We start from the raw sequence: 66769 nt of genomic DNA, 5'->3' as shown, positions 1-66769 counted from the left end.
TCTGTTAGGAACATACGGGGTAATCAGAGCTCTGATATATGATGGAGCTTGATTATTAAGGGCTTTATACGTTAGAAGGAGAATTTTAAATTCTATTCTTAATTTAACAGGAAGCCAATGAAGGGAAGCTAAAATTGGAGAAATATGATCCCTCTTGTTGATTTTCATCAGAACTCTTGCCGCAGCATTTTGAATCAGCTGAAGACTTCGAACTGTATTTTGTGGACTTCCTGATAGTAAAGAATTACAATAGTCCAGCCTTGAAGTAACAAATGCATGGACTAGTTTTTCAGCATCACTCCTGGACAGAATGTTTCTAATTTTGGCGATATTCCGGAGGTGAAAAAAGGAAACTCTGGAAACCTGTTTAATATGGGATTTAAATGACATGTCTTGGTCGAAAACAACACCAAGATTTTTAATTTTATTACCAGAGGCCAAGTTAATGCCACCCAGATTATGTGATTGATTAAGAACTTTATTTTTTGAAGACTCTGGCCCAAAGATTACAACTTCTGTCTTGTCAGAATTTAAATGCAGGAAATTTAAAGTCATCCAGCTTTTGATGTCATCAAGACATGACTGCAGTCGAAGTAACTGATTGGATTCATCAGGATTTATGGATAAATATAGCTGAGTGTCATCAGCATAACAGTGGAAATTAATCCCATGCTGTCTGATAATTTTGCCAATAGGAAGCATATATATAGTAAATATAATTGGTCCAAGGACTGAACCCTGTGGTACTCCACAAGTGACCCTGGAGTTTGAGGAAGATTTATTATTAACATGAACAAACTGGAATCTGTCCGACAGATAAGGTTTAAACCAGCCTAATGCTTTTCCCTTAATCCCTACAGTATGCTCAAGTCTTTGTAGGAGAATATTGTGATCAACTGTATCAAATGCAGCACTGAGATCTAACCGGACAAGTATAGACACAAGTCCATTATCTGAGGCCATGAGAATATCATTGGTGACCTTCACCAGAGCTGTTTCAGTGCTATGATGAGCTCTGAAGCCTGACTGAAACTCCTCAAGTAGGTCATTACTTTGTAAATGTTCACATAGTTGATTAGCAACTACTTTCTCAAGAATTTTAGATAAGAAAAAAAGATTAGATATAGGTCTGTAATTTACTAACTCATCTTGATCAAGAGATGGTTTCTTAAGTAAAGGTTTAATAACAGCTACTTTAAAAGCCTGTGGTACATATCCATTTACCAAGGATAGATTAATCATGCCTAAAATAGGACCACTGATCAGAGGGAATACCTCCTTAAACAACTTGGTTGGGATTGGGTCTAACATACAGGTAGAAGGTTTAGATGAAGCTAAAATTTTAGATAGCTCAGAAAGCTCTACTGCTTTTAAACAGTTCAGACACTGCGCAGGTTCTAAGGATTCCTCCAATGCTGCCTCACTTACTGAGGACGAGGTAATCATGTTTGGGAGGATGCCAATTATTTTATTTTTAATGGAATCAATTTTATTTATGAAGAATCCCATAAAATCATTACTGCTAAGAGCTAAGGGAATGGATGGATCAACAGAGCTGTGGCTCTGGGTAAGTTTGGCAACTGTACTGAAGAGAAATCTAGGAATATTCTTATTCTCCTCAATTAATTATGAAAAATATGCTGCTCTAACTCTGCGAAGGGTCTTGTTATACAACAATAGACTGTTCTTCCAGATTAGGTAGGAGTCCTCTTGGTGTGTAGAGCGCCATTTTCTCTCCAATTTCCTAACATTGTGCTTCAAGGAACGCAGCTCTGAATTAAACCAAGGAGCCAGCTTCCTGTGAATAATCACCTTCTTTTTCAAGGGAGCTACATTGTCTAATGCAGAACGCAATGACGAAGTCATACCGTTTACAAATACATCTATTTGTGAATTGGAAGAAACAACATTGCTGCCATCTACAGGGCATTTCTGCAATACAGAGGATATTAAAAAGGGGACAGACTCTTTAAGTTTTGATACAGCATTATCCGTTAAAGATCTACTATAATGGAACCCTCTTTTGGGGGTGGAGAACTCAGTTAGATTAAACTCAAATGTTATTAAAAAATGATCAGATAAGACAGGGTTGTGAGGAAATACTGTTAATTCTTCACAATGAATGCCATATGTCAGCACAAGGTCTAAAGTATGGAGCCAAGAGTGCGTCGGTTTATGCACATTTTGAGCAAAACCAATTGAATCTAGGATAGTTTTAAAGGCTACACTAAGGTTATCACATTCTGTGTCAACATGGATGTTAAAATCACCCACTATAATAGCCTTATCAGTATTTAACACCAAATCAGATAAGAAATCTGACAACTCATCCAAAAACTGAGTGTAAGGGCCTGGTGGACGATACAAAACAACAAACAGAAGAGGTTTTATTGCTTTGGAGTTTGGATGAGGGAAACTGAGGGTTAAATGTTCAAAAGAACTGTAGTTATTAATAGGCCTGGGACTAATTAATAAATCAGACTGAAAGATGGTTGCCACTCCTCCTCCTCTTCCCACAGATCTGGGAATGTGGAAATTTGAATAATTGGAGGGAGTTGACTCATTTATACTAACGTAGTCCTCTTGTAGCCAGGTTTCTGTGAGACCAAACAAATCAATCTGTTTATCAGAAATCAATTCGTTAACTAACAAAGTATTTGGAGGGAGAGACCTTATATTTAATAGACCACATTTAATTGTTTTATTTTTAGGTTCAAGGTGAACCGTATTGATTTTTATTAGGTTTTTATGATTTGTTCCCTTTAGATAAGTTTTTGATCTGTTAAGTTTTGGCCGTGGGAAAGACACCGTCTCAATAGGATAATGGATGGGTAACAGTACAGAAGCTGCAGAGAGGTGTGTTAAACTACGGCTCTGCTTCCTGGTCTGGACCCTGGGTTGTCAGCATTTAGGAGGACTAATAAATCCGGCCAGATTTCTAGAAAGAAGAGCTGCACCATCCAAAGTAGGATGGATGCCGTCTCTCCGGATCAGACCAGGTTTTCCCCAGAAAGTTCTCCAGTTATCAATGTAGCCCACGTCGTTTTCAGGACACCACCTAGACAACCAGCGGTTGAATGATGACATGCGGCTAAACATGTCATCACTGGTCAAATGTGTTATGAATATAAGGATTAATTTGTTAAATCTAAACATTGTGGTCTTCATTATTTCATAAAACCGTGTCACATATGAACCTTTAGGAACAGACTTTTTGGGGGAGTATTAAAGAGGTAAAATTAATAATATGAGAAAAAAAAAGTCCTAGGTCAATATAGTAAAAAAAAAAAAAAATAATGTTATGAGAAAAACGTCATATTATGAGAATTAAGAGGGAACATTTCCAGAATAGTCACAGTTTGCAGAATTATTTCACTCCTGGAGTAATAGGGCCAGGTTAGATTATTTTAAATATTTTTATTCTTTAGGAGAATAAATTCAGGAGAATGAAGCTAAAGGGATACGAAAATAAACTTCTAATATTACAAAAACAAAAAAACTACGAATGCAAGGTATATTCAGAGATTAAAGTTCCTCTGATACTGTTTAAGTGACTGAGTAACTGCAGATTTGCCACATTTAAGATGGCGGACGCTCTGACGCATCCCAGCATAGGCAGAACCCGCCCAATGACGCGTCTACTTGACCAACAGAAGTGTATTAAAAACAGACTCTGCGGGTCACTCTGCTCCACTCAACGTCGGACTTTTTATTAAAATTACGCACTAACTCTGTAAACGGGCCACATAGGGAAGCTTAAAAGTATAATGTTCTCGCCTCAAACGATCTTAAAACGTACTTTTGAACAATAACAGCAACAGAAAAGGGATTTTTTGACTTACCGCTGTGAGCTCTGTTTGCGCTGTCACGTTTATGTATATGCAGCGCGTTTGCTGAATGCCGCACAGGTGTTGTCAAATTGATGAAGTTGGTTTTCTTTTTGAATCGCGTTTATGTATATGCAGCGCGTTTGCTAAATGCCGCACAGGTGTTGTCAATTTGATGAAAGTGGTTTTCTTTTTGAATCGCGTTTATGTATATGCAGCGCATTTGCTGAAGTTGCAGGGCGTTTGCACCTGTCGGCCACCGTACTTTCCTGTTTGATTTCTGTTATTGTTTATGTTCTGTCTCTGGTTTGTTTTTGAGCTCTGTTAGGATCTCGGCACTGATGCCTGGTCTGATTACTCACGCTGCACACCTGCTCAGCTCCACCCCACCTGCAATCATCTCTCACCGGTTTCACCTGTTTCCACCTCCATATAAATTGTTCAGACCAGTCATCAGTACCAAGTAATTTTTCCGTGCCTTGGGGTAAGTCAGATCCTGCTTGTTTTCTGTTTCCTGCCTGTAAGCCAACATCGTTCTGATTCAATCTGTTTTTTACCGGATAATCTGACTTTTTCTAACTCCTTGTTTTTTGGCTTGGTCCCCGTTTTTGGTTTCTGACTGTTTACTTCTGTTAATAAATTGCCTTTTATTCCAACCTCTGCTTGTCTGGTTGAATACGGAGTCCTCTGTCTCTGACTCATGACAGATATGAGCCAAATAAAAAATCGGAATAGCCAAATCAAATAAAGAACAGCAAGTAACTAATAAAAACAGTTATTTAAAAACAAAATAACACTTTCAGGCAAGTTAAAACACTTGGATTTGGAGGTTGTACTCGCTGCTAGGCTGGCCAGCCAGACTGCGATTATAACAGTCAAGATACATACAGGTATCTTTGTTGCTTTGTGACTTGGAAGACTAAGAAAGTGCATGTGAGTACACCTTGTATCCTCTGATTTTTAGACAAAAGCAGCAAAAAAAAAAGTTCAGTGGAGAGTTTGCTTGACGGCATGAAATGTTTCACGTACTACAAAAAAAACCCAGAGCATATCGCTTGCAGTTTTTTGCAACACATTCGTAGTTATGTGATCGGTTCTAATCTGATGACGCTGACCCTGTTAGTCCCGCCTTTGAAACGGAGTTCTACCAGCACCTTACCAGACTAATAACCAGTGCTTACAGCATAAATCAGTCTGGCTGGCCAGGCTAACTCGCTGCACCCTCTAAAGATCTAATCCTGAATTTGTTGTTTATTTAAACAACCAAATATCTTTTTTGTAGAGACAGACTGATCAGAGTCTGTATCAGTTGCTACAAAGAACAGTGTAACATTTTAACAAACAGTGTTTGATGTTGTATATATTTATTGTTATTATAAGTAAACTTTGTTTTTGAAACATAACTTATTTAGAACTAACTTATACATGTAATGCACCCAAAGAACAGATTAAGTTGCTCTCTCTTCCAGGGGCCCCGTTCTTCGTAAGTCGCTAACTCAGTTAGCTGGATTTGATTGTTGACGATTTGGCATGATCTTGGATCGTTTGGTTCTTCGAAAGACATCCTGCGAGACAAGAGACAAGACGGAGATTAGGTTCAGGTTTTTCGAAAGACAAAGGCAAGAAAAGGAGTTGGTCTGTACCACGCAGAAGCGCTAACGGACTGACACCCTCCTCCTGGTTCAAGCTCCTTACGAAGGACTGTAATCACCGCAGATGTGGAGCACCTACCTGTCACGCCCTGCTGAGAGAGAGAAAACCAGACCTGCACCCAGACCTAGGAGTATGACATCTGTTTTCTATTTTTTTTGTCTTTAGCTAATCAGTGTTAGCACTAGTTTATCATCTGGGCAGAAGCTACTTCGAGGCATTTAGCTGCATGGTACTGTGAAGTCACTCGTTGCAAACAGGCTAGCCATCGTTAGCCGGCCGCCATCTTGAGGCTCCCAGTTAGAAAGGTTTAGAAGCTAACTGTTGCATGAATTAACAGCTAGCTTTGCCGAAGCCTCCGCCATCTTAGCTTCAGGCCTATTGTGTATACCAGCTTTTACCTACCTCAAAGCTTTTAGTGGACCCTTTTAATGTTGTTTACATCACAGGTGCTGCTATGTTGATGGTAATTGTTCAGTGTTGGATCCAGTAGGATTTTAATCAACAGGGCCTCAATTACAAATTGCTGCCTCTACAATTACATTTTTTTTCAGTCACTAACAAGCGTTGGTCCAATCAGTTGTCACATTTTAAAAACTCTAAACACAGCACAGCATCGGTCTTTCGTGGCCATACCATTCACACATTTCATATCGTTTTCACACAATATGCTGTCAGTGAACACATTTCCACAATGCTTAAATTTTCTTAACAGACAAGCTATACCTCCCAACAAAATTATGGATTGTTTTTGTTGTATTTACAAATGTTAACACACACCATCCCAAAATAGCACAAACAATATTTCAAACCTTAAATACAGTATAAAAACCTCTGTTTCTGCAATGATATCAGTTCGAAAACAATATATCTCGGCTGATAATAAACAAACATTTAAATAATTGACACACAGCTGATTTATGCTGGGTAAATTGGCCCAACCACAGCTGATTCCAGTCTGGCTTAGACTTGTAGTGGCAGGGTTTTCTTCTTCTATTACATTGACAATTATATATAAAAGGAGGACTTTGAGAAGTGATGTTTTCTGAAAATGAAACATAAAAAGACAAACACTATAATGTCTGGACGAGGAAGAGTAAGTGCAAGGGGCCCAGGGAGAATAGCATGCCCAATGAGAGGGTAAGGTAGAGGTGTAAGAATGCATGGTGGTGGCATTCCAAGGTCTCCAAGCACAGTAGTCAGTGATGAAATTCGTGCCACTATCATTGACCATGTAATCAACCATGGTCTTTCACTAAGAGAGGCTGGTGAAAAAGTGCAGCCCAATTTGAGGCGATCAACGGTTGCCTCCATTATACGCATCTTTCAAAAAACCAACAGGTAAGTATTGCATTTTACATGGATTGTTTCTATTCTCACTTGACATGTGAATAAGGTCATATAGTAATGCATATGTTAATTTTTTTTTGTCCCTCTAAAGAATCCAACGTCTTCCACCCTCTGGGGGAAGAGGAAAGCTCCTCAATAATGATCAAGGGTGATCATTATTGATCAATAATGATCAATCATTGTAGAAATAGTCGTTGCAAACAATGCAATAAAACTGCATGAAATTCAGACTAGGATTGTGGAGGACCATGAGATATTTGATAACAGCCTCCCAACCATTAAGCAGACATTGTTCAAACACAGAGTGTGGATGAAGCAGCTCTACACTGTTCCCTTTGAGAGGAAGTGTGAGAGAATCAAGGTGCCACGATGACAATATGTCCAGGTACAGTGTATGCTCAATTCAATGTCCAGTTCTATATGCTTTAAACTTTGCATATATATAATTTTCTGAGACAGTCCTGTATATATATATTACAGCCTGCACCAACCTAAGTCTAAACTCTCCACTACGGGAGACAGTGCCTTCCAGGAAGTCGCCCCACACATATAGGATGCCCTCCCATAGATCCTGAGGGCCCCACAATCTATGGAGGTGTTCAGAAAGCACCTAAAGACATTCCTATTTCAAATGGCCTTTTAATACATATGATTTCAATTTTGCTTTTATGGTGTATTATTGTCTTCTTGTTTTTATTACACTTTGGAAACTGTTTATAACAGTTGTTTTATTTGAGAAACATTTGTCTTTCTTATCCTTCAATGAAGGGTTTCTTTCCTGTTGGAGGCAGTCACTTTCTGTAAGTTGCCAAATGATTTACAAGAATATGAAGGACGTGTGTGGCTTTATTGTACTTTATCGTTAGTGCTTACTGGAAAGATAATTTTTACGACTTGATGAAAACGTAGATATCAACACTTTGAGCTGATAGAATGATAAATGGTAAATTGTCTGTATTTTTATAGCACTTTATCAAGTCCTAAGGCCCTAAAGTGTTTCACACTGTATTCAATCATTCATCAATTCATGCACATACTGACATTGGTGGGCTACACTGTGGCCACATCTGCCCTGGGGCACACTGACAGAAGCAGGGCTACCAGACATCGGCACCACAGGGCCCTCTGATCATTGCCAGCAAGGACGCTGTTGAAGTGTCTGGCTCAAAGACACAACGACTAAGAGGTTCGGAGAAGGGTATCAAACCAGCAACCCACTGGATGAAATCCTAGCTCCTTGTCACTCTTTGCAACAGAAGGATTTATAAAAGCTAATAATCCATTAGCATTTATAAATCTGAATGACTTTGTAAACACCTTGCACAATGCATTTATATTTTCTTTTATATGACAAGTAATGTCATTTTGCCAAATGTGCAATAAATTGGCACAAACTATTACCCATGGCTTTGGACATCACTAAACAGAACCAGACTGGATCTCAACAATTAAAAACATTTTTTTTAGAAACTTCATTTATGATACATCTGTTGTTCAGACAACTGGCATTCCTCAAAATAAAATGTATTCCTGCCATTAATTATTGTATCAATAAAAACAGGGACAATGACTGTATGTCATGGTGCAGCTTGGCCTGCTGCACCATGGACATTTCAGGGCACTCTCAGCCTCCCATACAGCTCCAGATCCCATGCTCCACTAATCACCTACACCTGTCAGCCACTAATAAAGCCAGGACTCTTTCCACCTGTCATCACTACTATTTAAACCTCCCTCAGTTAGCTCTTCCCTGTCGGATCGTACTGTTAATTTCTGTTCTTTCTGCTCGTTGCTACTCACCTGTTGTTGTCCAGCCCGAGGTCCCTTCATCTCCGCCTGCCTGCTGCTGGTCCTGCTCTAATACGGTCCTGCAAGTATTCACTTAGTCATGCTGCTAATCCTGCTGTGGTTCTGGTTCCCAAGTCCAGCCACTAACAGACTCCTGCTCCAGCTTGGTCTGAACTCTGGTCATCATCATCCACCATTCGTCCTCTTCAATAAACTTTCTTTAAACTGAACCCTGGTTATGGTGTGTTCAGGTTCAGGCTACAAATTATGACACTGTACCGTTACTGTTTAATCAATTAATCAATTAATTTAAAGCAAGGGTTGCAAATTTTGCCACAAGTTTCAGGTCTTAAAAATCTCCCAAATCCACTTTGGCCTTATTTCTTTCTAATGAGGCCTTCCCCTTTTTTGAACGTATTTCACTTCATGCAACTCTCAGCCGTGTTCAAAGTCTACAGTGAGAGCAGCGGAGCTACAATGAACGGCTAACTGCTAAGCTAACCTGATGATAGATAACCTTAACCAAAAGATATTCAATTCAATTCAATTCAATTTTATTTATATAGCGCCAAATCATGAAACATGTCATCTCAAGACACTTTACAAAGTCAATGTAAATGTTCTGGGATATGACAATATCCCAGAACTTGAGGGACAGAGGGGAATGAAAACAGAAAACTGTCAATTTCAATTCCTTCGGATCGAGGGGCATGGATTGGTTAGAGTATTTACTGGTCTGAATATCCCACAAAAAACTATTTTTGTACCTCCTTTTCGTGAATATGTAATGCATTGACTACTTTCAGGATGGAAAGACCATTTTGCCCAGTATCACAAAGTGTTTCTGAACAGGATTACCAACTTTAACTTTAAAACAGATTAGTAGACTAACCTAGGTCCAGACTGTTTAAAATTTAGATAAGGGATTTTTTCTTTGTCTGGAAACTGGCAAGAAGCCAGCTGGAAACAGGCCAAAAAAAAATTCAGTGATTTATTATTCCTGGAAAACAGTGGGCTAACTGCCTGACATTTCAACATCCTCCAGCTAAGGTTGGTTTTATTGTTGGCTAATCTGATCAACAGTAGCAAACGTGAAAGTACTGAAGAGTTCAGAATTTGCATTGCCCACTTTGTGAAATAATAATAACAATAATAATAATAATAATAATAATAATAATAATAATGCTCATCCAATAGTAGAAATTTCTCACGTAGTTAAACAACTTTCTGGTTGTAGAGTTCTCAGACTGGATTAAGACGGAGAAGCTAAGAAGTTTGTGAATGTAGCAGTATTTTAATAGCCTCTTCATAATTAAATTCAGTTTACCTACACTGTAAACCTGAATTAGTTACAAGAACTCAAACATTTGGAGGCAGCCAGGTGCTTTAAAATGTTAAATCTGAAACCTTAAGTTCTTTTAAATCAAAGTTAAAAACGAATTTGTTTAGAGTTGTCTTTGAATGTTAATGTTAAAGTTTGTTGTGCACCTTGTCTGGTATCTAAATCTTCTGCTGATATTCCACTGCAGTGTGCTTTCCTCTAATCTTTTCTTTCTGATGTTCTGCTCATGTACAGTACTCAATTGTCATGTCACTATGTGCTATACAAACAAACTTGCCTTACCCGGACTAGAGCAGGAAAACGCTCCACATAATGATGCTTAGGATGGATTCTAACATCAGGGAAATCCTCCTGCAGCACCTGGTATGATCATGGATGTTGCACAGAAAATGGTCTCAGGTTTTGTCAGTGAATGATGGACATAAGGCTAACTCTAACACCTCCTTTAGCTCCATTAAAACTACCCATGCACCATCACTGTCTGGTACTACACTGCCTACCAACAAAGGAAGCAGACGGAGCAGAATTGCACTTTCACCTCGTTGCCTCCTATTGTTACTCAAGAAAAAAATATGTTTGGAATTGGCTGAGGTTTATCCACATCAGTGTGCTGGTATCGAATTTAGATACTTTATCAATCAGGAAATAATTAAGGGAATGATTTGGCTTAAGTACTTCATTCTAGATAATTTGTATTTGTATCTGGACATACATATATGAAATGGGTAATGCAATATCCCACTTACTCCTTTTTTCAGATAAAACCAAGCCATAAAGGGATGGATTGTTTCCAGAAATATCTCTTACTGTCAGGAAATGAAACAAAGTCCAATTTTTTTATTGTCTACCGTAAATGTTTCTGAAGACTGCTTTAATTTATTGCTCTCATAAAAATAATGTGGTCATTTAGCCTTTATAAAGGTGTTGGTCTGTCTGCTATCCTCAGTTCATAGCTGGCTGAGAACTGAACATTGATACATCTCCACCTGAGAGGTAAGACTTCTGCTGCTGAGCTTTTGAATATTTTAAATCTGAATTCTTGACTTTTCTCATGAATTTGTCTTTTTTAGAGGAAAAGAAGTTAATCATCACCATGAAGCACATCTTGCTCCTTTCGATTCTTGTGTGCGCTGCATTATCAGGTAAGCTTAAAAACACCACCTCAATAAATGTGCCTATTGGTCTATTAACAGTCTTTTAAATTGGATAAAGAGCTAAATGTTGTTGTGTTTTTGCTGGTTTTCTATGAAGCTCCTGCTGAAGAAAAACAGGAGCCTCAAGGTCAGTATCATTTACCCAAGAACCTACAGCAAGTGAGACGGTAATATCTAAGTCTTTCTGACGCCAACATTTGGTTTTTATATCTCTGTCTTTGCCTTTAGTCTTGTTTATTGGTCATGTTGTATGTTTTACGCTCCTCTTTTGGCCAGGTCTCTCTAGGAAAAGAGGTTGTAATCTCAGGGATTTTTTTCTGGGTAAATAAAGGACAGTACCACTATTTTATTGTCCTGCAATTGGAAAATCCATCAGTAAGGAGCAAATTTACAAGGAGATGAAATATTTTACAGTTATTAATTATTAGAACTAGGGTGCTCAAGAACTCAAGGAAGTGAGTAGGGGGATTGAAAATGGTAAAAAAAAAAAGTTAAACTGTGGTTACCATCACCATGAAGCACATCTTGCCTCTTTCAGTTCTTTTGTGCGCTGCATTTTCAGGTCTACATAAAAACACCACATAAATATGCTTAGTGGTCTAGTAACATCGTTTTAGATTGGATAAAAAAGTAAATGTGATTCTGTTCTTGCTGGTTTTCTCTGAAGCTCCTGCTGAAGAACAAAAGGAACCTACAGGTTAGTATCATCTGCCCAAGAACCTACTGCAAGTGAGACGGTAATATCTAAATCTATCTGACGCCAACATTTGTTTTTTTATATCTCTCTTGAAACAGCAATGGATGTCCAAACCGAGGATTTGTCTCCTGGACAGGGTCAGTGGAATCTGTTTTCACCATCAGCTCTCAGTTAGAGAGTATTCCTTTAGAGAAGCCGGTCAAATAAACAAAATAAAATAGAAAGATCCTTCCACTTGGAATAAAGCACAAAATGCTTTAAAACTCATTTGGTATAAGGTTTTGGAAATTTAGGTAAATTTTTAAGGTCAGAGACTTTAGTTCATTTAGCTCTTGTAACTGCCCATTGGTTTAATGCTGTGTGATAACTCCACAGTATTTTAATAATTTATGTATTTTTTTTTCTTTAAATCTGAAACTGTAGTTCATGTGTCTGGTTTTGTTTACTGGTCATGTTGTATGATTTACGCTCCTGTCTTGGCCAGGTCTCTCTTAGAAAAGAGGTTTTAATCTCAGTGAGGTTTTTTTTTCCTGGTTTAAAAAAGGATATTACTTTTACTTTATTGCTTCACAGTGGGGAAATCCAGATATATCATATATCAACAAAGAGCAAATTTACAACAAGAAATAGGGTACATTTATTAGTTATTAGAACCAGGGTGCTCAAGAACTTAAAGTGGTGTGCAATTGAGTAGCGGGGTTATAAAATGGCACTAACAAAAGAAAGTAATGAATAGTTTGTTAAAGTTTTTTAGCTGTAAAAAAAATACTTTCAGATTACCTTTACATTAACATTATACAAAATGTTGTTTTTAATCATTCTGAATTTAAATAGTGCTCACTGTCTAATTCTAGGAGGGGCAGATGAACATCAGTAACTGGCATAACTGTGCATTTTTTTGTTATATTTTAAATAGGTGAGGATAAAATGCTATTCAGACATATTTTATGTTTTAGTCTAACCCTAAACTTTGAACTTTCTCTCCAGCTCTGGAAAATCGTATTAATCTCTGTTCAAGTGGTTGGCGCCCGTATAATTCCCGCTGCTATAAACTTGTTAAAACTCATTTTCTGACCTGGATCGAAGCTCAGGTAATACTGGTCCTCACTTCACTGTTTATAGTTTGGATCCACAGTATTTATAGATTCTTTTCTTTACAGAGTTTAAAACAATCTATTAATACAGTTTGTAAATTCCTTAAATATATTCCAACATATTGTACTGTGAATATTCTTTGTTTACATTTTCCAGATACGCATTTGTCAGAATCAAAATATTACCATTGAGATTTCCTACATCCCTCTAGACACTCACTTTAACTTACCGACTAAAGTTAAATCATTGTTTAAATTTGTTGTTTTGCTTGTAAATCACACAGCTCTTTCTCTTTTATGTGTCCATTAGAAGCACTGCAAAGGTATTGGAGGCCATCTGGCTTCAGCCACCGACTCAGGATTGTCAGTTTTCCTCCAAACGATGATGCAAAGAGCTAACGTGGAAGCTGCATGGCTTGGAGGTTTCTGGCTGCAGGTATCCAGAACAACACATTAATGCCACATCAAACCCTCAATATGGTCTTAAATTCAGTTCTACCTATGCATTATTATGTGAGAGAGAATGTAATAACTCCTATCTGTTGTGTGTCTTTAGGACTATTGGAGGTGGATTAATGGCGAGGATATGCACTATACAGGCTGGTCTCATGACTTCCCCATTTACCACCCACCGACCTCAGCCTGCATGTACTTAGACCCTGGCTGTAAGTAATTTTAATGCAGATCTATCCTCTTCCGCTTCTTCGGGGTCGGGTCGCGGGGGTAGCAGTTTCCCCAGCCACTTGGGCCAGTTCATATATATATATATATATATATATATATATATATATATATATATATATATATATATATATATATATATAGGGCTGCACAGTGGCACAGTGGGTAGCGTGGGTTCTCTCCTGGCACTTCCTCCCACAGTCCAAAAACATGACTGTTAGGTTAATTGGTCTCCCTAAATTGTCCTTAGGTGTGAGTGTGTGAATGGTTGTTTGTCCTGTTTGTCTCTGTGTTGCCCTGTGACAGACTGGCGACCTGTCCAGGGTGAACCCCGCCTCTTGCCCGGTGAACGCTGGAGATAGGCACCAGCACCCCGCGACCCCATGAGGGATAAAGCGGATCAGAAAATGGATGGATGGATATATATATATATATATATATATATATATATATATATATATATATATATATATATATATATATATATATATATTCCACAGATTTTCTTGCCTCTTCATTCTGATTGGTCCTCCTAATTCAACCCGACCCCTTGTATACAAGTAGGCCCAGAACCAGACTCAGTAACCAGCTGCTCGTATGACTTATGATCTTCAATTAGTTTACTTAAGGTGGATCTCTCAAATGAAACGTAGATATGGTGAACATGCCTTCTAAAGTAGAACCAATATATTCATGTACATTGATTGAATATTATTTAATATCTAATTTGTGTCAAATAAGAGAAGACAAGTTTATTTATTCTTTTATTTACACTTTTTTGTAAGAAGACCATCCAAAGTGCTGAATCACACTTATAGTCAATTTCTTTGTTCTGATAAAAGTATAGTATTGAAGTAATTAGTTCAATCATTTATTTTACAGATGGCTGGAGAAATGTACATTGTGGCTCTGTAAAGAACTTCATTTGCTCCATGGATCCATATGGCTGTTAGAAGCTCCATATCTGCAGTCTTCAGATGGCCCAGTGAGACGCCTGCTTGGTTACATTCTGATAAAAATTGTAAATGCAACAAAATTGATTTCATTGAATATTGTTAAAATACTGGATTGAATAATATTTTTTTTCTGCCAAACTGCTGGGGATGATGAAATATGATGACTTGTTTTGAATAAACTCAACTGAAATTAGCAAATGTGATCGCTTATTTTTCCTCCTGGTTCAACATTATTGTATATCTGTATAAAGTCTCACTACAAGAGGCGAAAGGAAGGCTGTGAAACCCAGAAGGTCAGAAAATAAAAAAGCTAAAGAGTTTCTTGTGGGATACTCTTGTGGGTCTGATTAGCCTTGAATGGCTTTTCATCAGGTGAGGATTTCTATTAGGAACAGCTGAAATGTCTTAATAACCCGTGGTGCACTACTGACTGTCCCTTATATAACTCTTAATCCCAGATGCAGATGAAGGGCAGGGTGTGAAAAAGAAGTTCAAAACCCAAACCTAAGAACCACCTGAGAAATAAAAATTGATGAATGAAATGTGGGATAAAACAACAGTAGTTTACTTTTTCATTCAACTGCCTGTTCCTCGAATAACCATAAGAAACTGCTAAATAGACACACACATTATCCATTCATTGAATGTTGAAGGTCAAGGAAACACAGTTTCATATTTGTTTTTATTGCAACCTGTCTGCTTTGATGCCAGACACAACCCTGGCATCAAAGCAAAGGTTTTGTACAAGAAACACAAGTTAGACGAACGTATGCAAAATAAAAGATGTGTACACTGTAAATAAATGATTAAAGTTTAATTTTCAAGGTTAACATGTGTACATATACAGAAGATTTCATCACATTACAGCCGGTAATTTCATCACTTCCTACAATTTAAAACTGTTATTACACTTTTACACGATGTTGGGTAATCAGATAAGATAGAAAATAAAATCTGACTGTTTCTAAATGCTATAAGTAGCTAGAGTTTGTCCTTTGCAGAATCAGACTCCTGAGCAAGGTGCTGTTCCCACAGAACCACACTGCTGATCTGTTGCTCAAACTTAAAATAAGAGGCCCAACTTTACCTTTAGATTGGTGACATCGTCCCTGAGATAAAATGACAGTGAGCCAAGATCTACACTCAACAAAAATATAAACACTTTTGGTTTTGCTCCCATTTTTTTATGAGATGAGCTCAAAGATCTAAAAGTTTTTCCACAAACACAATATCTACCATAAGCCGTCTCCAAAGGCGTTTCAGAGAATTTCGCAGTACATTCAACCAGCGTCACAACCACAGACCACGTGTAACCACACCAGCCCAGGATCTCCACATCCAGCATGTTCACCTCCAAGTTCATCTGAGACCAGCCACTCGGACAGCTGCTGAAACAATCCGTTTACATAACCAAAGAATTTCTGCACAAACTGTCAGAAACCGTCTCAGGAAAGCTCATCTGCATGCTTGTCGTCCTCATCTGGGTCTCCACCTGACTCCAGTTCGTCATCGTAACCGACTTGAGTGGGTAAATGCTCACATTCGCTGGCGTCCCGCACGTTGGAGAGGTGTTCTCTTCACGGATGAATCCCGGTTTACACTGGTGTCCTCCAGCAGCCTAAGTCTATAGCAACAAAATTATAGAGATAGTTCAGCGCAAGCTAAGCCACTCTAACTAGAAGCTTTGTCAAAAAGGAAAGTTTTAGGCTTAGTCTTAAAAGTAGACAGCGTGTCTGCCTCACGGTCCAAATCTGGGAGTTGGTTCCACAGGAGAGGAGCCTGATAGCTAGAGGATATTCTTGCCTCAAAGCAATGGTACTAAAAACTGTTCCACCCTGCAGTAGGCAACTACTAGATTAATTTATCTATTGTTTTTGTACATATAATCAGAAACTTTAAAAGGCTGAACACCTTCATGGTTCATAGTAGTTGAAAAGACTGATCCATTTTCAGGGTTTCCTGTGTTCACCAGTTTTAGACATTAACATGCATAATGACTGAGTTAAGTTTTAAATAAAACCAGCAAATTAACACTGACGGACACTAAAACCAAGCACAGACTAACATTTTGTTCACAATAAAAACTGATTTGAATCAATAGCTTTAAACAATATTACCCTTTGGTTGTTATGACACCTAAAATTCATAAAATGAACATATACTGCACAATGGGCCTAATACGGAGTTAAAACTCTTATCAAAAAATTGCTATTTTCCACCTGGAAACAGTTTTTTAGGCCTTATGACATGAAACACTGTTTGACATCAATTCATCTGGTAAACTAAATTCGAACATCAATTCAAAGCTCAGTTCATAAACTTAGTTCTATATACACAATCTGACCCTTTTAATTTGTCAATCAATCAACTTGTATCCAAGCCCAACGAACGCACGGTAATTGTGTCTTCACTGACATCTCAAGTCATGTTGATATGAACTGCTGCATCCTTTAATTTTCACTAGTTCAGATCTCTCCCATAGTGTGTTTACTGGTTCTTGGAAAGAAAAAAAAATTAACCAGGTGGCTACAGCTCATCCAAAATGCTACTGGCAGAGTCCTGACCAACAGCAGGAACATGGATCACCACCTGAATGACCACAGATTACTCCCCATGTGCCACTCAGTGTCGGCAGCACACTGCTCCCTTAAGGGACGGATTAAACACAGAGACAAATTTCCCCTCTGTGGGATGTTACGTCCCAAGGCTTTCCTCTGGGTCGCTAACATGTTTGTGTTTCAGAGCTCCTAACTGGTGCTGATTGGACCTGGAGTCAGCTGGCCAGTGTCTCCAGAAGAGTTTAGGTTGCAACTCTTCCTGGAAAACACACAGACTCTGTTTCCCCTTCTTCTTGCTCTCTCTGGAGCCCCTTCTTTTCCCTGCTTATTTTCCTCCAGCCACACATATATTTTTTTCTTTTGATTCTTGTTAAATAAGCCTAATTTTGTGTTATCCCATCATGCGATGCTTCCCTTTATTTGTAGTGGTCCAGACCATAACAAATTGGGGGCTGGTTCAAGTTGTAGTTTTGCTCATTTTTTTCTTTTTTTCTTGTCAGCAAGATATCATTTTTGTCAACATTGTTTATCGATGTAGTTGGGAAACACAGTTGCGTTTTGTTTCAAAAGTTCTTTTTTTTTTTCCTTTTTCTCTGGCTTGGTGTAAGTTGTTTGCTCTCAACTGCATTTGAAGAACCCAGTGGTGAGCAGAGATAAGCAGTAATGCATTGAAATAAACACATTACTGTAATCTAATTACTTTTTTTAAGTAACAAGTAAAGCAAGGGATGTCTGTTGTGAATACAGTAATTACATTAGTGTTATTTTTACAGAAACAGACTGCATTAATATGTTACTAAACCAGGATTATGTTTGTGATAGAGTTTCTCATACTGATTACATATGAGCGGTGCGACGTCAGTAACAAGTATCAGGATCGACAGATATGGAGCGAGAGTGAGCAGAAGCATGTGGCGTTTAATAGTGATGGCCAAAAAAACCTCATGAAGCAATGAAGCTTTCCAGCTCACTGCTTTGCCTAAAGGTTCAATTTCTTAATGCTTCATTCATTGCTCACTGGTGACATCTGCTGCTGCACAGACACTGTAACAGCCTTCATATTTCAAAGACAAGAAAATGGCAGTGTGTGCAATACTGTCACAATGAAGTTGTTGTTGTTTTTTGTCAAACCCATGTGTCATTACCTTTTAGTTCTTAAAATAATTTATACCCAAAATAATGCTGCTAATATGTTGATTGTCTGTGGCAATTTTTTTTTTTTTTGTTTATTTCATGGACTTTCTGGGACTTCTGCTTGAGATCTTTTATAGTTAGCTGCATACAATACGTCACTCTACCAACAGCATTACATTGTCAAAAACCTTTGTTGTAGCACATAAGAAGCTAACGCCAAGAGTCAGTCATACAATTACATCAAGGGGACATTCTTTTGAGAACACTGTTTTGCCGATTTTATGATAAAAACAACTGAATGCAGTATGGTCGATTTAAAACCTTCTCTAAAGTCGTTTTGTATTTCAAGTCAACATGTTCAGTCAGTCTTCCAGACTGAATCAATTTGGTACCTATCCTGGATCTCTACCAGACGCCTTTCTCTTGCTCTTTACTATATTGATTATGTTGGCTAAAATGCCTCCCCTTCCAAAGCTAAATGTTTTATCTTTTTGTCAACTTATTTTTAATCTATTTACTGTATTTTCTTTAACACTTTCTTTTAAATTTGTTGACCGTATAGATTTTTAATTGATCTTCCCACCTGGAAAATTCCTGGATCAGTGTGTGCTTCAATGCTTGTTTGTCTCTCTTGTTGTGTCTCTGCTCTGTCTTCTCTAACCCCCAGTCGGTCGAGGCAGATGACCGTTCACACTGAACCTGCTTCTGCTGGAGGTTTTTCCTTCCCCTTAAGGGGGAGTTTTTATTTCCACTGTCGCTTGAGGGATTGCTGCAAAGCCATCAACAATGCAGACGACTCTCCTTGTAGCTCTACGCTGTTTCAGGAGGAGTGAATGCTGCTTGTCAGGACTTTGATGCAATCAACTGGTTCCCTTAGGTCATTTTTTAACCAATTTGTATAATCTGATTGAATTTGACTTTGTTAAGTACCTTGAGATGACATTTCTCATGAACTGGAGCTATATAAATAAAATTGAATTGAATTGAACTGAATAGTAGTAGTAGTAGTAGTAGTAGTAGTAGTAGTAGTGTAAAACATTTAGATGTGTGGGGGACTAAAACCTGCTAGCATCATGTTGGACTGTTTTTATGTCCATGCATTATCACACATGATCACAAATGGACACACACACACACACACACACATACACACACACACACACACGCACACACACACACACACACACACACACACACACACACACACACACACACACACACACACACACACACATTCTGCATAAGCAGGCATCAGAATAAAAGCTTGTAAAAACAGTACACATACATTAAGGATGTGACAGGAGTTAATGTTCCAAAAAAAATAAAAAAAAGCTCATGTTTAAAGAGACATTGACACAGGTTTTTCATCACACTGCCATAAATGGCAAGATAGGAAACAGTATGACAGCAGTTTTACCTTTTTTTTTCAATTATTTGGCAAAAGATTTGGAGTTCCCTCAAATATATACGCCTGTTCCCTTTTTTAAGTATGAAGTTTTGACAAATCATTGTGTGCATCCTCTAATTGGACAGTAATAACCGTCAACCATAATGAAAGATGATCCCAACTGCTGTGCGCCTGTGTAATCATCAGATTTAAGACGTGTTGCTGCAGCTCTCAGAGCAGTTCAGAGAGGGAACATAACAAACAAGCAACAACAGGAGGTTGGTGGGTAATTGCATGTTTATGGTTAATATAAAAGCTCAGCATGATGCAAATGTGTGGGAATGTCTTTCATTGCCTAAACCAAGGCTGTTTTGTCACACAATTGGTAACTTTTTTGTCTGTTTATATGTGTATTCATATGTTTTTGCTCATTTTACTAGTAAAGTGAGGATTTTGATGTAAAATGAGTACCTTTTGTTGGTCCTCACTTTTTTCGGGACTAGGGTGGGTTTAAGACTAAGGTATTGATTAGGTTTAGGTTTAGGTTAAGGTTAGGTATATATTGGTAAAGCTTAGGGTTAATTTAGGGTCAGGCCATAGAAAAGCTTGAAAATGAATGGAAATCAGTGGAACTCAAGTGCTGTGTAATTTACCATATTTAATTATGAATATTATTAATAATTATAGTTTGATACTTTACTTAATTTTTTTAGTCTAAGTTAATCGACATTTGAAAAAGGTTTCCAAATTCTTGAGATTAAGGGCTAACAGACTTTAATGATTAGAACTAGCAATTGAGCTTATATATTAACAAATATTAACCTTATTTATTTAGCACAAAGATGAATGTTTAACCAGTAGTGAAACTGGGTTAGGTCAGACACTAGGAAATGTTAATGACCTTAATCTTTAATTGACATTGGAGTCACTTCTCATCAACAACAAGGAAAGGAAAAATGTCTCTATGTATATTTGTGTTGTTAACTCAAAATATTTGACCACTGATATTAAAACCATAGACGACCATGATTAAACTATTTAAAATGTATTAAACCAATAATTCCACGTTACAGAAATTTTTCTGTTTAATACTAATACTATTTGAACACACTAATTACTGAATAAAACAACACAACGTAAAAGAGGAAAATTAAACTATAAAATAAACAACAAAGGATGAAACTGGGACATAGCAGTCTTTTGGTAATTTCCTATCTTAAATAAGCCTCACTCAATTAAGCATTGAATAATCACTATCAAAACAGCAGTATATCTGATGTAAACAGCATTGAAATTGATCTAGCTAATACTTGGAGTGATTTGATAGTTCTTCAAAACACTCTGCACCTCCTTTTGCCATTCGCAAAAGAAGTTGTCCTGGTTTGTCCCCATTTTCCTGCTTATTCCTACGAAGTAAAAACCTGGACTCACTCATTTGCATAATGAATTATTAAATTGCTTCCACATTTCGTCTTTTAACTCATAATACTTTGTGCAAAAAGCATTTTTCTTTACCAGACAAAAATAAATTCTGGTATAGATCCTTAAAACCCACATAAAAAGCATTCTTAAAATAGTCCAACATATTAAGAAACAGTGTAACTGTGACTTCACTGTAAATATTACTGTACTTTAACTTCAACTATAAATTTAATTTATTTAAGTCACAACATTTAATGTTAACTATATGATCAAATATTCCCATTGCTTCTATTGGCAACACTGCGCTTCATCAGTTATGAGAAGACTCACACATCTAACAGATCATATTCAATTGAATTTCCAGATGCATGTCATCTCAAGGCACTTTACAAAGTCAAATTCAATCAGATTATAAAGATTGGGTCAGATTATACAGATCCTATAAAATGTCCTATATAAGGGAACCAGTTGATTGCATCAAAGTCCCGACAAGCAGCATTCACTCCTGGGGAAGCGTAGAGCCACAGGGAGAGTCGTCTGCATTGTACATGGCTTTGCAGCAATCCCTCATACTGAGCAAGCATGAAGCGACAGTGGGAAGAAAAACTCCCCATTAACAGGGAGGAGAACCTCCAGCAGAACCAGAACCAGGCTCAGTGTGAACGGTCATCTGCCTCGACCGACTGGGGGTTAGAGAAGACAGAGCAGAGACACAATAAGAGAGACAAAAGAGCACAGAAGCACACATTGATCCAGTAATCTGTTCTACATTAGATGGTAATAGCAGGTGATCTGTCTTCCCTGAATGATCAATAGTAAGTGAGCAATAATACAAACGCTGCAACATTTCCTACCTAACAACAAGTTTTTTTGACCTTACGGCATCCCTAAACATTTTTCCATTTGTCAGTCAGTATTAGTTAGTTCCCTTTCCGTCTAAAGCAGTACTACAGTAGTATGTTTTCATTGTAAAGGTGTATCTCAGATTAACATGATTGGGGCTCTTCCTGAAAGGAGCATGTTCTCCTATGTGAACCTTCCAGGTAGACATGAATGTAGCTTAGAAGCCTGTCCTATCAGAGGTTCTGCATAGGAAGGCCAGTGTTTGACAGCTTGCACACAAACATCATGAAAGCTGCTTTGTTTGTGTACCTTTTTGTTGTGATTCATGTTTGTGTGTGACAAGGGCAAACTGGGACTGGTTTCATGTAAAATCCAATTCTATGTAAACTGCATGAGCATTTTCATGCAGGAATGACAAGTTCTGAAGCCTGTTAAAAAAAGTCAGGGTATGGTGTTCGCTTCAAGGCCACGTGGGCACCTGAAGGTTTGTGAAAAGGTTTCTGTGAGAGAACAATCTGTTTTTTGAATCCATTTGTTTGTCTCATGAACCATAATATATTAGTTTTCCTGATGATTTTACAGAACTGATTTTTTTTCTGTCACATTTTTCTTGGTTATACATGTGCCCTGTCTACTCTGGCACATTCCTGTACTTAATAATATAGCTTGTTCTTCTAAAGATAACACTTTCTTTTTAAATCAGCTTTCTTAATGTGACACATTAATCAGACAGGGAACTGCCATGCCAACAACTTTCTTTGAAAAACTTCAAATTCAGTATATGTAAAATTCCAATAAATCAGCTTTGACAGCGTTTCTTTAAATCACATGGCAACAGCTTCAGAGTTGCTACAATGTCTAATGATAGATTTTGTGCTTCTATTTTCTTAGCGAACAAAATCACTTCTTCTGTCGTTTTTTTTTTGTAGCTCAGAGTGTTTGTTTTGGTTTCAAGATCTAGCAACATTAGCTGCTATAAGGCAAAGGTGGGATGCTAAAGATAAAATCTATGGGGCCAGTCAGAGAAGTTGGGTAAAAGCATCCTTTGATGATTGCCATGAATTGAACACTACAGTGGCAGTAGTATCTAATTTTTGTACAATCTTCAAACAGAACAAGCTTGAAAATGGAGACATAGCCAGTCTCCAAGTGGAAAAGGCTTTAGCACTGTGAGGGGAACTGTTTTCTGCAGTGCTCAGATAGTTAAATAAAACCTGTGTTTTTCTGTAGAAATTCATGGGTGCCCCTATACTCTTAGATTCCAACTACCCAAACATTGTTATACTGACAGTTTATAGTAAAAAAAAAAAATACAACAGCAAGTGCGGGGGCAATCACTTTCTTTCAGCTCTACCTCCAGTCTAACCTATCTAGAGAAACCCTCAATAACTAAAACCGTTTTGTTTACATACTACCTAAACAGAAACATCCCCTTATTACAAATCGTAAGAAAAAGACAACAAATCATTGCTTAAGTTAAAAGTTTTACATTTAAAGTGGTAAAATCCAAATCACATTTTGATATTCTAGCTGCTGTGATGTAGCATATTTCTTCACCGACAAATCTGAAACACGTGCCTACTGTTGAATTGTGTTTGCTGTATTTCAGGCCTTTTGTTTCTCTGGAAAGCCTTGTCAGTCCTGAGCACTGTAGCCAAATGTGATATACTTTAATAATCTCCAAACAGCGCAGCGTAGGTGCATCAAAAGGATTAATGTTACACCAAATATGTCAATGCGCACAGCTTGGAAGGGTGGAAAATGCAGTGAGTAGGAGGATAAATTATGAGCTTGTGCTCCTGTGGATTTGAGGTTTACAGAGTCTTATTTCAACCAAAACAAGAGATTAATATAAAGGGGCTCCAGAATATGCTAGCAAACATACATAGTTTGTTGGTAAGAAACACCACATGAACTCTTTGATGCTAGAGCCCTTAACTGGAGTCTTAAATGATGTGTTTTGGTTCTCTGAAATGGAAAATAGACGTTTAACTGTGATTACAAATGTTTAGCCGCTTAAGACATACTTTATTTCCAGTAAATCCATTAGTTTTTCAGTCTCTTCAGATTTTGTCAAATCTATATAAGATTTAGTTCAAACTTCCTCAGTTACACTGAGATGTGTGTTTTCAGAACCAATTAAGAACCATCGTCTACCAACACACTCTCACTTACTTTGCTTTTGCTAACTTCTTATTTTTTACCTGTTGAATGGTAGCTTAGGAAGGATGGTACATGTTTGAACTTTAGTGGTGTAGTTTGTACTGTAGTTTTCATTCTAATTCTTCACAAATAAAAACTACACTGAAAAAAAGAGATGTTGGAGTCAGATGTTGTCTGGCAAGGGCCTGGAAAATCTTTATGGTGGCTGGGAAACAAGTTAATTCATTACTGTCCACTTATCGTGTTATAGTTAGGACCAGGTTACCAATAGTTCGTGGAAAAAAGTGATAGCAAATTGAATTTTTTTTAGGTTTTACAAGCACCCCATCTCTGTTCAGAGTGCTACACATGCTAAAACATACATGACATCCCAAAGAGTGGAGTCTATGGGTCAGACTCTGGTCCCTCCTTTGTAGAGATGAAAGACTACTGCCCCAGGCTAATGGTGATCCCGGCTGGTCAGTTTGTACTGTTCTTCAGATAAATGCTAACGTCAACAACTTTATCATCTGAGGCTCAGAGCCTGCATCCCAGTAAGCATCTATTAATTTAGTTTAATTTACATCAGTCTTTTATCTCTGAAACGGTATTTATATAACTGCGAGTATTTATATCCTCCTTACTTTCACAGGACAAAGTTAACAATTCAGCAACAATACACAAGAAAACTATTATCGTAATACTCTTGATTGTTTCTTTTGTTACAGACATTAACAAACTTTTAATTAAATGAATCTTTGATCTAAACATGAACTTTATCTTTTTACATCAACACTAAAGAGTTTTATTTATTAAGACAGGCTTTCAATTCTTAATACTTATCAATTGTGGTTCATCTAGCTGTTTTTTGGTTGTATTTTCTCTGCGTGTGTGGTTTTGTTGTTATATACTGATTTTATTAGGCACTTTTGTCACCAGTATTGTCCATGTAGAAAGGGCTATGCTAATAAATGATTTATTATTTGTAAGACAGACAAGTAGGCATATTCGTATTGCTTATTTTTTTGGAATATCTTTCCTTTTTGGGAAAAATGCCTTCTACCAGGGAGAACGTTATTTTGTATGTAACATTTTTTGTGTAATTTACCCCTCTTATCACGGTAAAAAAAAAGTAAATAAACACCTAAAAATATTTTTATTAGATATAGATGTATTTCAAAATTATTTCTGACAGGATCAACCAAGTTTTCAGAGTTAATCATTCTGCAAACCGAATCTGTTCTAATTGAAATGAATCCTGTAGTTTTGATTTGTTCTCATGTAGTCAAAGCAGAAGCTAATTCAAAGTCAGTCTATGATGAATGAAAGACAGAGGGAGGAGATGAAACCTTGAGAAAGCACAGAAAGCTTCTCTGTGTGTGCTTCAAAAGATTGATACTGTAACTGACTGTTTTACAATAGTTTGTTTTATTATCAGCAGTCTGTGAAGATAAAGTCCTCCCCAAGGGCTTCTTTGCTGCAGATATGTTGGTATTTTAATCTTCAAATAATCAAAGCATGATGGTAAAATTACTGAATTATGCTGTACATAGTGAGTGATTTAATCTCATGATTCTAAATACTGTCTCTGGTTTTTGTTTTTGTTTTTTGTGGTACATCAGTAATACTCCTTATATGTCCATTGACATCTACTGTATCGTTCTTAATAACCATCTGAACAAAAAAAAATACATCTGTGTGTTTACATTTGTATGCAGGAATGTGTGGGCAGCATTAGTGGAGACAGAACAGATTTGGGTTTCCTCTCATCTGATAAAAGGCTTCATTGCAGTAGTAAGAGACACTGTTAGGCCTCCATAATGTCTGCTGCCCCTCAGGGGACAGACACAGGTCATCTACAAGAAGCCAGGCAAATACATACAAAAACATTGGAGCTTCTGGCCTGTCCTGATTCCAGACATCCTCATCCCATCCACTCATGTGTCCAAAGTATCATCTTGAGCAGTTGGCCGAGTTGTCCATCTGCCACAACATTTGGAGCTCAGCCTGTGTTTGAACCAAATTTGTCCAGTGCCTGATTTGGTCACACACACACACACACACACACACACACACACACACACACACACACACATATATATATATATATATATATATATATATATATATATATATATATATATATATATATATATATACATATATATACATACAGTATTTATATGTTCACAATAGGGCTTTTGACTGATCCATACTTTTTCTAATCCACCATGAACTTTACAGGGTATATTGCTTAGTGCATTATCCTAAGCAATATACAGAAGACACATGTCTAGGATTTCCTCTTAAAGGGGAAATCCTAGACATGTGTCTTCTGTATATCGCTTAGGAGAATGCAGGAAGTTCATATTAAGCCAATTTGGTTTTGCACTCCGACTCTCACCTGCTTGTTCTGAAAGCCCACACCGGACCAGATCAACTTATGCTACGTGTATGTTAAAGTTATCTAAAGTTTGAAAGTGATTCATGGATGCAGGTGTTTTGGGAGGCGATGATCTGAAATTAACTTAATTCTCGATTTCAATTTATGTAAAATAATTTAGTAATCACTGATCTTTTTATGAAAAATGTTTGGTTCCTTATTAAAAAAACTGAACTTACTCAGTAAATATGACACAATACATTACCAGAAATAGGGATAAGAGACAAAAAAGAACTACAGAACGTCAATAGAAACTATGTGAAAGTGAATAAAGCCATCCCGGAATAAGATTAAAATACCCATGTTACAAAACACTTGGTCTTCTTTATTTAGTCGTTTGTAGGCTGCTGCTTTGTCACTCATGACTTAAAAATGCTCCATAGTTTGACAACCAATTAGGGTGCAGACTATTGTTCTCCAATCAGACAATTCAAATGGTTGTCGCTTCAAATGCAAAGCTGCTTGTGAAGCTTTGTTTGAGCAGCACCGGCTTCAGGTGGTTTGAGATTTATTTAGCATTAGCTGTTTCTTTTCTACTGGCTATGATGTTGATGTTATTTCTTTCAGATGCATTTCATCAAAATGTCTGTACATTTTTAGAGGTGAATACCCTTTCAGTGCTGCTCTCTCTTTCTGTGAAGCCATGGTAAGTTTTGGAAGCTCCTGCGCTATTTATTGTTTCGGAAATTCATTCCAACATTTGCATAGATACACAATAACAATAGCCTCAGCAATGATTTTAAATATGCTTTTTTTTAGAAATGTGCTATATTAAGTCTCAAAGAATACAAATGCTGTAAAAAAACTGCAGTTTTTAGCTCCATTAAAACACAGTAAACACAACATAATTATATACCATGACAGAGACTAATATAATTTTGTATGACTAATTTTTCTTTCCTTTCACATTCTGTTTGCCTTAGACTGACGTAAGTCCTGACTGCAGACAGAGATAAAGAGTAAAAAAAAAAACTGATACGTTTTTGTCATTGAGAGGTTACACTGTCCTGGTAGATAGGACAAGACAAAGAGAAAGACAGAATGTGAATGCATGTGTGTGTGTGTGTATGTGTGTAAGTATAGGTTTTATTGGGTGTCTCAGTGATGTCCTTTAATATTCAGACAAAAGCAGTCTAAGCAAAGTCACCTCCTCATGAGCTCTCAGACGGGCCCTGTGCGTGTTTGTGTGCACGCCCGTAGCCTTTCCGTTCTTCCGTAGGAGTGTGTGCTGAATGCCAGACATCTGCTGTGGAACATCTGAAGCTGCGGTGGGAGTTCCGGGAAATGTGCAATCAGAGTTAACTGGAAAACGTAATCAGGACCAAGAACACGTTTTAGCAAATAGTAAAAAAACAACAGTTCACAGCTGCTTCCTCAAATATTGACTTTCTCAAATCTTTTTTTGGGACTCTGCATCTTTAGAGGGGAAATCTTTATGTGGAAACTAGTCTTGTGAGTTTAATTTTCACCATGCAAGTACTCAGATGATTTGCTACAGAAATACGACCTCCCCGACAAGCAACCACAAACGTTTATGGCCTGGGCTCCTGTGTCTCAATTTAGATCTTTGAAATGAGTTTATCCATATTTAATGATCACCCTAACAAAGCTTTCACCTTGCATTTGCTGGATTTCCACTTTCCTCACCTGCCTCTAAAAACACACTTCTACTGATAAAAAAAACACAAAAGATATTTTATTTCTCTCCAAAACATTAAAGTGGTGTTAGATTATATTAAAGGTAATTTTTTATGAAACGTCTATATGAGTACATTGCAAGTTTGTGTGTCCTGCTTTTGTACATAGGGCAACCTGGGGAAAAAGTCCATATCTCCAGGCTAAAATGTATAAAGAGTCCCCTCTGAGTTTGTTGAAATGCCAGCTAGAGTGATGTGTCCTAGGCTCAGATAAAGGGGCCCTAAAGGCAACAGACCCGATGACAATGATCCATTACCATGCCACAAGGCCTGTTTCTGCAGCCACCACCATGCCCCATCCACCAGCAGGCTGATAGAATCAGATAGCGACGCTTGAAACACATTCCCTGCATGTCATCCTTCTCTTGTTTACCCACGCCAGATTTGGTCGAGTACCTGGCTCATACACATATACACAGATCCTTCACCAGCTCTCATCCATTATTTAACATTTAATAATCTCACTGAGCTCTGGTGGGTACAGAACATCCTCCGTTGTGGGGATGATTACATTTATTATAACATTATAACAAGATCAACACTTATTTGGGCTGTTGTGCAACAATAGATTTGGGTTGTCTATAAATAACTATTGATAAGTGACAAAGGCAATTATTAACAAAGGTAGTGATTTTGATTGGAATTACTAAGTCTGGCACCACTAGATTATTAGGAAATAATAGCCAAAGATCTCTCAGTCTGTCAATAATTGTTTTCTGATTACCTGCCTGGTGAAGTGGGGTATTATAGCAACCCAGTCTCACTGAAAAACATGTAATATACACATTGGTCCACAGGGGGAAACATAGCCTTGTCACAATTTGTCTCCTCAATATGTGGCAGGCTTACATTTTATCTGGCTTGCAACCAGGTAATGTGATTGAAGTCACCCATGGAAAAGTAAACATTTAAGCAAACCAACTATTTCCATATGCATTTTGATTACATTTCTAGCGAGAAGTATGTAAATTATTTACATAATATTTCTTCAGGGGAGGTAGATAACCTTTCCTTTATTAGTTTCGCCCCAGATTTTCTCAGAAAGTGAGGAGGAAGTGACATTTCCTACCTACGTCACCGAGTGTCACTGAGATTATGGTACATATGAAAACAACATTTAAGCAAAACATCTGCAGTTGTATGCATTTTAATGACATCTCTAGCTAAAAGTATGCATAATATATTATAAGCTTCATTCAGGGAAGGTAGACAACCTTTCCTTTATTACTTTCGCCGAAGATTTCAGTGTGTCTCAGAAAGACGTGCAGCAGTCAAGTTGCTAGGCAGTTGGAAAGGACGCCGGAAGGTATGCCGACGTGCGCAGACTTACGCGTTCATAAAAATCAATATTTAGGAAAAAACATTGCAGTATATGCATTTCGATAACATCTTTAGTCAAATGTATGCATAATGTATTTCGCATATTCATTCAGGGGAGGTAGACAATCTTTCATTTATTAGTTTTGCCAAAGGCTTCAGTGTCACGTATTCAACCGCGTGTAGATACGGACCAAAAGCATGGTGCATTCCATTTACTCTGTATCCATTTGCCGTATTTATTGAGGGAAATTCCATATTTAAAGATATAAGTCTATACATTTTAATTCAATTAATAGCGATATTGTAATATTCTAGGTTCTGTTTTGGTTTGTTTACTCTCCTGCCTTAGGTTCTCTGGCTGCTTTGAGTTTTGTCTTGTCTACGTTCCTGTTTGCTTGTTTACAGTTAGTTTATCCTGTTTTGGTCATCCGTGTTAGTCTTGGCTTTATCTTCTGTTTTAGTTTTATACTTCGGGATTGTTTTGTTTCTTATAAGGTCTGGTGTAGTTTGTTTCTGTCCACTTGTCCTCTCAGCTTTTAAGGTTTGGTTTCTGATCTGTTCTTGTTTTGAGCCTCAGCACTGATGTCTGGTCTAATTACTTACTCTGCACACCTGCCTAACTCCACCCCTGCTGCAATCACCTCTCACCAGTTTAACCTGCCTCCACCTCCATATATACTGTTGAGACCAGACATCAGTGCCAGGTCGTCTTGTTGGTCTTGTCATGTTTTTGGGTGAGTCAATCCTGATCTGATGTTTGTTTTTGGAATTTTGACCAAGTTTTTCCCTTCCAGAGTTATTTTGTCATGTTACCAGTCAGTTTCTGTTCCTATGAAGTTTCTGATGTTTTTTATTAGTCTCTTTGATTATTCAGTCCTTTTTGCATTGCTCTGCCTTTGTGTTAAATAAATCCCTTTTTAAGAACCTCTGCTGGTCTGGCTGAATCTTGGGTCCACTGCGCGTGATTCATTACAGATATATATATATATATATATATATATATATATATATATATATATATATATATATATATATATATATATATATATATATATATATATATATCATACAAGTGAGAGTTGACTGTGGAATATTTAGGAGTGAGGAAACTTTACAGAATCAGAAAATCAGAATCAGAAAAAAATCAGAATCAAGTTTATTGCCAAGTAGGTTTGCACTTACAAGGAATTTGACAGGTGGCCTTTTCTAACAAAACCCCACTGATGTTTTTAGACTGAGACAGTCTGCATGCCTGGTGCTTGGTTTTATACCCATTTGGACATGAAAACTGTTAGAACATCTGATTTCATTACATCTCGCAATATATGTCCAGTTTTTTAATATGGCCAGATTGTAAACCCATTTGTATGAGACACCTAGACTCTCATATTACCCTTTCCCCTTGACCTTTAAGGGTGAGCTTTTAACAGTTTTTAACAATGCACATCAGATATATTCCAAAATCATCATTTACCCATACTAAGCCTGGATCTATTTCATTCCTGCCAGGAGAGCCTTGCGTCATCAATTTTTCCCCAAGTTTCCCCAAGTCCCTCACCTAGCTTAAGGTAAGGGACTTACCTAGCTCCTCAGGGTGATCGCGGCCATGTTGAAAGTCTACGGGGAAAGTGGTGAAGCTACAATGAACGGCTAACCGCTAACCTAACCGGAAAACACTAGAAGTGTGCACGCGCAGCCAGCAAGCGGAAACTCTATAGGAACAAGCACGGAGACTGGCGTTATGTGAGAGCATCAGAATGATTGACATGGTGATACCCCTGCAACTTGAGGGACAGAGGGGAATGAAAGCAGGAACAAAACGAAAACCTCTTTATGATGAGATGACAGAAGACAAAGTGTTCGAGTGACATCATAGACAACAGTCTTCTGCAATTGTTCGATAAACACTTTGCAGATTTTTTAGGCCAAAATGCAGTGGATAAGTATGCACACTTCTCTCTGTGTAAACATAGAACTTGTTTGGGTCACTATGTAATGAATGGGGTCATCTGTAAATGTGTAAGTTTGTGTTCCATGTTCTTAAAGACTGCGGTATCTGATGATCTACCCAAAGACAAAGTTCAGATGTCATTGTGCTTCAGGCTACCTCTGCTCCATCCCAGATAAATAAAACAAGCGGCAAGAATTACAGGTGTGGACTTGGTTGCACATATCAATCTAAAGATTCACCTGCACGGTAAAGGTATAAAAAATTAACAACTTACCGCCCCTTAAAATTTTTCCAGTAGGTCTGGCGAGTGATACAGGGCAGAAGACCAGATATAAAGTTACTCTGCAGATGTGTGAGTGTGTGATTCTACCTGTGGGAGGCAGGAAAATGGTCAGAGGTCTTACCCTTCCACCTTTATAAAATCCCAGCTGGAAAGTGAGATGAATTCTTGAAATCTTATGCCATCTGCTATAATATCACCTTACTCCTTGTGGTTTGCTGCATCATACAATAATCTCTAACTCCCTATTTTCTTTGTTTTAGTTTTGCTGCGGGCCCTAAAACAAAAATTCTGTCAATATATTAAGATGGAAATCACAATAAAGACCTTAAACTGTTACAAAAATTTTACTTTTGAGTATGTTTTTTTTCGGTCTTTATTTACTCAATACATTTGCTTTTGCACACTCATTATCCACATTGCTACTGACAGCTGGAGCCATCTTTATAAAAAAAACATAAATTACTATGTAATTAACTATGTTATTCTCCTAAAATGGCCTTTTATTGAGATTGATACACAATTTGTGACTGGAGTTGCTTTAAGATGGTAAAAATTGACTTTGGTTTGTGCCTTGCTCTGGCTGGTTGTTAGCTTGCTGGGAATGTACAAACCTCTTTCTTTCTATCTAAGCTGAGCACGTTATCTACTGCAGATAAAACAAAAACTATTCATAACCTCTCCAAAAAACCTTTTTACATTTCTTTTTTTTTTTAATTATCTCTTCATACCATCATTTTTTTTCACAGTTTAGTTCTCTATATTAATCTAGATGCAGCATTTATTAATAAAAAAAACGTTATATGTTAAAACAACTTTATTGAGGTATTTGTCTGCCCATTACTGCTTTCAAAGGCATGCCTCTTAGATTCTAATCATATTTGGCATTTTTCTGGTTTTAATTTCAAAGTCTACCAAATCTTATCAGCTTCACTTTCAAAACCACATAATATTTCAGTCACCTTCATCCTGTGGTTTAAGTCAGACTTAGTGCTTGGGTTTCTCTGCTTTCTGGTTATGTAATACGGAATAGTGCATCCTCTCCCCCACATGGGGGTGTGTGCTGTCAGTCAGCTCTGCATGATTGCTGAAGGAGGGGAATGTCCTTAAACTGTTCATCATCTGCAAAATATACAGAAGCACCACAAATCACTCTTTCGAAGATACAGCTCATAAGTTTGCCTGTCAGCGCAATTAAAAGCCTATGGTTGGCTAGCTGCATTTAGCTCAGCTAAATTACCTACTAATATTGCCTTGTCAGACTTCCAAAGCACAAAGTGATAAGGTAAAACTGTGTTCACAGCAATTTCACTCCTTGCCGTCTTAAATTTAGTTGGTTGTCTGTATTTTATTTACAACTCTCACTGCAGCTTACATCAATTCAAAATCACTTCATTTTAAATGGACAGTGTTTTATCTAGTGCTACCGATACATTTTGTTGCAATGCTTGACATTAATTCACTATTTAAACTTCAAAATACCCATAACTGACAACAATTTAAACATGTTTTGCAAAAAACTAAGTACACCCTGCAGTTTAACAGCTTGCTGCAGCATCATTAGCAGCAATGGGTTTCTGTGGAGGACTTTTAGCCAACTCTTCTTGACAACAGTTCTTCACTTCATTATTTACAGTCACTTTTTCTGTTCAACCCTTCTAAGGCCTAGTTCATACTTCCCATTGCTCTCTGCTGTCTGCTCAGCAGCAAATCCTGTGTGAAAAAAAATCCTCATCTTTAAGAGGCCACTAGGGTCTGCTCTCGGCAAGTGTCTGTGTGCTGTCCTGACTCTAGGCTCCAACAGTGGCAGTGGTATACCCATTCAAAAGGTGGTTCCAAATACCGAGCCTATAAGGACACTGGCGAGACAGAAAAACAACAAGAACGGTTGTTTTTAATACTGTGGAAAGATCCATTTGGATTAATTATCTTTCAGAAACAAGAAGGACACAAAACTATATTGGTTTGCTGGTGAGAAATTACTTTCACAGGCTTAATTGGTTAGGATTAAAAGCAAGAGCATCAAACTGCCAATTATATATTGAGAATCATCAAATTAGCAAAACTGTCAAAATCATGAATGTTTACATCAATACAACAACTATGCAGATTTTTGATGTAACTTTAAATAATAGCTGCAATTAGAACATTTTAATTAAAGCCCTTTTTTAACTTGTTTATCTGAAAATAAATAAATGATAAACTTGAATACCCTTTCATTATGAAGTTTTGTTTCATGAACTTTTCGAAAAAAGGACAACTTAAAAGTTTTGATACATATATACTATATCATTTTTGTGATGTTTAAATAACCACTGTCTCCCATTTTATTGTTTTGTTGATGGGGGTAGGGAGTATATAAAGAAAATGCTGCAAAAAGAGGACAGATAGTTTTCTTTCATTGGATGCTAATATTTGTCAAAAACCTTGTGAGGACAAAAGCACATCATTTCCAAACTATGACTGAAAAACTTATTTCTGATCATTTCATTATCATTCTGTGGAAATGCAATGCAAATATTTCAAGGGAAAAAAGAAAACTGAAAAATTCTGCATTTGTTACTATACCTATATTTTTAAATTAAACAATATAGGTATAAATATATTAATTCATTGGGGAAAGTTATTCTGGAAGGTCCAAGGTGGGGAAGTAAAATCTGCTGACCCCTGGCTTATGTTATGAGGCAGCTCTTTGCAGGAAGGAGCTCTTGTAACAATCTGTATTCCAAAAGATCTGAACAAGCTTCGGACTGAAGACATTCTTTTGTCCTTCATTTTCTTCACTTTTTTAAGTATCTTTCTTTGCACAACCATCTTAGAGGCTCCAGAGGAGACCCCAGAGCAGATTTGGGCTTCTTAGGTTCTTCAGCTTTTTCTTTATAATTGGCTCTGATGCTGCTCCCTCATGAGAATACGGCAAAATACATTACACCCTCGAAAACAGACTTATCAAAGATAGAGTGTGGTTTTAGGGGTGAATGACAGCTCTCATCTGGACCCACAATTAGCCTGGGGGCCCAAAGCATTGTGTTAGCTTGCTCATGCCTTGGGCCCACTCTGACATTGATAGACCACCATCTATAGAGGTCCATGTCTTCCAACTTTATCCAGTAGAAAGAAACCAAAGACTTAAACTTTTTATTTCTAAAAACTAAAAAAAGTATGATGGCACTGCTCAGGTACTGATTTATATAGATATGTGTCAACAGAAGATTTCACAACTGCCTTAACTTTTGTGCTGTTTGCATCACAATTTCCCTCTTTATTTTATTTTCACCTCATTCTTGATCGTCTCAGACATTTTCCTAAAGCACACATTATTTATTTTGTTCATTCCAAATTGTTTTAATTGGCCAATTCACTGAAATAACAAGCTTAGAAATGTATATTCTCGGCTGCCTGTCATCATGTCAAACAGCTGAAGGGTAGCCTTGCATTTCTCCGTCTGAAGAAGTGTCCAATTCCTGTCATATTGTGGGAAGTATATAATTTATCTGTGGCTCAAGACTCAAACCAATAATTGGGAGAAATTATCACATTGAGTTTGAGTGTCAGAAGGCTTCCTGTGTGTGGTTTGTTGTGATGGATAACAGTGACACGATTGCTCGATTGGAACCTCGTCTCAGTCCTTCTTCTAAAATAACTGGCAGCTTCTTATTTCAGTTTCATGATCCCTTCCAAACTCCACACTTTATTTTGAAATCTGATCATGTTTTAATACTGGACAAAGTAAGCCCTGGTAAAGATGTGTATCTTTTAGAGCAGTAGCTGAATATCTCAAACTGAAAGAATTTTTTTGAAAACCCAACCTTTAATCAGAAATACAAATAAATAATTGTTTTAACTAAATCATGGATGGCATAATTGTTGGCAGCCTTGCCCTTTTCCACACCACAGCCACCTGGAGTGTTGCCAGAAAAGAAAAAAAGCATGCAGTTTCAAAAATAATTTTTCTTGCATCAGTCACACATATCTTCAAACACTTGATGTTTCAGTGCTAGGATTTTGTGGGCGCTTGCATCCTGGAAATATCACACGTTCCTCGGTTTGAATCCCGCAGGCTGCCAGTCTGGGTTTCTGGCCAAGACTGTTAGCCCCAGAGAGGCAGCCCACTTCTCTCTAATAGGGAAAGGTTAAATGCAGAGGACATTAATGTATGTTGCAATGACAAAGATAAAGACAGATAACTTGTCACCATGGAGATAGCATCTAATAGTTGTTATTGAGACCTAATGACCCAAAGATGGCACTCTTTTCTGCAGTTCTCAGTTAGCTTTTGTCCTTCCCTTACCACCTTCCTCACATGGTAACAAGATAAAATGGGTCCTCGTACAACCTATACAGGTCAGTGGTTAAAATGTCCCATGTAATTTCTATATAATACACGAAACCATGAAGTCGTGGATTGCAATGCTAATTGGTTTATAATCTATGATCAGGTTAAAGAAACTGAGCTCCATTTCATCTTAAAAAAGGTTGCTTAGGGTAACATTAACCACATGTGATTGTGGCACTGCAATAAAAAGTAGATTTCTGGTTTTTTTTTTTACACATCTTCACCAGAAGCAACTAAATGTGGCTGGGATTCTTATACGTTAATTTGTCAAGTAACTGACAATTTACATTAAAGGAAAATAACACATACATTAATGTTAAATGATTCAGTCACCACATAATACGGGTCTCAACTAGAAAAATACATCAGATCAAAGAGCCAATATGGTTTTCTGCACCATTCCAGTATGATTTAATATTAATAATAGACTTCATTGGTTCCAGACTGCAAATGTGCTCCTTATGCCCCATCTGTCCCCGCTTTGCTTCAATTTTTTTTCTGTTTTTTTATATTCTGAAATCTTTTAGCAATTGAAGAAAATGTTTTAATACTTCAATGATGTTTTCTTTCTCAATTGTTTAATTTCTCTTCCCAACCTTTCACAATGTCGGACTTCAGTTTTTCTTCCATCGTCCTATTCTCATTTCTACCAGCCTTTAGGCTACAGGCTGAGGGATCGGGTGTTGATGGGTATTGGCATGCTGAAACTCCTAGGTTCTGCTGCCAAGTGAAGTGCAAAGGATTCTAGGGAGAAGCTTGGGTGTATTTGTGAGTATCTGTATTCTACAGCAGTTAAGACCATCACCACATTTGGCATAAGCTCAGTTGGAGGATTGCATACTTCTATTGCTGCCTGACTCTCATTTCCTTGTGTGTTTTAACCCCCCATATGTTCCTGGGGTTTCATCAGAATGAGATATGAACAATAGTGGCTCACATTGCCTAACAAAACTGTTTACTGATGGTCCATATTATATATATATATATATATATATATATATATATATATATATATATATATATATATATATATATATATATATATATATCTTAAATGCGACCTATTCACTTCATGCCACGCATATATTCATCAATTTATATCTTTACTTATTAGCAAGCTTTAAGATTTACTTACGACTAGAACTGCATACTTATTTTCCTCAGAACAAACCTTTAATTAAGCTTTGTGCTCTGTGGGTTTTTAATGAGAGCTTTTTTTAACCACATATTCTTGCTAAGATGTGACAAACTAAAACTGACAATTTTCTCTGCTTGTGTTTTATCTAGTAAACTTCTAAAGAATCTGTTCAGATTTGTTATTTTCTTTTTTTCCCCCGGAACCGTATAAATATCAACAAATTGCATTCTTTATTCTCACAGCTAAATTCATTGACCATGACGGTAATCACTTAGTGTGAGATGTAAAAACAGATTCCTTTGGTTCATTTAGCCCAATGGGTTTAAACTAAAGCAGTAACATAAGGTAAAAAATGTCTTTAGTCTGATTTTCATAAATTGGTTGTTTTATTAGTTTTACTGATTTAAAAAAATATTTATTTGCCACACTTTACCATTTTTAGTAGAGCATAAAGTAGCCCGCATTGTTGGTTCTACTCAGAGCAATGGAGAATACTACAGACAAAATAGCCTTATAGCATCTAAATGTGTCTAAGATATAAATCTTTAAACAGAATATTTATAGTTGTTGAAAGGAACATTAAAGTGCCCCAAATGAAGAAACAAGACAAATAAAAAGTCCCACCCTTTCATTTATTATGTATACATTTTAAATTCAAATACACGTAAATGTTAAGCCACAGTTTTCAAACTTAACTTTTGCTAGACATAATTTTTTTTTTTTTCCACATTTACTTTTTTGTTCCCTTTGTGGAAGATATGCATTATGAATTTAGGTACCACATATTATTGTCTATAAATACATTTGCCTTATTGTTTGATACGCACTTTCTTTAAAGTGAACAGTGTTAAAAGACAGCTTGATATATTGTTTATTTATTTGGGTCTTTATACATAATCTCAATTCAACTGTGAGAGTCAACTCCTTACAGAGACTGAATTATAGCTGGAAAAAAAGGCTGCTCCAACACTTCAGAAAACTAAAAGCTCAAGGTTGTGACATTCATCAAAAATCTTTAGCTGATTAGCTTCATGTAGTGTATTAAACTCATGATCAAAATAGCTTACATTACAGCATTTTAATAATTGCAGGGGTAAACTGTACCTGTTGTCAAAAAATTGAGACATGGTAAAGACACTTAAACCAGCTTCACTTTTAAATTAGATGGTTGTTTAGATCAATTCAACGTAATTCAACAATTCTTTAGTAATCCCAAACAGAAATAAATAGAAAAAGAATTTGATAAAATATACATCTCTGTTATTTGGTCTAGAGTCAGTTATGCATGTTTTACACATGCAGTACTGCAAGAAAGGATATGGTAAACATACACAGTCAGAGAAACTTTCTGCTGCAAAAAAAAGTGTCATGTAAAATCACAATTTTTTATTTTTTGGAATTACAACTTTATACCTTCAGGTACTTAGCATGTTCTGCTTTGCAAAGCCTTTCACAAAGAAGCCTTACTGGTAACAGCTGTTGATCCATTACACATGTTTTAAGTTATTTAATATTTGTTAAATAACTTTCGGTGCGTTAGGTATTGTCACTGAATATCAGCCCAAACAGCTGATATTATTTGAAAAAGTGTTTGAGCACTGCCATTCTTTCAACAGAAAACACATATGGAACAAATGAGTGACAACTTCCCCTTAGGTACAATAATTTATTAACAGAATGAAATGGCAGATGGTTATTATCATCTGCCATTACACTCTAACATAGAAAGGATTCCTGGATCAATGTGGGCTTCTGTGCTTTCTGTGTCTCTGCTCTGTCTTCTCTAAGCCCCAGTCAGTCAAGGTAGATGAGCGTTCACACTGAGCCTGGTTCTGCTGAAGGTCTCTTCCCGTTAAAGGAGAGTTTTCCTCTCCACTGTTGCTCAGTATGAGGGATTGCTGCAAAGCCATCAACAATGCAGACAACTGTCCACTGTGGCTCTACGCTCTTTCAGGAGGAGTGAATGCTGCTTGTTTACTAGAGTTAGTAGCGAGTTTTTAATTGAGGCTAATAATAGTAGCTAATACTAGCGGCAATTCGGTGCTCACTTAAAAATAATTTTTAAGCTATATTTTGTTGTAATTAGCTGACCGGAAAACAAACATTAATGTCCCTCTAGTTTCCTAAACACCCAGCTGTTGGAGGGAGACTGAAGGGATTGCTTGGAATACTGCTACAGTGGCTGCTCCAATTCTAAACGAATGGAGCCTAGAATTATTAAACCAGAATTTGGAGTTCTCAGGATGAACTGATGACCTTTGGAGAAAATAGATACCTGCTGATAAACTGAATGAAGGAAGCTCAAGGCGGCAGTGTTTGAGGCAGAGAAAGCTAGGACTGTTTAAATGAGGAATGGGAACAAAGGAGTACTGAGAGTGACAAAGGTGAGCCGAGCAAAAGAACAGAATCTTAGAGAGTAAGGTCATAGACCTGATTTCAAATAAAATATTGCTAACTGATGAAGAGGATGAAAAGCCTAATTTAGTCTAGCTTTAGAACCTCGAGAGGGGGAAACGATATAGGGAGAGCGATTGAATTTGAATAACCTGGAACATGATAAGTCGAAACTAAAAGGCCTAAGCTGATGCTGGAAACTATCACATCTGATAAGGTTACTGCTAGGGCCTGGTGTGTATCACAGAGAGGTCATCTGAAAGTCCGGAGCGCAGGCATATTCCTTGATATATTAGAGGAGGATCAGGGACTCTGGAAGATGCTGGTTTAGTCACAGAGATAGGGTTACCAGAATGGCTATGCGGAGAATATATCAACTGTTGGCCAATCTAAAAAAAAAATCTTTCATGTTGTTTGTGAAACCCAGGAAGGGCACATCTGGGCTTGGTGGAGAAATAGTGGAGGTGGGTGCAGTGTGGACCAGTGTCCGTGGAATGGAGGTTTTAGGCTCTCTGTGGCAGAGAGGGGAGTTCTCTTTTTCTCCTGTTGAGATCTGGAGTGAATGCTCCTGTAATTCTGATGTAGTCTCTTTCTGTCATCTTTCGGGCTATCTTTATATTGGCTTTTTCGGACTATACTGGGCTTATTTGTTTTGGCATTGGCTGAGCTTTGTTTTGGGACAACACTGATGGGGCGTGGTTCGCAGATTAGAACATGTTTGAAATCAGGCGTTTTACATGTGACTTATTTAGAAAGAAATCATCTCTGTTGAAAATATGTCTCCTCCCAAAACACGGTACAGTTGTCTGTGAAGGTTACAGCTGTTTGTTTGCATGTTTTTTTTCAACCATTTGTTTGACATCAGAACTCTTGAAAAAAATCTCATCTCTACAATTAATGGATACGTGAGGGCCACTGAGAAACACTTTGACATTAAGGCCATCAACCAAATTTTGCAGACAAATGTAATCTTCCTTCAATATGTCATGGTTTTTAGGTGTTTGGCCCACATGCAGGACACAGACGGGAGACAAAAGCAGTTTAAGATGTTGATTTGGCTCAAGGGTACACGTAGAAGTAATGCTCACTGAGTGAGCCGCCACCTATGATCGAGACCTCGGGATACAAGACACTGTGGAAAGAAAGGAACAGTTTAAACTAAGGCTGGTACAGGAATCTAAATGTGTGGTGCCGCGCTTACCGCCAGGTATGAGCAACCTATCCAGGGGGAGCGGAGTGGAAGACGGATTCTTTCTCTTTGTGGAACTAGATGACTGAGTGACAGGAGGACTAGAAGGTGGAACGGAGGCTGGGAGCCCGAGCAGCACCACAGCGGAGGCAGGAAGCAGAGAGCAGCTGAAGGAATCAGGGTGAATTTAGGAAGGGGGGTTTCTGTTTCTTTTTACCCTTGGCTCTTTCCGTAGTTCCAAGAACGCTAGAGACTGCAACAAAACCGACCCGCACTCACCGTTGCCAAATCTGCTTATTTTATGCGACTTTGAGCTTCCCTTTTCTAAAGTCTAGAGTCGCGGGTTGCGGTTTTTTGGGCTTGTTTCTAAAAGTGAAGTCTCTTATTTGGGCTCTAAAATAAGTGACGATAAACAGGAGTTATAAAGAGACCTGCTTGCACTTTAGATACTTCGAGTATAACCAGCTGAAATATCCCATCCTCCTCTAGACTGACGTAGGAGCCGACGGTAGTAAAAGCAGAGGGAGCAACTCTGCCCATATTTTCTGCAGTTTACGGTTGCAATAACTGGTGATAACTGCTGAAAGTAGATTACACGCTGTAGATCACCATTTTGACCAGAGATTGGTTCTAAAGATGAGTTTTTACACCTTGATAACATTGCAGAATCCCAACCTATAAACCATAATTTAATGCTTATTAATTAGTTGTCTCTGTATTTGACAAACTAAGGCTGAATCACATTGGCAAATGACGTACCCATTAGTTACAGTGTCAGCACATGAAGCTGTGCTAAACAGTTCTCTTTCAAGGCTATTAAGCTCCTGGCCCAGTTGGAAGCAAAGTGTAAGACTCTGGAATGACCTGCAAATTTAAAAATTTTCCAGGCTTAAAAACAAACAGAAACTGTGTATGAATGTGGATATAAACAGCATGCAAAAATATACAAATAAATTATTATTGTTGGTGTGAAAGCTCAGGATTAGATGTGTGAGAGAAAGTGAACAAATTAACAATAAAACTTGTGACTTTATTTAAATGTAAAATGTATTGATTTATATGTTAATGCTTAATACAAATTCTATCTTTGTTTAGGAGGCAAAAAATATTTCGGCATGAAACATTTAATTTATTTACACATTTGGTTACACATTGTTTAAACATCAGGGCATTATGATTTGTGATTTAGCTCATTATTGGCCAGAGATTAACATTTTATGGCACCAGGGTGTTTTCATTCCAATCCTGAAAAGTGCTTGAAAAAAATAAGAAATAAAAATATTTTTTGTACAAGCATGCTTTTTACTAGTCTCATTAATGCAAAATTGCATATTAAAATGCCCAAATAGGCTTTTACACTTTCAGAAATTAAAAGATAAAATATCCGATTCATTTGCGTTTGATCTTGAGTTAACTATTGAAATTATGCGATTAATCGCAATAAAAATTATATATATATATATATATATATATATATATATATATATATATATATATATATATGTGTGTGTGTGTGTGTGTGTGTGTGTGTGTGTGTATGTATGTATGTATGTATGTATGTATGTATGTATGCATACAGAGCTGTCACATAGGCTGTGCGAAGTGTGAAACCAGAGTTGCCATGGGCTTCTTGGCTACTGTGTAAAGTAAAAATTAAAGACCATTTATTATTTTCTTTCCACTTTACAATCAGGCATTATGTTGTGATGTACTGTCACATAAAATAAATTGATGTTTTCCATTGTAACATGAAATAAATGCAAAATGATTCAAAGGTTGTGAATACTTTTCAATGATCACGATTAAGTATTAAGAGTCGGTGCTTAAGTTGTTCAACTCTGATGCACATAAAATAAAAGGATTATTTTAAAAGTTGTGTTCTTAGGGAAAAGTATTTGGAGACATGTTACATTTTGATGTTATTTTGCAGTACATCACAAACTTGCCAGACTGAAAAAAGCCACACTTATCTCTTAAACCGAAAATAGTAACAAAGCTGTAACAGTGACATGGTTAACATGTTTGCCCTCCAGGACTTAATTGTACAATCAGTAACGGAAATGTGCAATGTAAAATCTGCTTGGCGACTGAAGGTGATTTGGCATTTTCTAAATAAGTATGTGCCTGCTTGACGTACAGTTCCTGCTCCCAATTTAACTCGTCTAATTACATGCCTTTGGAATTTGGACCGCACCGCAGCTGCATGGTGTGTGCTTTTGGGAGCAACTTTGAGTTATGCAGAGGGTTTCGGAGCCATATAGAGTGCCGGAAATAAGGGCTGGTTCTGGCTGCCAGTGAGAATTCAGTTTGTTTTACCTCTATCTCCCGCCATGCAGAGCTCTGTCTTTCTCTGCCTCGCTGTGTTTTGTTTTCTTCAGGGGATTTGGAGGTCTCTAACTCACCCATCCAAATCCATTGTGTTCAGTATATATTCTCTCCCAATCCTCATATTTCTCCCTTCCTTTTTGTCATGCCTCCTCAATCTTGATTTTCCTTTAGTTGCTCTTTTTCACTCCCCTTCTCTCTATTCTAGAGCTTATCATATTCTATCAAATCTTTTGCCTAATCCCATTTGTATTGCTGTTCTCATTTCTTGTTTTTCCATTACCTGAGCATTTTAAGCTTCTCAAGCCTTTTCTATGTTTTACCACCCCTGCATTTTGTACTTAAACTGATTTTTTTTTTTTTAATTTGGGCCTTAACAAATAATCCAAATTAAAAGTTAGACACGACTACTACTTTCGGAGAACGGATTATTGCAGAAAAATAAGGCGGTTATAACACCGTGGGAAAGCTAAAAGTTGAAGGCTTTGATATTTATCAAAATAGTGTTTTATTTTTTGTAGAACAGTTATGTCATTATTTTATATCTTGTGCTTATTATGTATTTAGCAAATTAGCCTCATGTGGTCATGACACCAGATTATAAATCATTATAAATTTGAATAAAACATGAAGATGGGGTACATATATTACCCAAACATAAATTTACTCTCCTGGGTATAATTTCTAGATCTCAATTTCACGCCTGCATATCCCTCGGTCCATTCTTTTTTTCTTCCTCTCTTTCCATGTGTGCATGCAGCTCTGCGATAGGCACCTGCCATCAGCTTTCTGATGAGATTAGACTCCAATTCCAGGCAGATCGGTGGGGATGAAATCTTTGCACAAGCCAAGTCTGTGTGGTTAAAGGAGTTTTTGAACATCCTGGAATGTCGAATAAGCACACTGGCAAACACACACAAACCTCAGATGGTCAGTGGTGAATCTGCTGCTGACAGAGTCTGGTGGTCCTGCAACGTTCTCCAATTTCCGTTTCAAACGTTTCTAAGAGAGTAGCAAAAGCTGAGATCCGTAGATTTGTGCAAAGCATATAGTTACAAAAGCAAATGAACCCAAACCAGGAAGAAAAGCAACAATATTTCTGTAATGTTTTTCTGTTCATGTACAGCACTTTGAAAAGTGCTAGATAAATGAACTTACCTTACCTAACAAATGACAGTCTGAAATCCTGCAAAAAAACAACTTTTATTGAACAGATTACAAAAAATTGTTTTTGTCAAGCTTGAATAATTCAGATAATCAGATGCATTTTTACATCAGAAAAACAACCAGAGAAAATACCATGGGCAAGTTTTAAATAATGATCTCATATATCTAAAACAACCTGCCGTAATATTAGAATCTGAACCTAATAATTGTTTGTGCCAATCCTGTCATCAAGCATTTTAATTATTTTTTGTTTTCATTCAGTCAAACTCGAAGAGTTTTTGAACAGGAGCTGCCTGTCTAAGAGATAATGCCTCAGATACTAAGATTTAGATTTAAAACTGTGGTGAGTTTTGAAAAAACAAGTTACAACTGTCACTATATCCTGTCAATGAAATATGAGACACATACTTTGTGAAAAACAATCCAGCTCCTCTGGCTCCTCCCAGTGGTCCTACTGCCATTTGCAGAAATACACCGCTCCTGGTCAGAAAGAACCAATCACAGCCAGGAAGAATGTCTGGCTCTGATTGGTTGTTAGCAGTATCCATCACTCTTGTCCACTGCTGCTCACACCCCCTCACCTGCACCTCCTACTGTCCTTTAAGCTCATAATTGCCCGTCCGCTGCAGCTGTGTGGAAAAAGAACGTACATTACAGGAAAACTGCCAATTACTCAAGTGCCGCCTTTTCAGAACACAAAAACAGGTATACAGAAGATGGTTGATGATGAAAAGTAAGCTAAAAAGAAAGAATTAGACAGAATGCTAAATAAAACAGCAGTAAAGATCGGCAGGCTCTGCTGTGACGGAGGCGCTGTGGAGGAAGGGCTGTAGCCGCAGAGAGCCAGAGGAGTGAGGAACTTGTATGGTGTGCTTGTTCAAGTTTGCAGACTAACTCCCAGATTTCATATGCTCCGCGCTTGCTCTGTTCCATTTACGTCTTACCGACAGAGCAACTCTGTTGTTATGCTAATTAATGAGAACAGTCCCAGATTATCCATGACTACTCCGAACATCGCCGTCTACGGATCCACTCTCCGTCCAATTTTCCGTTCCGTTGTGATCCGTCTGGCTCTGGCCGGGTCAAGCTTCACAATTGCGATCATAGAAAACAGGAAAAAGAATGCCAACAACCTCTGTTTTATCAAAGCTATACAGTCTACTGTAAATAAAGATTGTCAACCACAAATTAAATATTTCTTTTACTATTCACAATGAAATTAACTGTTTTATTTAATTGTAGATGCAAACCACTCTTGTTGCACCAAATAAGGAAGCAGATAATTTATTTATTTATTTATTTGAAACGTGGTAATCCTCCCCAAAGAGATTTGCATTCTGCTTGTAATGGTGATGATTGCTCATGCTCTCCTCGGGCTCTAATGAACTTTGGAGCGCAGACAGATAGCGTAACCGCAGATGTAGTAGGCTTTGCTTTTCACGGACTAACAACAGAGCATGGAGCATGGAATGGAGCGGACACGTACAGAATGGAGGATGTGGAATAACGGTTTAAGACATTTGTTTTTTTTTTAGAACTCCCTAATTCAGTTTGGAATCTAAACTTTAATTTGGACAGTTCAAAACCTTGTCTATTTCTAGCGGTTCAGAGGTGGGGTTGGTGTTGTGATTCAGATCATTAACTTGCTAATCAAAGTGTGCTTGAGATTAGGTTCACAAACTGATGGCTGGACATTCTCCTGTCAGATTTTCTATTGGAGAGCAAAATTCATGCTTCCCTCAGTTTCAGCCTTCTTGGTCATGAAGCAGCAAAGCAGCCTCAGACCATCACACATCCACCGCCACATTTTACTGTTGGCAAAATGTTGTTATCTAGTTTCACATTTCTCATCAGTCTCAGGATATTTTCCAAAAAGTCTTTGGGATCATGCAGGAATAGTTTGGCAAATGCAAGATGCTTCTTTGCTTTTGGTTAGCAGTGGTTTTTGGCTTGTTTTTTTTGTTTTTTTGTCTCCCTATGGATGCCATTTTCAACCAACTATCATAGTTACATGGACAGAGGGTTGGACAAACAGACTGAATTATAGGATGTGATTCATTTTTACATCATAAACAGTTCTCACCTATTTGCTGTTGTCATAAGAGTTATTTCATGCCTGGGTCCAGATATTTTAATCTAAGTTTGGCTTACCAAAAAATTGCATAATGACAGACAGTTTATGATTTAACAACGGTGGTGGAGGAGTGATTCTGGCGATTAACTTTTCAGATTAATAGGCAGTTGGATCAATTTGTCCATTAATGAATAAAATCAGGTTTACCCAGGTTATTTTGGCTGGAATAAACTTCTGCTTGATGCTTCAAAACATGCAAGCAAAAAAAAAAAAAAAAATACTAATCTTAAAGCTGAAGAAATTTGAAGGATTATACAGAATGAACCAGTTCTTTGTGACACAGCTTGGCAAGAGGCACACCTGCAAACTTTTTAGACATCACCATGTCAGCACACAGACACTGATTCAGCTGTTGAAAGAAAGCAGGTCTGCAACCTTGAAACTCTCCAACTGAGCACATGCATTAGACCTATGTGTGTGAAGCATCTTTGATTTCCACTATTAAATATTAAACAGCAACATTAATATTTGATGGTACACCTTTCTTCTCTGAGTTTTTTCTGGTCTTCCTCCAAACACATGGAAATCTCCCTTTTCTTCATCTTTTCTTGAAGACTTTGTCTTTTTCTGTTGGAATCTCATTGTCTCTGTTTATCTGTTAAACATCTTTTTCTTCCCTGTTTCTCTCTATTTTTTATCTAACAATGAGATTTAGGAATTTTAACCACTGTAGAGTAGATGACAAATTAATTCAGAATATTTGTTGGTAACTTACAGAGGGAGCTAATAATTATTGTTCCCCAATATACTTAAAAAGACACTGATGTTTTGCTAAATTAATGTAGTTTCTTTGGTTTCCAAATATTTTTAACTATTTATTGACACACCGGTTTTCAATGAATTGCAGCACATAATACCATTTATAGTCCTGTAATGGATCCTGTTGTGAAAAACATTTCATTTTTAGATCTTTTATCATTTCTTTAGCCAATTTTAACTCCCGTTTTGTTTTAATTTATCCATTTTTAGTTATTTTTGCAAAACTAGACTTGTTCTTGTGGAGAAAAAAGTGGAATACACCAACTACTCTATGTTTATCTTTAAATCAATCAATGACAAGATTAAGTTATCTGGGATCAATATTATTTGTATGAGGGAGAAAAAAATAAGGTTTTTATTAAGATGGGCTTTATTTGTCCCAATACTGTTTGTCCAGTTACCTGCAGAGTCATGTTGTATTTATTCACAAGGGCATGCAGATTTCAAACTTTTTTAGCCTTGTGCTGTTTAACAGAAATTATTAAAGAGATTCAAGTGAAGGTATTTTATTATACAACAATTTTCATTTTAATTCAAATTTGGTGAAAAATATGTTGAATCATCTTCAATGTTGATTTTGGAAATGTATCAGAATTTGACAGATTTTGATAAAAACCTGTAACTGGAACTGGCCTAAAATAACTGCTGTTGGAGAATAATGCACTTTATCAGTACAACTGTGCAAAAATGTGAATTACAGTATTAAATATAGGTAATTTGTATCTATATGACAAAACTAAAAAAGAATTGTACATGAATGATGTTATATATATGTTGCATCTATTTCTCACGTTACACATGGCAATAAGAACGCCTGAAAGGCACAAACACACAGAGAGACTGAGCAAGCTGAAGTCACATCCACTATTCCTTTCATTCTCACAATAAATCCTTCTCTTTCATCAGTCCTGTTTGCGCTATGTTTATAAGCTCTGATCAATACACGGAGCAGTTGTGTCGGATGTGAGAGCAAGCTGATATGATACAAAGGCAACAGCAATCCACCCCCTTCATCCTGCTTCCCTTTTCTCCTGCCTGACCCAGTTGGAACTGATGTGTGAGGACTTCATAATGATGAAAGCAGAGGTGAGCAGAGGAGGAGTAAATGGAGGAGGTCAGCGTATCAAAAGCAAGGTGCGGGGGTGAGGAGGCTCCTAAGTAATCAAAAGCACAGTCTAACAATCTTTACTTCATGTTTTGGTCTTTATTCCTGGCTTTTCTTTCTCTTACTGATACCTTAGGTAGGGTTTTATTTGCTTTATTGGAGATTATTAAGGAATATTGTAGAGGTAAAAGTTGCATCACAATATGCACACGGCATTTCCTTTTCTCAAAATCGACGTTCTTGTTTAACACTTTCTGGTGCATAATTTATCCTGGTAAGAGTTGATAATCTTATATAAAGTATTAACACAACTTGTTATAAAACACAATCTCGTTCAGCGAATGACATCTGAGTCCCATGATGAGATTCCAAAAGTGCAATTAAGTCATTTCCAAATCAGTCAGCAGTTACAAGAGAAAAATATTTTATATCAGTGTCTTGGAAACATTCTACCGCAATAAGTATTTTTATATAGCACTGTGGAAAAAGCGTATTTGGCACTTAATTAATTAATTGATTTCCCGATTTTCAGCATTAGGAAATCAAACGAATAAGGCTATTGTTTTTTTTTTGTGGTTGCATTTTGTTCAAGAGGCAACAAGGAAAGGCCAGCCATTTATCATAGTAAAAAGAGTGAATCTTATTTTATTTATCTCCCTTTAAAAGAGATTTTAAATTTTATAACAAATAACGCAAAGTGTAAACTATTCAATTCCCTCTCTGTGATGCTAGAACATGATCTATTAGGGCTAACAAAGCATTCCCATTTTTCCCTGGGTTGGATGATTTATCAGGTTTAAAGTTTGAATTATAAAAGGTCAGATTTGTTTCATCTTCTCATGAAAATTTTACAAATATAACTAAGACTCTCTTTGAAGCACATTTCTACTATTTCCTTTATTCATAAGATTCTCCCACCAATAGGGGGCACTGTTGTTATGCACAGCTCGAACTGTCACCATCTGCGGAGTATTGACAGGTAGCACAGGGCCCATGATTAACACATAGCCCACTCTGTAAAGGCAATCCATGCAGCTCAGTCCTGCACTGTCCAAAAATACCAACTAGATTCAGTTCAACGGAAGGGAAGGAAAGAGTCAAAAAGGACTGAAAAAACAAAGAGATGAGGAGAAGAAAAGTTAAAGAAAAGGAAAATGTTATGGGAAGTTGTGGAGTCAATGATGGGATAGTGGATGACAAAAAAGGAGAGATTAGTGAAGAAGAACAACACATTACAGATCCAACAGATGTGGACAGACACTGTTTTAAAATTTTCCCTCTCAGCTTCATTCTCCTTGCTTCCACTATTATGTTATTCTATCCCCCCCCCTCCTTTTTTCTCCTACTGTAGCCAGCTCTGCCCCAGAGTGCAGGAGGTAGACGGTAATGAGCGTTGTGACAGATTGCAGAAAGTTATCAGCTTCCTAATACTGCTTACAAAGGACAGCTCGCCATGTTTCGAGCATGGAGGGACCAGAGAAGGAGGAAAAACAGCTCTTCAAAACTTTTGTCTCCTGTCAGATTTCCCTATTGTTTTGCAATCTGGTCTCTTAGCCCCTCCATGCTCCTTTTCCTTTATCTGATTTTGTATTTTGACTAGTTTTTATTCACTCTTGCCTGCCTTATTTCATTTCCACTTTAGACATTCTGTTTCATTATTTCCCCCCAGTCTCTGATTTCGCTCACATTTTCATCTTGCACCTTTAATTCTGCTCCTCTTTGCACTTTTCTCTTCTACTTACAAAGACTCACAATATGTCGTTGTCCAAATTCCTGTTATTTTGGGATTCCTATTGTTCTGTCTTCCTCCTCTATGTCCTCCACAGCTCCCATTACAAGTTATTTTTTCCCCTTTCTGGATAAAACCCCCTCTCAGGGTGCTATTCCCTTCCCTACATCCTATTTTGTTCATCTTTCCTTTGTCAGGCAACAATCAGTAACAGTTGTTGTACCAGAGGGAAACCAGAGTGATGTCAAAGTGGTCACCCAGAGTGAAAAGAAGTATGCACACCACACTTATTCCGCAGTATCCTCATATCAATAACAAACAAAAAGTGGAGTGACAGAGAGATTAAAAGCTGGAAGAAAAACTTCAACGCAAAACTGCATATAGATACTGAGGATTCTGGATGGGCTGTGTGGAGGGGGGGGGGGTCCTCTTTTGGCCCTGCCAGTTTTACACGCACTTGAGAACAATGTGCAAAAACATGACATTTGAGGTGGCGCATGCAGGCTTGGGGTCTTTTCAAAACCTTATTCTCTGATTGCCATCTGGAGTTTGAGGCCTAGAGGAGGCGCAGGCCACCTAGCCGGCGTCTGGGCAGGGATTCGACGTCGGGTCCTGTAGGTCGGCTGGGGCTGGCACTTCTGCTCTTCCCAGGAATAGGGTGTAGGGTTCTGGCATGGGGGGGGTCGGGCAGCATGCAGCCTCAATGTGTGTATGTGTGTGGGGTGGGGTGGGGTGGGGGTGGGGGGGCATCATGCCATGTAGGGGAGGCATGAGGTACTGCCGTGTTCATGGAATGGGTTCCGTTTTGCTGGCTCATTCACATCGTGTGTTGGCCCTGTCTCTGGATGGCTGGGTTCACAGGGCATCTAGGTGGGGGGACTGGGTTTGCCCATGTTGGGGTGGTCCTCGGCCCTGTTCCTGCTGTGTGGCTCGTGTGGTCTGCTCCCCCCCCCCCATCCTGGTGATGGTGATCACCTCCCGGGTCTGGGGGCTGGATGCCCCTCTGGGGTACCAGTACCTGGACTTGAGAGTATCTGATGTGTATGGTAAGTGCAAGTGTGCAAAGCATCTCTTCTTGTTTGTAGTTATGAATGGTTGCATGCAGGGCTATTGGGGTGGGAACGTGTGAATGTGATTGTGTACCTGTGTCCTGTGTTTATCTTTTTTTGTCAGGTTGGGTTTTGGGCTGCCCCCTCTCCAGGGACATCTAAGTGTAGAACCCATCAGGCTCCCCTCTGTTGGCTGGTGCCTTGACAAGCTGGTGTATTGATGATTCTCAGAGTCCAAGACTGATGGCTCGGGTGTGTGCTGGCCCACTTCTGGTGGCCGTTTAATAGAGCCTGAGCTTCCAGGCTCAATCGAGGCCCTGCTGGGGAGTGATGTGCCTTTGGGCCTGAGATCTGGGTCCATGGCTGGATCTGCCCTGGCATATCTGACCGCCTGCAGAGCCTACGAGCTCGTCACTACAGCCTCTCCTCTGCTCTTCTCTGGGATGAGGGGATACAGCTATCCTTGTGTTGGTCCTTCTTGGACTCCGGTGTTCTGGGGCCTTTTTCAGATGTCTGGGGTTCTGGTCTCCCTGATGTCTGTGGGGAGGAGGAGGGGGCACTCTACTCTATTTTTGTCACCTTTTCTACCTCTCATCTTTTTCTTTTCCTTTCTTTCTGTTTCTGTGTCCATTCATTTTGAAATAATCCTAAAATCCCATCCAATAAAGTTTTTTGCATATAAATCGAGGGGAGCACTATAGCGAAAGCGGTAATGCTCCACTTTTGAAAGTAAATCTGTTGGGCATTAAGAAAGCAACTCTTAGTGCTACACAGCAGACTGGACACGTAAATAAAAAACTATAAAGACAAAGATAATAGAACTGCTGAACTGCAATTTACAAAACTCCGGGTCGAAACAGGGAGAGCGAGTGAGGATTGAAAGAAAATTATCAAAAGTGCAGACAAAATAATCAAGATGGATGTTGCTAAGACAACATAACACAACCATTTATTAAAACTGCTTCAGAATTTTTTTGAAATCAGGTGTTTTAAATGATAAAAATTACTTCCAGTTACAGATTGTTGTCCGGGAGAGAATATTTCTGATTCTCTAAAACAAGGGTGTCCAAAATGCAGCCCAGAGTGTTAAGAAGCAATTATTTGTTTTTTCATAACCTTTCTTCTTTTAGTGCTGGAGTCTGTGGGTGAATATCATATGTCAGCATATTGGTGAAATGTTTGTTACCTTGTGGGTGTGTCTTGTGGCAGCCATCTTGGCTCTCTCCTAAAGAGGAGACCCGCCTCAAATCTTGCTCTTTTATCCACCTTATTCTCGAACGCGGAAGTAACTATGGGTCCAACTTCCGCTTTTTTGTGTGTCACTTCCATTTCAGCGCTTCCTTAGGCCAATTAACATTAGCTTGACTGAAATGATAAACTGTTGCAGCAACATTTTCCAAAAAGAGCGACCAAAGTAGCAGGTCAGTGCCAGAGCCTCAAACTATTCATGACTGAAAGGGTGACATGAAGATTCAAAAACATAGTAGCCATTGCCTCATTGTGATTAGATTGCTGGTCAGTTAATTTTACAAAGATAGCAGTGCTAAATGTTTGGGAGTGAACTGATGTTGTAATAGCATATCAAAACTTTTTGCCTGCTTAATGTTTAGGCTTGAATTTTGAAATTGTGCCAATCTGATGTGTGGTCTCAAAACTCTTGATGCAAGCTTGTCATATTAAAATGTAAGTAAGCTTTAGAGTGAAGCTCTAACTTTATTTCTAGTTTATTTTTTAGAGTGTCGGTGTTAAAGGAAGTAGGGCGCCTCGTATCCACAGCTCTTGTACACGGTCGATGATTAAAACACTCCTGCTCCACATAAACCTTTCTTTTACACGCGTTATTATGACAGCCTCTAACTGTACAAACGCTAACGGTCTTCCTCGAAATCATAATGGCTGGTAAGAAGTAGCTGCATGAATCGCTTTTTAGCCAGCTATACAGTGACAGGAAGTGACCAACTGGAAGTCTCACACAAAAAAATCGTCAACTCACCATTTTTGTATTGCCGTTAAAAATAAGGTGGAGAGGAAGTGCAGTGTTAAGAGCTGGAATTTGATTGAATGAAACTTTAAGTAACTAAAATAATAAGATGACTTGTAAATTGTACATTTACATACAGAAAATGTTTGCCTGATACTGATTATTGATAAATGATTTTCAGTGTTTACATTATGTATGTGATAGTTATCTTTGTTTCTTTTTTTTCCCCACTCTGGAAGGCTGAGGTGATTGGCTGATTTAAATTGAGAAGGCGGGGTTTGACCCATATGTAGCTGATCTGGTGGATGTGGATTGCTGATTTGGAGGGATGCAGTTTTGTAAGCTGCTGTTTGCTTGATAATCAATAAACCAGCTTTGTTTGCTGTATAGCCAAGACGAACTGATGATTTTATTTCCCACACTGCACCTCTCAGTATAACACAGCGGTTGCCTGTTTCACGCATCCCTCAGCTGCAATTTCTGGAAAACAAGGTGGCCCACCAGCACAGCAGTTTGCTGCAGATGGAGACTTAATCTTAAATCATGAAAAGAAATGTTGAAAACTCTTTTTACAATGAAAATAATTTGGTACACACAAAGTATTTGCTATTATATATCACACTTTTTGAGTTCACTTTCATTTCCTAGTAGGATCACATATCTATTGACTTACAGTACTTTGCATCATCTTGTCACTGGAAAGTGCTTTACAAATAAATTTCTCTTGCCTTGCCTTAACTCAAAAGCATACTCTGTGAACCCAGGTACGATTTTAATTATTTTCAATAAACATGGCTAATTACAGCAGGTGTTTCTTCAAAGGAGAGAGTGACCAAAGTCCTTGTTTTTAAAGCTGAGAATATTTTTTTCTTTTTCTTTTCAATCAAACCAAAATAATTAGCAAACTATATACCTTTATTTTAATTGTCAATTGTCCAAAATCTTTTTTTATGTTTTGGATCTACAATGAATTACACATCCCCCTTCCTACAGAAAATTGGATGACTTTATATGTTTAATTACAATTTTGCCTGCCTAACATATTGTTGAGCTGGTAAAATTATAATTATAATTAAGTATAATTGTTTGTTATTTTAGATCATTTTGGATTGCTTTGTTTGGCTCATAAGTACTTTTGAGTCTACAGTTCTGGGCCTGGTGACAATAAGTATTGACACCTCTGCTGTAAACTGAGATTACTCTGACTGATGTCTGCTGAGGGAAAGATATTGACTTAAACAGTAAGTAGAGATGAACTAGCCATTATTCTGAGAGTTTTTCTGAACTTTATTACATGGTCTATTCGGATACATATATTCTCATAAAACAAAAACCAAAACAAAAAAGCAAATTATGAGTGTTCATCTTAGTTTATAAATATAGCCTCCTTTTGCTGCCATGACACCTACTGCCAACATTTTTAAAACCAACATGTTTAATGTTAATTAGCTCAGAGATAATATGTTGGAACTGTTATTTGATCCTATCAACACTTCTTGTTTGCTGCTGAGGTTTATCTTGGTCCTCTTGCAGTTATTGTCCTTTGACTGATATTTTAAAAAGTTTACCTTGACCTGAAAAAATCATTGATCTGTGATTGTCCAAGTGACAAACTGAAAGCTATAACTACCTATCTATATCTAAATTTGTACAAAAAGATTTCTGAATCAGTTAAGAAATGTTTGTGATTTGTTGATGTTTATCAGACTTCAACTGAAGGCAAATTCTGTCCCTACTGTTTGTTGGAAATCTGCAGACGACAGAGATGTAAGCACGGAATGATTTGTCTTGTTTGTTTTGCATTGCTGTTTGGCATGAACATGATTTGTCATTTAGCACAAACTAATGCTAATACTACTGATAGCCCAGGGTGACCAGACGTCCCCGATTTCTGGAGGAAAGTCAGTTTTGGACGACCAGTCCATGACACTCCCTCACCACTCACAAACACAGTGTTTTTATTCATGAAATATTTTATTCTTTCGTGATTTAGTGCACTAGTTGACCTTTTCTGATTTCCATAAGATAACAGCCAGCTTAGGGAGAATAAGGCATTTTTGTCTGTATATTATCCGGTTCCTATCATGTTTTCCTGTCAATTGTGGGAGGTATAGTAAGTCAAATACTTTGGGAATTCCCTGCGCTTTCCATCTGCCGTATGAAGTTCACTCGATCACAGTCTGTCATTATAATCGGCCGTAATGAAGGATTGTTGAAATGAAATAGGTGATTGGTCTCTGATCCATTCTGCTCTCCGACCAGACAGCCAGCCCCTCCCTCTGCTCTGTGACTGTTATCTGTGGTGAGGGTGTATCTTTTGGTTAAGCTTTCTGTCTATTTATTTAATTATGAAGCATTTACTTGCATAAAATGATTCAGGCAAGTTTACTCTGAACCTTTTCTGTTCCACATCAGTTTGGCAATTAATAATAAGCTTATCTTTGTCATCTTCTTTCTAGTACATTACCAAATATTTTACATTTGTATACTGTATTTCATGACATACCAAAATCACTCTAGGTAAATGTATGGTGCACTATGATTTGGTTGGAAAACATTACAAGACTTGGTTTCATAAATACAGCCATAAGTAATGAGACAAGAGTGCACTAAAACTACAAATGTTTACAGGGACAATTTAAATTTTTAGGTCTGTTACCTGGTCATGTGTGCCTCCTGTCCTGTGTTCTCTCCCTCTGTTCTCTCCCTCTCTCTGGTCACCTTCTTTCTCTTCTCTCTCTCTTCAACAGCTGCACTTCCTTTGTAGCCTCTGTCTCTCTGGCTCATAACATTGGTTTTTGTGATCAGAAACTGCCGCATTTATAAAGCACTGGGTTTCATTAATGATCATCATTCCTAATAAAAGACTTGATGGGGAGGGTTCTCTCTGTCTCCTTTCTCTCACACACAGTCTGTCTCTCCGCTCTGAGTCACATTCTTTCAGCTAAAGAACTGTTTAGCTTTCCTTTCTGTCACCAGAGCTCCTTGGCTTAGCTGCTCTCTTGCTCCACTCTGACTGGACCTGAGCCTTGACCTGCAATCTCTGTTCTCTGTTCTGTTGGAGCTGCCAGCTAAACTGTTGCTCTTAAAGAGAACATGCTGTGTCTTCTAGACCAGCTAATGGATGCTAAGCTGCACTGATAAACATAAATAGCTGCATTGCTTTGTACCTGGCTCTGGTTGGGTCTCTGTGATTCCCATCTGGCTGGAATTGTTTCAGTCTCTTTCTCAGATTAAGAAAAAAAAAATCCTTGTAAAATTCCTCAAGCCTCAACTAATATCTTCTCTTTCAGTTTCATTTTAGTTTTTAGTTTCTTTAGAGTCTGGAGTTTGAGTGTGTGTGTGTGTGTGTGTGCGTGTGTGTGTGTGTGTGTGTGTGTGTGTGCGTGTGTGCAGTATGTTTTTTTTTTTATATAGATAGATAGATAGATAGATAGATAGATAGATAGATAGATAGATAGATAGATAGATAGATAGATAGATTTGTTAACTAAAATATTTGTTTTTCATACAAATAGTAACATTTTGAAAAAAAGATTCCTGTCTATAATTTCTCCTGTTGAAGGAGGGTCAAGTGATGGAGAACTGTTGGGTGATGTTATGGTGAATGAATTAGTTTTGTTTTCACTGCGCTGATCCTTACTGGTTGTACAGGAGGCTCCAAATCTGCTTCTTGGTCTGACCCAGGGTCAAATATGTCTGTACTGAGGTGCACCGGCTGGCAGCCATTTACATAGTAAGAAGTGTGAGTGTAAACATTGAGTTGAGGGTTGTAGCTAGCAGCAGCTTATTTTAATAAAATAAAAACAGCTCATTCTGAAAGGAGCTGAAAACAGGCAAAACTAGGGAGGTGAAACTTACAAGGAATGTGTGCGCATGGCAATGATTGACATGTGGGGCAACAAATAGATAAGGCGATACCCCTGGACCTGAGAGCCTGAGGGGGACGTCTACAGGACGAGATATGATGTCACCTGATTGGTTCTTTTCATTCAGACCGCATGACAGGATTGGTCAGAGTTTTTACAGGCCTGCAGCACCCACAGAGATCTAATGTTTTTAACCTTCTTTTTCTGAATGCATGATGTATTTACTACTGTCAGGATGAAAGGACCATTTTACCCGGTATAACAAAAAGTGTTTCTGAACAGGATTACCAACTTTAGTTTTAAATTCAATGAAAACAGGAAGGTTGTGCATATTTTTTCATACGTCTTTATTGAAGGTTATAAATACTTTCTTTTTCCCGTGAATTAATATTCTCTGTTAAAACTATAAAAATTCAACAGCCTAGGCGAGGGTTTATTCATCTTGAAATATTGTATAAAGAATTTAAGGAAATAATATCAGATTTCTGATGAAGTCAGCAGAACCATTTCACATGATAAACATGCTGAGCGAGTCATCCATTCATCTTACAACAGTTTTTGTTTCTAATGAGAGAACCTATTCCACTGCATGAATTAGCACCAATAGATGTGCCGTATTGTTATGTGTATAGATTTGCACGCTTAACACAATAATGTTTCATGAATAAACCAATTTAATGTTGTTTTGACTCTATTTCCCAGAGCAGCATCTGAAAAGAGAACGGTACACGGTGTTGAGAGGGGAAAGATAATTGTTGGATCAATAAAGCACCAGGCTTCACGTCCATGACTGCTGTATCAGAAACACAATCTTTTGTTAGTAATAAACTACAATCGGACTAAATTGGGAAACAAATCTGCCATTGAATACAGAGTGTTTTTTTTACTGGCAGATTCGCTGTATATTTTTCATGGTATTATATTGTTAAACATTTTGGTCTTTTAACCTATTTTGTTGCAATCAAGAAGGTGTTGGAAACAATTGTACATTATATTTGTAAAACAAAACTGAAAAGAAAACCCTGACAAAGTAACAGTCCATTTCTTTTTTTTTTTGCAAACATAGTTACTTTGTATCCCTACCGTACCAATATGTTTACCTCAGTTCGAGTTTTCTATTGCTTTCTAAGTTTCTGCCGCAAATCACAGTACAGGGACGCTTTAAAACTACACAGGTTACAGATTTGCAATACTGACTGACATTTCCAATCACACTGGTGTTAATAAACAGCACCAGGCAGTACAAATACATTCTTGTTAGCACCGTTGCATTGCATTAAGGAAGGGGTTGCGTTCAAATCCCAGCGGAGGCTTTTATGCATGGAGTTTGCACATTCTCCCCATCACAGTGCAAGTTCTCTCCAGGTGTGAGTGTGCCTGTTTGGTTGTCTTTCTGCTAGTGGACCTGCTCTCTCACCCGTTGACTGAAACAGAACGGTGGTGTCGCCATAGTGAGTTACAAACAAATCAATCAGTGAGTAAAGCCTAAATTGCTACCAATAATTAGTCCAATTATTTGTTAGTCTACAGGACCCTCCCTTCTAATTCCTATATGAAAGTTGTTATATCATTTGGCACCCCCCCCCCCCCCCACAACCTCCCTCCCCCAACATTAATGACTTGATATGGAACAAATATTGCATATTGAGAGAAAATAAATCAAAACTGTGAACTTGTCCAGACTAACACATAACGTTGGGCTCAATAGTATTTATACCCCTGAAAGATTTATATTTAAAGCTTTTTTCCCATTAAAGAAAAGAACTACAGCGTGTCTGTTATTGGAAATGACACGGCCATCCCCTGAAATATCCACCCATGCATTTCATTGGGACGGCTACCGTCTCTAACCAACCTTCTCTGGGTAAGCAGCAGGGTATTGGCTGAGTAGGCTAAATATAAATATATATTATTATGACTATATTGCTCAGATAAAAAAAGTAGACATAACCCAAAATAATATTGCTAAAAATGATCATCCAATATAAAGTATAGATAATGGACAAGAACAAAGGGCAGACTAATGAATAAGGTTTAAACACTGAAATCTGTAATTGACTGAATTAGTCACATACATTTGAGTTTGATTATTACTAAAATGTTTGGGGCACTTTATTCCAGCCTCAGATCTGTTACTTTGTGGCTGTTTTAATCATTTGTTTGGACAAGTTGCTGGTAGCTTGTCTTTTCTATGATTTGACAAACATATAATTCAGTAACCATAAGTAAAACCAGACGGGGTACAAACTCAAAGCAGAGTGACAAAATGTGCAGAGATAACTCGGCACTGGCTCCACTGTTTGACAGACAGCTGGTTCCTGGTGAAGGTAGACCAATAACAGCAGGGTAAAAACTGTAATGAGCGCTTAGCAGCACAAGACCAGAACATACAGCCCGCCTCCTTTAAAAAAAAAAAGACAAAAGATGATTCTGGCAATAATCGCTTTAAGGTTTCCTGTCCAGGATCCAGATTTGGATTCTCTCTGGAGCAGGGCTCATTAAAACATGCCAGCTGCTGTCATAGGAGAAAATACCTGATATAAACCTCACTCTGTGACACAATCTCTTAGACATGACTTTTGTGGACATGTGGAGGGAAAAAAAATTCCCATATGCACACCTGTCATTGTAGAGACATACACACACAATAGCATGTATCCAACATCTGTCCTTATATGGAAAATGCTTATCCTCTCGTGTGAACAAACAGTGAAAACGCATTTTCACCTTAATTCTCTCACTATCGCTGTGTTTGTTGCCCCCGCTGTCCCAGACATGGAGTCGCACACGTACATTCTGTAGACAGTTTTTGCTAAGATTCAGCACAGGGCTGGTAGCTGTCAAAGAACAGTGTGACTGGATGATTCATTGTCACACAAAAGTGTGACTGGCTGACAGATCGATAGACAGATTTATGACAAGCCTGCAAGACATCCTGAGAGAGAAGGAGAAGAAGTGACAGAGAGAAAGACAGACTGGAGTGATGGAAGACAAAAAAGAAATGAGCTGAGGGGAAGGAAACTGTAGGGTTAGCAAAATAATGGTTCAGAAAACGAATAAAGATGGGGAAAGGGAGGAAGACAAGTCACTATAAAGATAGAGAAAGAAACTGGAAAAGAGTGAGTCTTTGAACAAAGTTTAAAGAAGCATCTTCTGATTAAATTTGCTTTATCACAGCAGCCTGTGCTAATTTCAGTATCATTAAAATCGGCCATTAAAACCACTCATTTTTGAGCACACTGAAGAAGTAATTATCCCAAATGAATGTTGACAAGAGTAGATCATTTGTTAAGCTCTTCAAATCAATGGTCCATTTAAAATGACACCAGTTACTGTTGTTATCCTGATTGCTGTTGCGCTTGCATCAGTACCTCCAGATAGTTGATTTTATATAACTTGACCTAAATTTAATGCTACTCTCATTATCTTTTCTTTTAGAAGCCATTAGTTTCTGCACATAAACAGAATAGTTTTAATCTTGAATCAAGGCACACTTTTAATATCATACTTCTAAAATGCTAAAAAAAAAAAAATATTACGATTGAAACACTAACTGCTAATTAGGTAGAATGTTGGGAAAGAAAATTCTAAGTAGTTAAATGTTTTAACTACTGCACAAAAATGCATTGTAAAACAACTAAAGTTGGCTACACCCCAACAAAATGCTCTAATAATGGCAGAATTATGAAAGTACTGTGAGTTAAGGGTCATGCGATGGCACAGTTGTGAGCACTGTCACCTTGCAGAAGGAAGGTCCTTAGTTTGAAACTAGGCTTGGGCTATTTCTGCATTCAGTTTGCACTGTCTCTTGGTGCATGCATAGGTTCCCCCCATGTACTATCGTTTTGGGAAATGTGTATTTTTAAGTGAATTGGTCACTTTAAATTGAATTTAGGATTTACAATGAATGTCTCATAGTAGGATGTGTTGTCATGTGATGGATTGGCGAGCTGTACAGGATAGACCTTGCTTATCACTTAGTGACTGATTGATATGCAGTATGCACCAGCCCCTGTTAGTAAAAGGTGTCATAGGTTAATAAAATCAATTAATATGACAAAAACACTCCAAGTTTCCAGCAGTTTTTATCAGTGAACATGTGTGTACGGTGTTTCCCACGTTACACTGTGAGTAAGAAGAACTGGCAACAAGGTTCAACACTTTTTTTCCACTAAGACTCTGAAGACCGTTGCTCTTTGTCCACAGGTTTAATTGTGTAGAAAGTGTTGAACCTTGTTGCCATTTCCCCTTCTGCACTGTGTGAAGTAGGAAAGACAGTACAATGAAATAACAATACCAAAAAAAAAATAAAGATCTGAGGTAGATCTATGTGGTTTCCTGTTTTTACTGGTAAAGTTGTTAGCATGAAGAAGTCTCTCACAGCTGAATATTAGGAACCCTGCTTCCCACCTCAGCGAGTTACTCACACCACACACTACCTCACAAAACCTCCACAATGTGTGAAGGATTTTAAAAAAGGCCTGAAGACATTCTTGTTTAAAGAAACCTTTTAAACACTTTATTATGATTTTATTTGTGTTATTCGGTTAATGGTGATTCTAAAATGCTGTTTTAATTCTATATTGTTGTTTTTAACCCTTTGCTCTGTAGCTCTTTGAGATTTCTTTGAAATGTAAAGTGCATTATATATAAAATGTATTATTATTATTATTATTATTATTATTATTATTATTATTATTAAGAAAGTGATAAATTATTGCCAAAATATTTATTCTCTCATTATTCTGGCATTCAGCAAATATAAATAAGTTTGGTAATCCTAACAGACCTAAAATAGGAAAAGGTTATTCAGATTCCATGTCTGACAAGGAGAAAAAAAATATTTTATTGATGGCACGCGTGACTGGCCCGCCGATGTAAACAAGAGACCAGGGTACAACAGGGAGATGGTGTGTGGCTTCATACCATAGTCCATTCAAAAAGATACCTTTAGTTGTTCACAAAACTATTGTTTAGTTCTATCAAAATTAATGAGATTTTGCTTATTGCTCCTTAAATCAATTTCATTCTGCTCTTAATATATACCCATGACAAATATGAGCATAGTCACATCTTATTCCACCAGTTAACTGTTTTCTTTTTTTTTTTTTGGCTTATTTTTTATTCTTTTTTTGATTTTCAAGTGACACTCAGCTATCCAAATAGGATGAATCACTCCCTGGGTAATGAGCTGAAGATTTCATGCTGCAACAGGGCCGATTTTCCCACAAACACAAAACACCAGCCCACTCTTAATACAAGAGGGTCAAGTGGGCATGGTGAATGACAGAAGAGATGAGATCAGAAGCATAAAAATATATTATTAGTTTGAATTGATGACTGAGTGGGTATATGTCAATGTGAACTGAAATTACATGCACAAGGTTCAACCAAAACAGGGCTCTTTGTGTGTGTGTGTGTGGCCTGCCTCTATGTATAATGGATAGCTGTTGAGGGAAGGGTGCTAAAAACGTGCGAGTGTGTGTAATTACAAATGTGAATTTCTGAAATATTGCTCTCATGTGTGCGAACGCCTAATAACTAATGCTAGCAGGCTAGATGGGTGGAGAGCAAAGCAGCGATTATGGAGTCATTCTTCACCCCAAGGTTGGCTCTGCGGACACACAAACACACACATATATCAAAGACAGACAGATTACTCTGCTGTGGTTGTCCTGTCCTAAGTCAAAGTCTTCATCAGTTCCTTCATCTGGAAAACCGTCATGAATACATGGGTGGATTCCTGGACTTGCAGGGCTCTTTACCTACATAGCCCCAAACAATGATGTCTTAAATAAAATAAAGAATATTACGAACTGAATTAAGCAAACGTAAAGGCACATAGCCTAGTGAGAAGTGTTCCTTTATAACTGTCTCTTCCTATTTTTGCATGACTGAAGTTGTAATCCTATCAGAAAATTAAAAGTTACAATGTTGATGAATATCACTCACTGCTCAACAGAGTTTTTCTTGCACTTTTTGGAAGCTATATTTTCTATATCTTATACAAAGGCGGTGCCTATACTTATTTCCACTTGAGCCAAATACAGCAGGTTGAAAGTAAAACAGTTTTACTCAGAATATAAATAAAAAACCTTCATTTGGAATTATTATATTTACCTGTTTAACAATAGAAACATGTCAAATTTTGATTTGAAATGATCTTTGCAGAAAATGAGACCTAGAAATCACAAAAAAAGGGTTTTGCATGCATGTCTCATAAAAATAAAAGCATATACATGGCAGAGTTTCAGAAAGTTTCTTGACTCACAGAAATCATTCAGGACACTAGATTGAAAGATATTTATTTGAGGCACAGTTTGGAGTAATGGGTCTGACTCGTTTCTGGGTTTTTGGTTCTTCTGTATGAGTAGAATGATGATGGAAGTGGAGGGAAAGACGGTAACCCTGCTGTGTGCGTTGAGCCGGGTGAGTAGGATTCCAGAAGATACGTCTGTAGGAATGACAGTGAGGAATGCTTGAGACGGAGGCAGGAACTGAGCAAAGGGAACTGCTTGAAGACAAAGGAGCTGTAGAGACTGACCATGGATTGGTTTCTGGGAAGTTATCGCAACAGAGGTAACTCGACCTAGATCTGAGACAAGCATGGAGTCTGATGAGAAACTGCAATCAAGAAGGCTGATCATCAGGCAAAGACGTCTCTTTGCTCACAGCTTCTAAACCGGCAGCAGGCTGATGAGAAGATCCCCATCAGGTGTGCACTCGGCAGTTGGTGGTCACGCCTACCAGCAAGGATCCTCTTCTCAGGATCACACACTTGGACACAAACACACTCACACATTGAGAGCATGACAAAACAGTGCCATAAGGCTGACTTTTCTTGGTCTAGAAACACTTTTTGTCAGTTGTCAGCAACAACAGCAACATGTGTCACTGTTCAAAAACACTTTGTTTTTATCTACATTTAGTATTTAAAAGAAATTTTATGTGGGCAATCCTATTTACTAGAATTACTTTGTGTATTTCCATATTTTTTTAAAAGCAGCATCAGCAAAGATCTCTGTTAGACTTGGCCTGTTGTAGCATTCTTGAACTGTGGCAACAGCCAACCACAGACGAATCGAAGCCACGCTTTGAACATCCCTGAAATTTAGCATATTAGAGTAACATCTATAGTGAAGGAAAAATATTTTGGGATTAGTACTCAACACTAAGCTTACTGTACATGCGTTATTTTTTCTAGGTACTTTAACTATATTAGTCCCATCTGATTCAAAGAGAAGATAATTTAGCGTTTATGAACTCACCATACAATGTAACACCAGCACTTGGTAATCCACACTGATAATCTCATTAGATAGCCGTCAGAGTTCTCACTTCGAAGATGCTCTCTACGCGGCAACATGGTACCTAAGTAGAATCCTTGTAAAGAGTTAGGAGTGTGATTCTCAGTAAATATTGTTTTTTCTTTCCAGTATCAGGGGAGTTGGTTTACCACCGGGTTTGGCCTTGGAAATTGTTAGTGGGATGCCAGTCAGTTTTTCACACACCTGAAACTACTCGCAGAAGCAGAAATCTACAATGCTGTGAATTCGGCAGACTGATAAAAGTCTGCTCAGAAAGCATGGATTAACAATAATATGGACATGTTGGTGGCTGGCAGTATGCACACTTTGTTGTTGCTCTGTCTGATTTGTCATCATTAAGCCAGATGCTGGATTATTAAAAACTATTAGACACCTTTGGATTTTTCTCCCTTATCTTTCGTCTCCATTGGGTGAATAATGTCTGACTCTTGCTTTTAACAGCATTTATATTATCAAGCATGTAGTTATAATTCCAAGGTTTAATAAATAAAACATTTTCAGGCTATTGTGCGCCTTCATCTTTGTTTTGTCTTCGGCCCAGAGATAAAGTATTTATTTGCCGATCTGATACCAATGTGTTATAATGAAGACACTTTTCTTTCCTAAACAGACTATGGTGCTTGGCAGGACTCAGACTCAACATTCTCAAAGGAGAAGAAGGGTGTGGCTACGGTTAGTAATTACATGCATTTTTTTGGTTTGTTTGCTCGTTTGACCATAGTAGAATGACGATAACTCGAGACTTTGGAAACCTTTCTAATCAGATACTTTTGAGTGAGACAATAGATGAGCAAAACCATGTTAGACCTTTAAGAACTGAAGAGCACTTGCACTCGTTTGCCCGTTAGTCTACCATTACACCCACAATTAAAACCGCAAGCGGTGATGATCGGCCCTCGCAGCAAAGCGCCGCTCTGGCCTATTGGCCACCGCTGGGATTTGCGCACCGCCGGCCGCCCGCCACCGCAGATGCTGTCACGCATTTTGCCCGCCCGTCCACTGGGCGATTCACACGAACGTGTTCGGCAGCTCTCCCCCCGACTCACAAAAAATCTGGTGCAGATCGCTCGTTGCAGCGAGGAGATACAGCCGTTGAATAATGATAATGCATTTGGCCACCGGACCGGACTAAATCGTTCGCGGGCCGCAGCTTTGACACCCCTGGTTTAAACATTAGTATACCAATTTAAACAAAGGTATGTTACTAGCTGTTAATCCAGCTTAATGTGAAAAGTTAACAAAACCATTTTAGTTTTTTAAAGTTACTTGCTATTTCATGTGTTTAAGGGTTTTGTTTCTTGCATTAAGACAGCTTTTTTGAAAGTTTAACATCTAAATTGGTAGATACACACCCAAAAGTAATGTAAAAGTAACACTTTAGCAATTGGACTATTGCTAAAGGAACACTTTATCAATATCGCGGGGGTAGCAGCTTTATAAAGGAGGCCCAGACGTCCCTCTCCCCAGCCACTTGGGCCAGCTCCTCAGGAGGAATCCCAAGACGTTCCCAGGCCAGCCGGGAGACATAGTCCCTCCAGCGTGTCCTGGGTCTTCCCCTGGGCCTTCTCCCGGTGGGACGTGCCCAGAACACCTCACCAGAGAGGCGTCCAGGAGGCATCCTGACCAGATGCACAAGCCACCTCAACTGGCTCCTCTCAACGTGAAGAAGCAGTGGCTCTACTCTGAGTCCTCCCCGGATGACTGAGCTCCTCACCCTATCTCTAAGGGAGAGCTCAGACACACTACGGAGAAAACTCATTTCAGCCGCTTGTATCCGGGATCTCGTTCTTTCGGTCACGACCCAAAGCTCGTGCCCATAGATGAGGGTAGGAACGTAGATCGACCGGTAAATCGAGAGCTTCGCCTTTTGGCTCAGCTCTCTCTTCACCACCACGCACCGGTACAGCGCCCGCTTCACAGCAGACGCTGCACCAATCCGCCTGTCGATCTCCCGCTCCATCTTCCCCTCATTCGTGAGCAAGACCCCAAGATACTTGAACTTCTCCGCTAGAAGCTGGCTGTTTGGACTTTCCTTTTTTTAAAAGCTTATAGTTAGAGTGGCTCATGTTACCCTGAGCTACCTCTATAGTTATGCTGCTATAGGTTTAGGCTACTGCAGGACATCAGGGTCTATTGTTCTTCAATTTTGAATGACTGTTGTAATTTCAGCTTTTAACTTTTTGATTTTTCTTTTTTCTTCATAGTAGGTACACCTGGTCTGGCGTTCTGTTAGCTGTGGCATCATCCAGGGAAGACAGATCACCCGCTATTACCATCTAATGTAGAACTTCTGTGCTTTTTTGTCTGTCTTGTTGTGTCTCTGCTCTGTCTTCTGTAACCCCCAGTCGGTCGAGCCAGATGACCGTTCATACTGAGCCCGGTTCTGCTGGAGGTTTTTCCTTCCCGTTAATGGGGAGTTTTTTTCCCGCTGTTGCTTCATGCTTGCTCAGTAGGTAGGATTGCTGCAAAGCCATCGACAATGCAGACGACTCTCCCTGTGGCTCTACGCTTCTTCAAGAGAGAATGCTACTTGTCAAGACTTTGATGCAA

The 66769-nt window shown here is 38.0% G+C and overlaps 1 long non-coding RNA gene across 1 annotated transcript; it reads left to right on the top strand.

The window, feature by feature from the left end:
• The first annotated feature begins 11777 nt into the window (after window positions 1-11777).
• Window positions 11778-13538, top strand: LOC118556638. Its single transcript, XR_004927261.1, has 5 exons — window positions 11778-11808; window positions 11907-11945; window positions 12796-12899; window positions 13213-13338; window positions 13459-13538. It is a non-coding gene; the product is annotated as an uncharacterized LOC118556638 (long non-coding RNA).
• The last annotated feature ends 53231 nt before the right edge of the window (window positions 13539-66769 follow it).

The sequence above is a fragment of the Fundulus heteroclitus genome, chromosome 20, assembly GCF_011125445.2.
Source record: "Fundulus heteroclitus isolate FHET01 chromosome 20, MU-UCD_Fhet_4.1, whole genome shotgun sequence".
NCBI lineage: Eukaryota > Metazoa > Chordata > Actinopteri > Cyprinodontiformes > Fundulidae > Fundulus > Fundulus heteroclitus.
This window is presented reverse-complemented; position numbering and strand designations above follow the sequence as displayed.